The sequence below is a fragment of the Schistocerca nitens genome, chromosome 10 (genome assembly GCF_023898315.1).
Source record: "Schistocerca nitens isolate TAMUIC-IGC-003100 chromosome 10, iqSchNite1.1, whole genome shotgun sequence".
In the NCBI taxonomy this organism is placed as follows: domain Eukaryota; kingdom Metazoa; phylum Arthropoda; class Insecta; order Orthoptera; family Acrididae; genus Schistocerca; species Schistocerca nitens.
This window is the reverse complement of record NC_064623.1, coordinates 192,967,539-193,039,627: the sequence shown is the minus strand read 5'-3', so window position 1 is coordinate 193,039,627 and position 72,089 is coordinate 192,967,539. Positions and strand designations below refer to the sequence as shown.

At 46.8% G+C, this 72,089-nt stretch overlaps 1 protein-coding gene across 1 annotated transcript; it reads right to left on the bottom strand.

The window, feature by feature from the left end:
- Window positions 1–22,041: 22,041 nt before the first annotated feature.
- On the bottom strand, window positions 22,042–50,560 carry LOC126210364 (tetra-peptide repeat homeobox protein 1-like). The gene is made up of 5 exons (XM_049939580.1): window positions 50,468–50,560; window positions 33,029–33,304; window positions 29,716–29,913; window positions 27,925–28,094; window positions 22,042–22,266 (listed from the first exon to the last, which is right to left on the bottom strand). The coding sequence occupies exons 1-4, from the start codon at window positions 50,477–50,479 to the stop codon at window positions 27,963–27,965; spliced, it is 618 nt and encodes a 205-aa protein (XP_049795537.1). The 5' UTR covers window positions 50,480–50,560; the 3' UTR covers window positions 22,042–22,266; window positions 27,925–27,962.
- Window positions 50,561–72,089: the final 21,529 nt, after the last annotated feature.

Genomic DNA, 72,089 nt, shown 5'->3' with positions numbered 1-72,089 from the left:
CATCCCAAAGGTGTTCTGTAGGATACAGATCAGGACTCTGTGCAGGTCGGTTCATTATAGGGATGTTATTGTCGTGTAACCACTCCGCCACAGGCCGTGCATTATGAATAGGTGCTCGATCGTGTTGACAGTTGCAAGCGCCATCCCCGAATTTCTCATCAACAGTGGGAAGCAAGAAGGTGTAGGCCTTTGCTGTGATAGTGCCACACAAAACAACAAGGGGTGCATGCCCCCTCCATGAAAAACACGACCACACTATACCACCACCGACTCCGAATTTTACTGTTGGCACTAGACACGCTGGCAGATCGCCACACTGTGTACCGTGATTCGTCACTCCACACAACGTTTTCCGCTGTTCCATCGCCCAATGTTTACACTCCTTACCAAGCGAGGCGTTATTTGGCTTTTACCGGCGTGATGTGTTGCTTATGAAATCCAGGTTTTCTCACCTTTCGCGTAACTGTCATAGTATTTGCAGTGATTCTTGTTGTGGTTTGTAATTCCTGTGTGATGGTCTGTACAGATTTCTGTCTATTACAGATTACGACCCTGTTCAACTTTCGGCGGTTTCTATTATTCAATAGAGGAGATCGGCCTGTACGCTTTTGCGCTGTTCGTGTCCCTTTACGTTTCCACTTCACTATCACATCGGAAACAGTGGCCCTAGGGATGTTTAGGAGTGTGGAAATCTTGCGTACAAGTGACACCCAATCAGCTGACCACTTTCGAAGTCCGTGAGTTCCACAGAGCGCCCCATTCTGCTCTCTCACGATGTCTAATGACTACTGAGGTCGCTGATATGGAGTAGCTGGCAACACAAGGCACCTAATATGAAAAAATTATGTTTTTCTGGGTGTCAGGATTCTTTTGACCACATAGTTTATGGGAATGATCTTCTACTTACCATTCAACAAGCAGAACTTCTACTTTTTGCAAACGTTACATGTTTTATGAATAGACCCATTTAAGAGGAAGAAACAGAAGAGATGTTAAACGACATTTTCCAAAGAAGTACAAAATGCAAAACATAACATTCTGATATGTGATTCCGAGTAGACAAGACAGGTTACTGAGGCAACTACTTTGCTCTGAAGATCATCCTGAGATCGAAACATGTAATCTTATTAAAAATGTACAACTGAGACTGAAAAATAAATGAGATTTATCTCAGGCTATAAATTAGTTCTCAGAACCTGTACTCTTCTTAAATTTTGAAAAAAAAAAACGCACACACACACACACACACACACACACACACACACACACACACACACACACACACAGGCACACACACACACACACACACACACTATAGTCAAACAATCCTGTTAGAAGAACATCCACAACTGAGCGTTATACCAGTGGTTGGAAATACCATTTCAATTGTAAATATCTTTTACTATCCCACGACCGGTTTCGGACCGTTACAAGCCCATCTTCAGGTGTCGTAGCTGTACGGAGGCCCCCGAGCGCCGCGATGGACGTGTACTAGGCGCTAGAGCTTATAGGCAGCACACCGCACCTAGTACACGTCCATCGGGGCGCTCGGGGCCCTCAGTACAGCTACGAAACCTGAAGATGGGCTTGTAACAGACCGAAACCGGTCGTGGGATAGTAAAAGATACTTACAACTGAAGTGGTATTTTCAACCACTGAAAGTACACTCCTGGAAATTGAAATAAGAACACCGTGAATTCATTGTCCCAGGAAGGGGAAACTTTATTGACACATTCCTGGGGTCAGATACATCACATGATCACACTGACAGAACCACAGGCACATAGACACAGGCAACAGAGCATGCACAATGTCGGCACTAGTACAGTGTATATCCACCTTTCGCAGCAATGCAGGCTGCTATTCTCCCATGGAGACGATCGTAGAGATGCTGGATGTAGTCCTGTGGAACGGCTTGCCATGCCATTTCCACCTGGCGCCTCAGTTGGACCAGCGTTCGTGCTGGACGTGCAGACCGCGTGAGACGACGCTTCATCCAGTCCCAAACATGCTCAATGGGGGACAGATCCGGAGATCTTGCTGGCCAGGGTAGTTGACTTACACCTTCTAGAGCACGTTGGGTGGCACGGGATACATGCGGACGTGCATTGTCCTGTTGGAACAGCAAGTTCCCTTGCCGGTCTAGGAATGGTAGAACGATGGGTTCGATGACGGTTTGGATGTACCGTGCACTATTCAGTGTCCCCTCGACGATCACCGGTGGTGTACGGCCAGTGTAGGAGATCGCTCCCCACACCATGATGCCGGGTGTTGGCCCTGTGTGCCTCGGTCGTATGCAGTCCTGATTGTGGCGCTCACCTGCACGGCGCCAAACACGCATACGACCATCATTGGCACCAAGGCAGAAGCGACTCTCATCGCTGAAGACGACACGTCTCCATTCGTCCCTCCATTCACGCCTGTCGCGACACCACTGGAGGCGGGCTGCACGATGTTGGGGCGTGAGCGGAAGACGGCCTAACGGTGTGCGGGACCGTAGCCCAGCTTCATGGAGACGGTTGCGAATGGTCCTCGCCGATACCCCAGGAGCAACAGTGTCCCTAATTTGCTGGGAAGTGGCGGTGCGGTCCCCTACGGCACTGCGTAGGATCCTACGGTCTTGGCGTGCATCCGTGCGTCGCTGCGGTCCGGTCCCAGGTCGACGCGCACGTGCACCTTCCGCCGACCACTGGCGACAACATCGATGTACTGTGGAGACCTCCCGCCCCACGTGTTGAGCAATTCGGCGGTACCTCCACCCGGCCTCCCGCATGCCCACTATACGCCCTCGCTCAAAGTCCGTCAACTGCACATACGGTTCACGTCCACGCTGTCTCGGCATGCTACCAGTGTTAAAGACTGCGATGGAGCTCCGTATGCCACGGCAAACTGGCTGACACTGACGGCGGCGGTGCACAAATGCTGCGCAGCTAGCGCCATTCGACGGCCAACACCGCGGTTCCTGGTGTGTCCGCTGTGCCGTGCGTGTGATCATTGCTTGTACAGCCCTCTCGCAGTGTCCGGAGCAAGTATGGTGGGTCTGACACACCGGTGTCAATGTGTTCTTTTTTCCATTTCCAGGAGTGTATTAAGAGAGTTACAGTGTTTTGAAACTTTAGAAGCCGTTCCTGAAAATTTACATTTTCTGTTGCATTTTTCCCTATATTTCAGAAACCACTTGGAGCAGAATATTCCAATTTTCGGGGAGTAATAAGATATACAGGGTGGTCCATTGATCGTGACCGGGCCATATATCTAACGAAATAAGCGTCAAATGAAAAAACTACAAAGAACGAAACTCTTCTAGCTTGAAGGGGGAAACCAGATGGCGGTATGGTTGGCCCGCTAGATGGCGCTGCCATAGGTCAAACGGATATCAACTGCGTTTTTTATAAATAGGAACCCCCATTTTATTACATATTCGTGTAGTAGATAAAGAAATACGAATGTTTTAGTTGGACCACTTTTTTGCTTTGTAATAGATGGCGCTGTAATAGTCACAAACGTATAAGTACGTGGTACCACGTAACATTCCGCCAGTGCGGAATGTATATGCTTCGTGATACCCGTGTTAAAATGGACCGTTTACCAACTGCGGAAAAGGTCGATATCGTGTTGATGTCTGACAATTGTGATCGAAATGCCCAACGGGCGTGTGCTATGTATGCTGCTCGGTATCCTGCACGACATCATCCAAGTGTCCGGACCGTACGCCGGGAAGTTATTTAAGGAAACAGGAAGTGTTCAGCCACATGTGAAACGTCAACCACGACCTACAAGAAATGACGATGCCCAAGTAGGTGTTTTAGCTGCTGTCGCGGCTAAGCCACACATCAGTAGCAGAAAAAGTGCACGAGAATCGGGAATCTCAAAAACAAAGTGTTGAGAATGCTACATCAACATCAATTGCACCCGTACTATATTTCTATGCACCAGGAATTGCATGGCGACGGCTTTGAACGTCGTGTACAGTTCTGCCACTGGGCACAAGAGAAATTACGGGACGATGACAGACTTTTTGCACGCGTTCTATTTAGCGACGAGGAGTCATTCATCAACAGTGGTAACGTAAACAGGCATAATATGCACTATTGGGCAACGGAAAATCCACGATGGCTGCGACCTTTGCCGGTTAATGTATGGTGCGGCATTATGGGAGGACGGATAATTGACCCACATTTTATCGATGGTAATCTAAATGGTGCAATGTATGCTGATCTCCTACGTAATGTTCTACTGATGTTACTGCAAGATGTTTCGCTGCATGACAGAATGGCGATGCACTTCCAACATGATGGGTGTCCGGCACATAGCTCGCGTGCGGTTGAAGCGTTATTGAATAGCATATTTCATGACAGCTGGATTGGTCGTCGAAGCACCATACCATGGCCCACACGTTCACCGGATCTGACGTCCCCGGATTTCCTTCTGTGGGGAAAGTTGAACGATATTTGCTATCGTGATCTACCGACATCTCCTCACAACATGCGTCAGCGCATTGTCAATGCATGTGCGAACATTACGGAAGGCGCTGTTGAGAGGAATGTCGTTAAACGCATCGCCAAATTCATTGAGGTTGACGGACATCATTTTGAGGATTTATTGCATTAATGTGTTATTTACAGGTAATCACGCAGTAACAGCATGCGTTCTCAGGACTGATAAGTTCACAAAGGTACATGTATCACATTGGAACAACCGAAATAAAATGTTCAAACTTTTTTTTTTTTTTCATTATTTTATTTCAATTCCCCATCGGGATGGGCTGGCAGCAGCATGTGCGCTGCTCTTCAGCCGAAAGACATAGAACAAAACAAGAGAAGACATTTAAAAATAACAAAGGAGAAAACATGGTGAAGATAGATATAAAAAATGAGGAACATCATGGAGACAATAGACAAAAAGGGGCGATTGTAAAATGGAGATAAAAACCGTAAAAAAGTAGCGCACACAAAAACCACACACTGGGACAATTAAAAGAATACGAGGCACAGTATGACTGTAGCATAAAAGTATGGACGGATAGCGTAGCACATAACAAACACTGACAATATCACTAAGTACAAGGCCCGCACACTATTAAAATCATACCTCTCGACGCACAGGAGACACAGCACTAAACACAACACTGACATGGCACACTGACGATGATCAAAACGGAGGATCTGCCAGGCGCAAGGAGATGAGGGAGACCGGAAGAAGGGAGGGCGGGAGGGAGGGAGGGAGGGGAAGAGAGGGAGGAGATGAGCGGGGCGCGCGCTGGAGAGGGCCAGGTAGGGAGGGTTGTGGGAAGGAAAGAGGCGAGGATGGGGTGCAGGGCCTCAGGGGGGGGGAGAAGGAGGAAAATCCGCTCTGGAAGAAGGAGGGGAGGGGAACAAGGCCAGGTTATAGTTGGAAGGAAGTGTATATGTCACGGCAAAGTTCATCATCCGGGAGGGGGAGGCGCTGGAAATTGCCCTGATGAAGGAGATGGAGGGTGTGGAGGTGGAGGGATACAGCGATAGAGGCACAGCAGCGGGTGGGGAGTGGAGGGGAAGGAGGAAACCAGAGGGTGGGGGAGATCAAGCCTGCGGACAGTGTAAAGTATGCGGAGATGTTGGAGGAACAGGAGGAGGTGGGGGAAGGGGATCAGTTCATACAGGAGCCGTGTGGGGGAAGGAAGGCGGATACAGAAGGCAAGGTGGAGCACATGGTGTTCGAGGATTTGGAGGGCCTTGTAAAATCAGGTGGGTACGGAGAGCCAGGCAACGCTGGCATAACAGAGGATAGGACAGATGAAGGACTTGTAGGTGTGGAGGATGGTAGAAGGATGCAATCCCCATGTCCGGCCAGACAGGAGTTTCAGGAGGCGGAGGCGGGAATTGGCTTACTGCTGGATGGTCTGGAGGTGAGGGGTCCAGGTGAGGTGATGGTTGAGGGTGAGGCCAAGGTATCTCAGGGTGGGGGTGACCTGGATGGGACGACCATAAAGGGTGAGGTAGAAATCATGGAGGTGAAAGGAGTGGGTGGTGTGGCCTATGATGATTGCTTGGGTTTTGGAGGGGTTGAGATGGAGGAACCACTGGTTACACCAAGTGGAGAACTGGTTAAGGTGGGTTTGGAGGGTGCGTTGGGACTGTTGAAGGGTAGGATAGAGAGCCAGGAAGGTCGTGTCATCAGCGTATTGGAGAAAGTGGACAGGTGGGGGTGGCTTGGGCATATCAGACATGTACAAGAGATAAAGGAGGGTGGGAGACGACAGAGCTCTGGGGGACGCCAGCAGTGGGATAAAAGATACAATGTTGTTGAGGGTGACATAGGAAGGATGGCGCGGGAGGAGGGAAGTGACCAGATGGACAAAATTGATAGGCAGGGCGTAGGTTTGGAGTTTAAAGAGGAGACCGGGATGCCATACACGTTCATAGGCATTTTGGAGGTAAAGGGAAACAAAAATGGCGGAGTGACGGGAGTTGAGCTGGAGGGAGAGAAGGTGAATGAGATTAAGGTCTCCAGCAGAGAAGGGTCGGTTGCCACATTGGATAAGGGTGAAGTGGTGTTGATTAAGGTGCTGATGGATACAGTGGGAGAGGATGGATTCGAAGACCTTACTGAAGACAGAGGTGAGGCAGATGGGACGATAGGAAGAGGTGGCACAAGGAGGTTCGTTGGGCTTGAGGAATAAGAGGACGCGAGAAGTCATCTACAGGTCTGGGTAGAAGCCGATAGAGAGGATGATGTTATAGAGATGGGTGAGGACAGTCAGGAAGGAACAGGGGCTTTCACTAAGGTGGCAGTAGGTGACACAGTCGTGACCAGGGGCCGTGCTGCATTTGGACCGGAGGATAAGTTTAAGGTCTTGTGCTGTGATGGGAGTGTTGATGTCGGAGGGGGGCAACTGCCCCAAGTACTGGAGAGCAAGAAGAGTGACCGAGGTATCGGCATGTTCCATGATGGTAGGGAAAAGAGAATAATCGAAGTGGGGATCATCTAGGATGGAGAAGACCTCGGAAAGGTGGGAAGCGAAGTGGTTGGCCTTACTGAGGTTGTCAGGAAGGGGGCTGTCGTTATGGAGAAGAAGGTAGTGGGGAGCGGAATGGGAACCAGTAAGCCAATGGAAGGCGGACCAGTACTTGGAGAAGTTGATAGGGAGGGTGGCGTTGAGTCGTGTGCAGGTCTGGCGCCAGTCTCGGCGTTTCGTTGCTGTAATAAGGTTCCGTACGTGTCGCTGTATTTGCCGGTGGCGTTGGAGTGTATCCCTGTCACGAGTGTGCAGGAAGGAGTGATAGAGGTGGCGGGATTCACGGAGGAGGAGGACAGCCCGCAGAGGGAGAGTGGGATGGTGCGGGTGGATGGTTTTAGTAGGAACATGGGCCTCCACGGTGTCAGTAATTACCTTCTGAAGGAAGGACGAGGCGTGGACGATGTCATCAGGGTGGCGTTAGGTAAGAGGGTGGCTTTCGACCTGGGTGGTGATGCATTCCCAGTAGACAACCCAGTTGGCACAGTGGTAGTCATGGATGACCTTGGGAGGGTGTGCAGGGTGGGGAGCCATAGGGGGGCGGTGAGCAGACATTATGATGAGAAGGATGAGGAGGTGATCGCTACCTGTGGCGTCAAGGATGGTGACGGCAATATGTCCAAGGAGGTTGGCGGAGGCAATGAAAACATCTGTGGTGGTGTCACTTTCGGGTCAGGTGTGCTGGGGAAGGGGAACAAGGTCACCTTGGATCATGGAGAGGAACTGACGCCACCACCGAAGGGCGGCAGGAGAGCGGTTATTGATGTTGAGGTTGGCGGCAGTCACATAGGTGGAGAAGGTGCGGTCACTGTGGGAGATGAAGTCATAGGGAAGAGGAGCAGTGGAGCGGACATAGACGGTGGCACAGGGAATGGTGAGGGAGGGGAAGAAGACGCTGAGGATAAGGTGTTCAATGGGGTCATTGAGGAGAGGTTGTAGCCGGACGGGGATATGCTTAAGGTGGCCAATCGCGACTCCACCCTGGGCTCCAGGACCAGGAGCGTCAGTGCGGTGGAGGATATAGGGAGGTGTGGATAGAATGGTCGGGCTGGAGAAAGGTTTTGTTCAAGAGGAAGGTGTCGATCTGGTGGCGGGAGAGGGTATTTGTTGGAGCGGAAGGAGTGAATGTTCTGAAATTCAAATGTACTTACGTTCTGTATTTTAATTTAAAAAACCGACCTGTTACCAACTGTTCGTCTAAAATTGTGAGCCATATGTTTGTGACTATTACAGCGCCATCTACCACAAAGCGAAGAAAGTGGTCCAGCTTCATATTTCCTTACGTACTACACGAATATGTAATAAGAAATGGGGGTTCCTATTTAAAAAAAACGCAGTTGATATCCGTTTGACCTATGGCAGCGCCATCTAGTGGGCCAACCATAGCGCCATCTGGTTTCCCCCTTCAAGCTAGACAAGTTTAGTTCTTTGTAGTTTTTTCGTTTGACGCTTATTTCGTGAGCTATTTGGCATGGTCAATGGACTACCCTGTACAATAAGCTTCTGCCCATCAACTTACGCGAGTACAGAAAGTATCGCTCGTACGAAACTTAGCTTGCCCTTTTTTCACATGACATCCTGCGAACTGTGAATGAAAGGCTACAGTGTTTGAGACAGTGCCCCACTTCAGACTGCTAACGAAGAGACGACCACATGGAACAGTTTCTCAGGTATGTGAGTGGTTCGAAGACTTCTTAAGTAATAGGACCCCGTATCTTATTCTGGACGGCAAGTGGTCGTAGTGTTGGGTACATAGTTCCGCATAGTCAGTGCGTACACAACTTTCCCACTAGAGCGCGCCCCGCTAAGCACAACAGCGCAGGCGCAACGCTCGTCTGTCTCCGCACTACGAGATGGCGCTGCATTAGGAACGGACCAAAATCTGCTTCCGCCGATCCGCGTATTAATATGTAATGCAGCCAATGAGGTCGCTGCTAACGTAGAACCTTTTCTCCTCGCAGATCACACTCGTGCAGTGATATATGAACGCACGAGGTATTATAACGAGTGTACAGACCTCCGATTAGTGAGTCTGCATTTGTCTGCACCAGTCTGTACCAGTCTGCATTAGTCTGTACCAGTCTATAGTCAAGTTTCAGTCTGCACCTAATAAGATTATCATATCCCTGTACACAGGCATGAAGAGAAATGTATAGACACTTTGTCAAGTATCAGAGACATGTGAGAAAAAGATTAACGTACCAAGACCAAAGGAACTTCAGATTGTCAGTTGTAAATAGCATCCAGAATCAAGTTACATAAGGTTTATGCTAGTTACTATTTTAATAAAAGTGTGTGAAAATTAATCAAGTTCTGTTTAAAGTTGGTCACCGTCAATCTGCTACTCTAAGCGTGCAAGTGGCATTTCTATCATCTGATCTAATGGCAGAAGATAAACACGCCACTATAAGACCACGAGACATATTGCTGACACTCGCCTACTTCGTTAGAGCGATAAGTCAAATAATCTGATGGTGTGTGTACCGAAGATCTTACAGTACGAACACCACACATAGAGACAAGTATATCGTCAGCAGTTCCCTAGGGAAATGTGTTAGGACCGCTATTATTCCCTCTATGCATAAATGATGTGGGAGATAGGGTGAGCCGCAATTTGGTTATGTTTGCTGCTGAAGCTGTGATATACTGGGAGATGTTGTAGGACATAAGATGAACGAGACAACATTTCTAGTTGGTGTGATGAACGGGAGCTAGATGAGTAAGAAAAACAATCCTGTGATGTTCGAATACAGAATAAGTATTGTTCTACTTCACACAGTCATGTTGATTAAATATCTGGGCTTAACGTTGCAAAGCGATATTAACGGGAACGAGCACTTAAGGATTGTGGTGGAGAAGGCGAATTGTCGACTTCGGTTTATTGTGTGATTTTTAGCAAAGTGTGGTTCGTCTGTAGAGGAGACCTCATGTAGTACATCAGTGCGACCCATTCATGAGCACCGTTCGAATGTCCGGGATCGACACCCCGTTGGATTAAAAGAAGACATGGAAGGTATTCAGAGGCCGGCTGCTAGGTTTGTTAGAGGTAGGTTCGATCAACGTGGAAGTATTACGGAGATGTTTCGTGAACTCAAATGGGAATCCCTGGAATGAAGGCGACGTACAGGTCGAGGAACAGCGTATCCTCCGCCACGTACCGTACAGTGACGTGCGGAATGTGTATTTAGAGGTATGTATAGATGTATATCTAGAAGTTGATGATGCAGGCAGTCAGGGATGGAAGCGAGTGTTAACCGGTGACATTGTTCAGCGAGTGGATCAAGCGATACGAGAAAATGGTCTATTAGGGGCAATTCAGGACAAAAAAGAGCTTTGTCATTAAGAATTGCCACACACTGTAGCTGCAACAAAGTCGCTCCTGCAAGTACATTTTGGCAGCAAGAACTATTTGAAGCATAATAGCACACAACAAGAGCTTATAATCATTAGGTTTTTCATGCAACTTTGCCAAAAAAATTAATCAAAGAATCTGAAATCACTTAAATTTTACAGCGCTCGGTGCAGAAGACAGTTCAAGCTACAATTTAGTACTCAAAATCACGACAAGCTACTGATTTCTAATTGGCGAGTTAACGACTCAATTTATTATTTAATCGGTGGAAGACTGCAACAAAAGATATCAAACTGGCACGCAACAAGGTGCCAAGTCCCGACAGTAATTCATACTGCGCCCAGAACGCAATGAAACAGTTTGCTGATTCAGAGATTAAAATAGTGGACCAACAAATTTATCTCTCGGCACAAAGGCTAGAACGCCGTGCAACTAACTTTACGATCTCTCGGATTCACGCAGCTTAGATAGTCAAACATCAAATCCAAGGCAGTGGTCTATCTTAGTACATTTAAAATAGCTTGGCCATAACTCAAACATACAACACAGCAGTTATCGAACTCTCCAAAATATAAAGGTACACATTCGTAAGTTCATAAGGAACAATTTAGTACCAAATCGTCTAATACCTAAGACTGTGTTTCAAGTACAGGAACTTAACAAGTCTTTAGCCTACTACCTTGTGTAATCATGATACGTACCTAAGCCTTTGACCTAAGCCTTTGACTAACGGACACACTGCGGATAGTCACATTCAGTGGCGTGACCCACATGCCATTACAAAGTATAACATAAACTGAAGAGCCAAAAAAACTGGTTTACCTGCACAATATCATGTAGGGTCGTCGCGAGTACGCAAAAGTGCCGCAACACGTCTTGGCATGGACTCGTCTAATGTCTGAAGTAGTGCTGGATGGAACTGACACCATAAATCCTAATCGGGTGTCCATAAATCCGTAAGAGTACGAGGGGGTGGAGACCTCTTCTGAACAGCACGTGTCAAGGCATCCCAGATCTGCTCTATAACGTTCGTGTCTGGGGCGTTTGGTGGCCAGCGAAAGCGTTTAAACTCAGAAGAGTGTTCCTGGAGCCAGTCTGTGGCAATTCAGGACGGACGGAGTGTCGCATTGTCCTGCTGAAATTGCCCAAGTCTGTTGAAATGGACAATGGACGTGAATGGGTGCAGGTGATCAGACACGATGCTTACGTACTGTCACCCGTCAGAGTCGCAGCTACACGGATCAGGGATCCCATATCACTGCCCCATACCATTACAGAACCTCCATGTTTGAACAGGCCCCTGCTGACTTGCAGGGTCCATGGATTCATGAGGCTGTCTCCATATCCATACGAGTCCATCCACTCGATACAATTTGAAACGAGACTCGTCCGACCAGACAAAATGTATCCAGTCATTAGTGGTCCAATATCGGTGTCGACGGGCCCAGACGAGGAGCAAAGCTTGCAGTAATCAAGGGTACACGAGTGGGTCTTGGGCTCCGAAAGGCCATATCGATGATGTTTCGTTGACTGGTTGGCACGTTGTACTTGTTGATGGCTCAGCATTGAAGTCCGGAGGTGGTCGTGCGGGAAAATCCCCACTTCATGGCTACCTCGAAGATGCTGTGTCATATACATCGTACGCCGACTATAGCACCACTCTGAAACTCATTTAAGTCTTGATAACGTACCATCAACTGATGAACGTAACTGATGAAAGGAGAAAATATAAAAATGCAGTAAATGAAGCAGGCAAAATGGAATACAAACGTCTCAAAAATGAGATAGGCAGGAAGTGCATAATGGCTAAGCAGGGATGGCTAGAGGACAAATGTAAGGATGTAGAGGCTTATCTCACTAGGGGCAAGACAGATACTGACTACAGGAAAATTAAAGAGACCTTTGGAGAAAAGAGAACCACTTGTATGAATATCAAGAGCTCAGATGGAAACCCAGTTCTAAGCAAAGAAGGGAAAGCAGAACGGTGGAAGGAGTATATAGAGAGTCTATACAAGGGCGATGTACTTGAGGACAATATCATGGAAATGGCAGAGGATGTAGATGAAGATGAAATGGGAGATATGACACTGCGTGAAGAGTTTGACAGAGCACTGAAAGACCTGAGTCGAAACAAGGCCCCGGGGGTAGACAACATTCCATTAGAACTACTGACAGCATTGGGAGAGCCAGTCCTGACAAAACACTATCATCTAGTGAGCAAGATGTATGAGACAGGAGAAATATCCTCAGACTTCAAGAAGGATATAATAATTCCAATCCCAAAGAAAGCAGGTGTTGACAGATGTGAAAATTACCGAACAATCAGTTTAATAAGCCACAGTTGCAAAATACTATCACGAATTCTTTACAGACGAATGGAAAAACTAGTAGAAGCCGACCTCGGGGAAGATCAGTTTGGATTCCGTAGAAATATTGGAACACGTGAGGCAACAGTGACCCTACGACTTATCTTAGAAGAAACATTAAGGAAAGGCAAACCTATGTTTATAGCATTTGTAGTCTTAGAGAAAGCTTTTGACAATGTTGGCTGGAATACTCTCTTTCAAATTCTGAAGTTGGCAGGGGTAAAATACAGGGAGCGAAAGGCTATTTACAATTTGTACAGAAACCAGATGGCAGTTATAAGAGTCGAGGGACATGAAAGGGAAGCAGTGGTTGGGAAGGGAGTGACACAAGGTTGTAGCCTTTCCCCGATGTTATTCAATCTGTATACTGAGCAAGCAGTGAAGGAAACAAAAGAAAAATTCGGAGTAGGTATTAAAATCCATGGAGAAGAAATAAAAACTTTGAGATTTGCCGATGACATTGTAATTCTGTGAGAGACAGCAAAGGACTTGGAAGAGCAGTTGAACGGAATGGATAGTGTCTTGAAGGGAGGTTATAAGATGAACATAAACAAAAGCAAAACGAGGATAATGGAATGTAGCCGAATTAAGTCGGGTGATGCTGAGGGAATTAGATTAGGAAATGAAACACTTAAAGTAGTAAAGGAGTTTTGCTATTTGGGGAGCAAAATAACTGATGATGGTCGAAGTAGAGAGGATATAAAATGTAGACTGGCAATGGCAAGGAAAGCGTTTCTGAACAAGAGAAATTTGTTAACATCAAGTATAGATTTTAGAGTAAGGAAGTCGTTTCTGAAAGAATCTGTATGGAGTGTAGTAATGTATGGATGTGAAACATGGACGATAAATAGTTTGGACAAGAAGAGAATAGAAGCTTTCGAAATGTGGTGATACAGAAGATTGCTGAAGGTTAGATGGGTAGATCACATAACTAATGACGAGGTACTGAATAGGATTGGGGAGAAGAGAAGTTTGTGGCACAACTTGACTAGAAGAAGGGATCGGTTGGTAGGACATGTTCTGAGGCATCAGGGGGTCACCCATTTAATATTGGAGGGGAGCGTGGAGGGTAAAAATCGTAGAGGAAGACCAAGAGATGAATACACTAGGCAGATTCAGAAGGATGTAGGCTGCAGTAGGTACTGGGAGATGAAGAAGCTTGCACAGGATAGAGTAGTATGGAGAGCTGCATCAAACGAGTCTCAGGACTGAAGACCACAACAACAACAACGTACCATAGTAGCGGCAATAACTGATGTAACCACTACGTCGGACACTTGCTGTCTTATATAGGCGTTGCCGGCCGCAGCGCCATAATATGCCTTTTTACGTATCTCTGTATTTGAATACACAAGTCTAGCCCACTTTTTTTGGCTCTTCAGTGCATCTCACGAAAAAAAAAATTGTTTGGTTATTTGCTATCCGACATCAGACCTGAAATTAAAACATTCTCGCAATTCTTCGAATGCCTGGGACCAATATCTTGCCAATATCGGTGTCGATAACAGGAAGAAATCATCGAGATCCTGGATTCCCAGAGTGGATGAACGCTCTACATACGTAATTACGTTTGCACGGAACCCTCGGTATGTGAGCCGTACTGCAACCTAGCTACTTTTTAGTTTTTGAATCACCCGCATACTCACCTATTCCTTGGCGCCAAACGTGTCACGCCTTAACAGAGTCAGTGCACTTTACATAAATTAGCTTGGTTCTCAACATAAATGATAGTCGCCTAAACGACACAAAAATATGCAATAACTTTAACAGCTCACCATAATTTTCCCAATTATCTCATGATAAAAATTTTTATTTACATTAATTTGGTATGAGTATTCCTTAAGTCATTTAAGAGGATATTATGATTTAATTTTGTTTCTACAGTACTGGCCATTAAAATTGCAACATCACGAAGATGACGTGCTACAGACGCGAAATTTAACCGTCAGGAAGAAGATGCTGCGATACGCAAATGATTAGCTTTTCAGAGCATTCACACAAGGTTGGCGCCAGTGGCGACACCTACAACGTGCTGACATGAGGAAAGTTTCCAACCGATTTCTCATACACAAACAGCAGTTGACCGGCGTTGCCTGGTGAAACGTTGTTGTGATGCCTCGTGCAAGGAGGAGAAATGCGTACTATCACGTTTCCGACTTTCATAAAGGTCGAATTGTAGCCAAAAACACAATTGCGGTTTATCGTATCGCGACATTGCTGCTTGCGTTGGTCGAGATCCAATGACTGTTAGCAGAATATGCAATCGGTGGGTTCACGAGGGTAATACGGAAACCCGTGCTGGATCCCAACGGCCTCGTATCACTAGCAGTCGAGATGACAGGCATCTTATCCGCATGGCTGTAACGGATCGTGCAGCCACGTCTCGACCCCTGAGTCAACAGATGGGGACGTTTGCAAGACAACAACCATCTGCACGAACAGTTCGACGACGTTTGCAGCAGCATGGACTATCAGCTCGGAGACCACGGCTGCGGTTACCCTTTACGCTGCAACACAGACAGGAGCGCCTGCGATGGTGTTCTCAACGACGAACCTGGGTGTACGAATGGCAAAACGTCATTTTTTCGGATGAATCCAGGTTCTGTTTACAGCATCATGATGGTCGCATCCGTGTCTGGCGACATCGCGGTGAACGCATATTGGAAGCGTGTATTCATCATCGCCATACTGGCGTATCACCCGGCGTGATGGTATAGGGTGCAATTGGTTACACGTTTCGGTCACCTCTTGTTCGCTTTGACGGCACTTTGAACAGTGGACGTTACATTTCAGATGTGTTACGACCCGTGGCTCTACCCTTCATTCGATGCCTGCGAAACCCTACATTCAGCAGGATAATGCACGACCGCATGTTGCAGGTCCTGTACGGGCCTTTCTCGATACAGAAAATGTTCGACTGCTGCCCTGGCCAGCACATTCTCAAGATCTCTCAACAACTGAAATTATCTGGTCAATGGTGGCCGAGCAACTGGCTCGTCACAATACGCCAATCACTACTCTTGATGAACTGTGGTACCGTGTTAAAGCTGCATGGGCAGCTGTACCTGTACACGCCATCCGAGCTCTGTTTGACTCAATGCCCAGGCGTATCAAATGGTTCAAATGGCTCTGAGCACTATGGGACTCAACTGCTGTGGTCATCAGTCCCCTAGAACTTAGAACTAGTTAAACCTAACTAACCTAAGGACATCACACACATCCATGCCCGAGGCAGGATTCGAACCTGCGACCGTAGCGGTCTCGCGGCTCCAGACTGCAGCGCCAGAACCGCGCGGCCACTTCGGCCGGCCAGCCCAGGCGTATCAAGGCCGTTATTACGGCCAGAGGTGGTTGTTCTGGGTACTGATTTCTCAGGATCTATGCACCCAAATTGCGTGAAAATGTAATCACATGTCAATTATAGTATAATATATGCGTCCAATGAATACCCGTTTTTCATCTGCATTTCTTGTTGTGTAGCAATTTTAATGGCCAGTAGTGTATTTTAATAACGAGATATTTTGTTCAACATTTGTTTTGGTGTTACAAAAATTCAACAGTGAGGCAATATTGTCACCTGTGTGAAACGAGAGTGTTTCAGTAAAAAAGAAGATATGCATTTTGGTATTATGTCTTTCGCAAAATGTTGCTTGTATTTGCATTCCCTATGACCTTTTATTGGTGTTCCAACGTACGAGATATGGTAATCGTCTGAGTTTATAAGCCTTAGTCGCAAATAAACACATTTTGAAGATCTGATATTTAATTAAATATGTGGTCGAAAACACGGCTTTAATTTCCATGAGTATCATAGCTTTATTTCTTTGATAAATGTGTTCAGGAGGTGAAAGGGAAATAAGGATGGAGACAGTGAAACATATAGGGGTTTAGCGCGGTACGGAGAACTTTCCCGAATAGTCGAAGTCGTTAACGCGTAAGCTCGCGACGACTTGGGAACCGGGTTTGAGTCCCAGTCTGGCTACGACTTGGATATATCACTAATGGATAGTACACCTACACTAATACAGCTGATGTATTCGCAATCAGCGAATAAATTTCGGAAAAAAGCATAATGTACCGACAGGTATTTTTTCTTTGTCTACCGTCGTTTGGTGACATTTAAGCATAAATGAACGTATTGGACCTTACGATATGCGGCCTATTTCGCCACGAAAGTGCCTCAAATTCCCAATGAGAAACTTGAAACTCTGAAATGTGAAGACACTTTTGTCACAAATGTAGTAAACAGTGACGAGAATAATGTAGAACAAAATAACAATAACTTTGAGACATACTTAGCTGAATGCCAGTTTGGATGTAGACAAAACAGTTGCAAAAGTGAAACTATCTTCATGTTACGACAGGTTATGGTTAATGTATTGTACGTAAGAAAACAGTTACCTACTGGATCCGTAGATAACGAAGAAGCTTAGATAATGTGAACTGGAACGTATGTTAATGAAAATTATGTGTGGTACTGGTTTGGATCTCAGCGACAGACGAACACTATATGATTCATATAAAAATCATAGAGACAATATACACACAAATAGTGAAGTATTACTTATACACTTGGTGTATAAGTTCGCAGCGCTTTCCTGTAAGTTTAGTTAACCTAGAAGATACACATAACGCAGAGTTTAGCCATCAATAGTACATTGTACTTATTCACGGTAAATGATGACAGCCAAAACAGTTGCAGGATAAAGATTTATTAAAATTCTTGACCACGGTTTCGGTATATCTAAATATACCTTCATGAGAAGTAAAATACACTAAAATCACATCCTGCAGTGGAGATTCATAAAACAATTGTGCCAAAGGCGTCGTTAGTAGTTAAAACATCATCTCCATTTATACAACATAATTTTTTAACTACTGACGACGCCTTTGACACAATTGTTTTATGAATCTCCGTTGCAGGATGTGATTTTACAGTATTTTACTTTTGATGAAGGTATATTTAGGTATACCGAAACAGTGGTCAAGAATTTTAATAAATCTTTATCCTGCAACTGTTTTGGCTGTCATCATTTACCGTGAGGAATTTCAACAGTTGCTGTTTCAGCCATGTTTAAAACCTTGAAATATTGTACTTCACTGTTTACAACCGTGTGCTACCGCTAGGATACCTTCGTCACTCCGTTACTGTAGAAATGACATGGTTCTGAGACGAAGAACTCTTCGAGCCGTGTTCGGAGCACATTTCTATCCGAAAAGGAAATTCCTTGAACGTCGTTTGATAGAGAACGGAAAAGGTGAAAATCTGAAGGTGCAAGATCAGGTGAATAAGGTGGGTACGGAACGACTTCCCAACGTAACTCCTGTATAGTGTTTTTTGTCAGCCTAGGAGAATGCGGGCCGGCGCTATCGTGGAGTAGCATCACTTCTACATCTACATCCATACTCCGCAAGCCACCTGACGGTGTGTGGCGGAGGGTACTTTGAGTACCTCTATCGGTTCTCCCTTCTATTCCAGTCTCGTTCGTGGAAAGAAAGATTGTCGCTAGGCCTCTGTGTGGGCTCTAATCTCTCTGATCTTATCCTCATGGTCTCTTCGCGAGATATACGTAGGAGGGAGCAATATACTGCTTGACTCCTCGGTGAATATCCATAACTCCATCACCACATGTCTCCTTCAACTGTCGATGAATTTCAATTGGTTTCACACCACGCAAATTCAGAAAACGAATGATTGCACGCTGTTCAAGTAAGGAAAACGTCGCCATTTTAAGTATTTAAAACAGTTCTCATTTTCGCCGCTGGCGGTAAAATTCCATCTGCCACATGGTGCTGCCATCTCTGGGACATCTTGACAATGAACGCGGCCTCATTTTATCATGTACCGTCAAGAGCGACGTTCATCATTAATGGATTAAAGTTAAGTATCAAACTAATTCCGTCCGCTTTCTGAAGTCTAATTCCTTGTTATGTTCCAGACCTCACATCAGTACAGTCCTTCTCTCCTCACGCCAGCCTGCGTGAGGTAAAACGCGTGCATTCTCCACTAGTAACACGGTGTTGGCTCTTCTGTCAACACAACAGATACAATCCAAGAGCAACGACTAGGAAGACCGAGTCTACACTGCTTGAATACTGCTCACCGGTGTTGGATCCGTACCAGATGGGGCCGATAGAAAAGATAGAGAAAATCCAACGAAGGGCAGCGGGCTTCCTTACAGGATCATTTAGTAATCGCGAAAGCGTTACGGAGACGGTAGATACACTCCAGCGGAAGACTCTGCAGGAGAGACACTCAGTAGCTCGGTACGGGCTTTTGTTGAAGTTTCGAGAACATACCTTCACCGAAGAGTCAAGCAGTATATTGCTCCCTCCTGCGTATATATCGCGAAGAGACCATGAGGATAAAATCAGAGAGATTAGAGCCCACACAGAGGCATACCGACAATCATTCTTTCCACGAACTATACGAGACTGGAATAGAAGGGAGAACCGATAGAGGTACTCAAAATACCCTCCGCCACACATCGACAGGTGGCTTGTGGAGTACGGATGTTGATGTAGATGTAGAACATCATACCCATTGCCCACCGTGACGCTGCATGCAGCAGGGTGGCGTTGCTGGCACATGTAGTGCTAACGAAGGTATGTAAACCGAGCAGACACGGATGGGGGCTCAATACAGCGAAGACATTGGCTGAAAATGTGGAAATCCGTTGAGATAAACGAGCAGATTATTATTACGCGGAGCCCATTAGCGAGTATCTCGAAAACGGCGAAGCTGGTCGAATGTTCCCGTGCCACTGTCGTGACCATTTACGGAAAGATTAGGGCAGTGTAACTACACTGCTGGCCACCGTAAATGCAACACCCTGAAGGAAGCATCCGAATCAAGTGAAATTTGCACCATGGGTTTGCAGCGATGAGATACGCAACTGATTAGAATTTGAGCGCAGACGCACATCACGCGCGCCTATGGCGCCACCTCATAGCGCCATTTAAGGCTTGGCGATTTCGACGAGTGTACGTTCGGCACGTGTGTTTACCTTGTGGTTGTTTCACAAGACGATCAGTTATGCCTCGTAGACAACAGCGAACATCTTTTGATCAAGTATCCGAGTTCGACAGAGGAAGGATAGTGGCATACCGAGATTGTGGATTATCATACAGAGAAATCGCTAGTCGTGTTGGACGAAACCAAACAACTGTAATGCGGATATGTACCGTTGGATGCAGGAGGGCACGACGGACCGACGTGGTCGATCGAATTCACCTCGGTGCACCACTGCACGTGCTGATAGGCAAATTGTGCACATGGCAGTGACGGATCGCTCAGTGACATCCCGAACCATAGCACAGCACATTGCGTCTGTAACGCATCATCCAGTGTCTGCGCGTACCATTCGACGCCGTTTACAGCAGAGTGGTCTGTCCGCAAGACGTCCATTGCTTCGTCTACCATTGACGCAGAACCACAGACGTCTCCGTCGCCAATGGTGTGATGACAGACGGATGTGGACGGCAGAATGGAATGACGTTGTCTTTACTGACGAGGCACGCTTCTGTCTGCAGCACCACGATGGTCGGATTCGAGTGTGGAGACACCATGGAGAGAGGATGCTGGACAGCTCCATTATGCACCGCCACACTGGTCTTGCACCGGGTATTATGGTATGGGGCGGTATTGGATATTACTCTCGCACGCCTCTAGTACGCATTGCCGGTACTTTAAATAGCCGGCGCTACATATCCGAGGTGCTGGAGCCAGTTGTCTTTCCTTACTTTCAGGGCTCGGCCACAGCCATATTTCAACAGGATAATGCGCGACCACACGTGGCACGCATTGTCCAAAGGTTCTTCGTCAATAACCAGATTGAATTGCTTCCCTGGCCGGCTCGCTCTGCGGATCTTTCGCCGGTAGAAAACATGTGGTCCATGGTTGCTCAACGAGTGACCCAGATTACATCCCCAGCTGCCACACCAGATGATCTTTGGCAACGTGTGGAAGCTGCTTGGGCTGCTGTACCCCAGGAACACATCCAACGTCTCTTTGACTCAATGCCGAGACGTGTGGCAGCGGTGATCTCCAACAATGGAGGCTACTCTGGCTACTGATTCTGGCAGGAACCACATGTCACAGACGTCTGTAAACGTAATCATTTGATACTTGGTCAACATGTTATCTACAAAATAAATTTTGTTGTGCTACCTCTTGTCTTTCTTGGTGTTGCATTTACGGTGGCCAGCAGTGTACCACTAGGAGCTAAGTGGTTGGACGTCCATGACTCTTCGTAGAACGTGGGTTTCGGTGGTTTGTCTGCTCTGAAGTAGAATAGACGGTGATCTGCCGAAAGAGCACACTATTGGGGCACATCGTACGTTGTTGAACATGGAGCTCCGCAGCAGACCACACCTCCATGTTTACGTCTTGACTCGTCAATTACGACTGCAGTTGTCACGGGACCGTCGGGATTCGAGCGTCGATGAATAGAAACATGTCGGCTCTTCGGCTCTTCTAGGTCGATGGTCCATCATAGAGGTGAACGGTGGCTCGAAGAGAGCAGCGCACCGTGGACGCAGGTTGGTGGGTGGATTTTATGCGACACGGCCCCTACGCTTGCGTGGGACCTATGTCGTAATCGAAAGGACGCTGACGACTGCGAACCACATGCACCCTTTCATGCTTGATATCTTCCCCGACAAAAAAATGGCTCTGAGCACTATGGGAGTTGACATCTATGGTCATCAGTCCCCTAGAACTTAGAACTACTTAAACCTAACTAACCTAAGGACATCACACACATCCATGTCCGAGGCAGGATTCGAACCTGTGACCGCAGCGGTCTCGCGGTTCCACACTTAAGCGCCTAGAACCGCTCGGCCACCCCGGCCGGCTCTTCCCCGACAGTGATGTCATCTTTCAGGAGTATAATTGTCCATGACTCGGAGCCGGAACCGTGGCACAGTGGTTTGAGGAGCATTGTACAGAACTGACGTTCATGTCTCGGCGACAACAGCCGCCTGACGTAAATCCTCTGGAACGCATTTCGGGTCGCTATCGGGAGCCATCACTGCGTGTGCATATCAGCGGCCCGTTATGTACGCCATTTATATGACTAGTACGTAGACATCTAATGCCACATACCTCCACGAACCAATCAACAGACTGTCGGACCCCTGACACGCACAATCAGTAGTGTATTTTGTTCTAAAGACTGACAAACAACATCTTAAGCAAGTGGTCGTAATGTTTTGGTTCATGAATGTATATCTGACGTATGAAGTACATTGATAGAGTTAAGATTTGTTTTGTCATTCGAGAGCAAGAGATACAGGTCGGGAAGTGGGAGAAATGCTGGTAAAAATTTGTGAAAAATAATATATATTTATTTGTATAAACTAGCAGCCTTGTACATTGCACAGTGACTCGAACCCATATGACGTATATGAAAGTATAAAAAACAATCGGAGTGCTCGCTGGTTCTCGCATACACTTGAGTAAAGCCTGAGTGTGGGACAGGTGGCTTCTGCCTCCCCCACAGCCGTCTGTCGCCGCTAAGAACAGCCAGCAGAGGGGTGCGCCAGGGACCCTGGAACATGGAACGCCGGCATCAGATAAAACTCAAGCCAAACACACACTTAAAATGAACATTAACAACAAAAAATGACGGCCAAACTGTAACGACGCATGCATTTAGAAAAAGGCTATACACTGTGTGATCGGAAGTATCCTCGCACGAATTAATGGACAGTAGCGTGCTGAGTGTTACCTTCCCCTTTTAGGGCCGCTTGAACCCTGCTGGGGACACTTTCAGTGACGTGTCTCAAAGTGGAGGACCGCCGGGCTATTTTTCCTCAAGAGCTCAAACGAGAGTAGACGGTGTCTGGAGCAAAGTCAACATTCTAACTCATCCCACAGTTGTTTCACTGGGTTCAGATTGGAACTCTGTGCAGGCCTATCCGTTTCAGGAATATTAGTGTCCACAAACCATTGCATTACATTTGTCATGGTGACACAATCATCGTCTTCCAAATGCTCGTCTGTTGCACGCACAGTGTTGTAGTGGTCCACATTTAACGATTTCTGGAACACAATAAGGAGACCACGAAAACCGCCCCCATACCATAACACCACCCCTACCGGACTTCACTGTTGGCACTAAACGTGTTGGCAGGCAACGTTCTACAACCATACTCCAAACTCAGACCATTCCTTCGGATTAGCGCAGAATATAAGATGATTCGTCAAATTACTCGTTTCGAGTCATCCACTGTCCATTGGCGCTTTACGTCCACCTCAAGCGTCGCTTGGCGCTGTACAGAAATTTTTGGCCTATTAGGAGCTGCTCGACAGTCGTCTCTCATTCTTTTTAGCTTCCTACGTACAGTCATTGTGCTAAATGGTCCGCTGGTAGCACTATGGAACGCACAAGTGAGTCATTTCTCTGATCTCAAGCGATATTTTTACAACCAACCTTTGCAAATGCTCGACAGTACCTCTGTCAGTATGTGAGGCCTGTTCTTGGATCATGTTTCCACATCAGTATCATATCATCAGCAGTCAACCTCGGTAGCTTTGGAAGGGTTGAAATGTCCCTGATGGATCTGCAGCCAGGCGATGTGCAATTACTAGTCCTCCTCGAAGTTACTTAGCTCTCCTGACCAACCCTTCCTTCTTTTACTGTATCTCTGTTGACAGTCCAATACTCACCGTTTCCTTTTACACTTGTGCCCGCCACCAGTGACACCTAGTGGTCGATTTCACATTACAATTGGGTGTCCGGATACTTCTGATCTGGACATGTGTTGAGATACCATAAGTGCCATATTAGATCTTATTTTCTCACTAAATGGCGAGATGACAATGGTTGTTATAATGAAAGGAATACCCCTAGCTGCACACAGGCGCTGATATAAGTCAACGGGGACAGTTGAAAATCTGTGCCCCGACCGGGACTGGAACCCGGGATCTCCTGCTTACATGGCAGACTCACTACCATCTGAGCCACCGAGGACACATAGGATAGTGCGACTGCAGAGACTTCTCTCTGACACGCGTCCGGTGAGATCCACATTCCCAGCTTACTGTCCCTGCACATTATACTCATTACTCGCGGCTTTTAGCCCATTCCCGTAAGAGTTCGGGCTCTGTTTGTAGTAGATGGTCAAATGGCCGGTGATCCTTTTATATATATATATATATATATATATATATATATATATATATATGGTTGTTCATAACACAAAACCATCAATATATTTAGTGTTAGTAAGAGTGCTGGTTCTTCTTGGAAGATCAAGAAGAATGACGTAACCAATAAGAAACTTGACCACTGAAAATGCTTTTGGAAAAATGTGAGAAGTGTTTGGTATTAATAAGACCTCCATTGCAGTTGCAAAAGGCGTTATCTAAAGTTTTAAACTAAGTTCTTTTTTACACTACATGTGGCTTACATTCATTTTCCTTTGATTTTTGTCGAGATACAATTAGTGCCAGTTGTTCTCATAGAGTAGAAGACACCGCACGGGATTTCTCAGTCTTTGGCTCGAGTTCGATCGCTACTACCGTCCCAAGTCCAATTTTCGTATCGGTCTCTTATTCGGTTTTAAGAAACCAAGCGAATTTAACGCCACTTGCGAGTGAATGAGGATGAAATGATGATGAAAGACACACAACACCCAGTCATCTTGAGGCAGAGAAAAATCCCTGACCCGGCCGGGAATCGAACCCGGGACCCCGTGCGCTGGAAGCGAGAACGTTACCGCAAGACCACGAGCTGAGGACATTTTGCATTAATTACTTTCTTTTAAACGTTTCGAGCTTCCACATTCAGTCCATTAGAAGAATCTGAACATCAAAGGGTAAAAGTACTGATTAGTTCTCAAAGTATGGTAAAATTTTTCTGACTAAGTTGTCTTTCTCTAGTGCTCTTGGAGACCTCTTGCTGGACACTGCCAACATTGGATAAACAGTGTGTTATGCTGTGCAGGATCTTAGGTCAGTATTACTTATCACAGCTTCCAGTATTCTCACTCCGAAATCGGACATAGCTGAAAAAAAATTCCTGATCACTAAAGAAGACCGGTGCAACCAACAAGTAGTTCCATCTGGATGGTGATGACGGAGTTCAGGTAGGTGACCAGGAGTTTAGTCTGAAGATTGAAGACTGCACTTCCGAAACGAGTCAGTTATAATGTGGTCAGATTATGAATATGATTAACATAAGTGTGGTAGAGGTGAAATATTATGTCTACTTCTCTTTCTAGTAATACAGGGTGTTACAAAAAGGTACGGCCAAACTTTCAGGAAACATTCCTCACACACAAATAAAGAAAACATGTTATGTGGACACATGTCCGGAAACGCTTAATTTCCATGTTAGAGCTCATTTCAGTTTCGTCAGTATGTACTGTACTTCCTCGATTCACCGCCAGTTGGCCCAATTGAAGGAAGGTAATGTTGACTTCGGTGCTTGTGTTGACATGCGACTCATTGCTCTACAGTACTAGCATCAAGCACATCAGTACGTAGCATCAACAGGTTAGTGTTCATCACGAACGTGGTTTTGCAGTCAGTGCAATGTTTACAAATGCGGAGTTGGCAGATGCCCATTTGATGTATGGATTAGCACGGGGCAATAGCCGTGGCGCGGTACGTTTGTATCGAGACAAATTTCCAGAACGAAGGTGTACCGACAGGAAGACGTTCGAAGCAATTGATCGGCGTCTTAGGGAACACGGAACATTCCAGCCTATGACTCGCGACTGGGGAAGACCTAGAACGACGAGGACACCTGCAGTGGACGAGGCAATTCTTCGTGCAGTTGACGATAACCCTAATGTCAGCGTCAGAGAAGTTGCTGCTGTACAAGGTAACGTTGACCACGTCACTGTATGGAGAGTGCTACGGTAGAACCAGTTGTTTCCGTACCATGTACAGCGTGTGCAGGCACTATCAGCAGCTGATTGGCCTCCACGGGTACACTTCTGCGAATGGTACATCGAACAGTGTGTCAATCCTCATTTCAGTGCAAATGTTCTCTTTACGGATGAGGTTTCATTCCAACGTGATCAAATTGTAAATTTTCACAATCAACATGTGTGGGCTGACGAGAATCCGCACGCAATTGTGCAATCACGTCATCAACACAGATTTTCAGTGAACGTTTGTGCAGGCATTATTGGTGATGTCTTGCTCGGGCCCCATGTTCTTCTACCTACGCTCAATGGAGCACGTTATCATGATTTCATACGGGATACTCTACCTGTGCTGCTAGAACATGTGCCTTTACAAGTACGACACAACATGTGGTTCATGCACGATGGAGCTCCTGCACATTTCAGTCGAAGTGTTCGTACGCTTCTCAACAACAGATTCGGTGACCGATGGATTGGTAGAGGCGGACCAATTCCATGGCCTCCACGCTCTCCTGACCTCAACCCTCTTGACTTTCATTTATGGGGGCATTTGAAAGCTCTTGTCTACGCAACTCCGGTACCAAATGTAGAGACTCTTCGTGCTCGTATTGCGGAAGGCTGTGTTACAATACGCCATTCTCCAGGGCTGCATCAGCGCATCAGGGATTCCATGCGACGGAGGGTGGATGGATGTATCCTCGCTAACGGAGGACATTTTGAACATTTCCTGTAACAAAGTGTTTGAAGTCACGCTGGTACGTTCAGTTGCTGTGTGTTTCCATTCCATGATTAATGTGATTTGAAGAGAAGAAATAATATACAGAAGAATGGAAGTAATAAATAATATACGGAAGAATGGAAATAATATACAGAGGAATGGAAAAGAAAATTGAGAATGCGCTAGGTAACGATCAGTTTGGCTTTAGGAAAAGTAAAGGGACGAGAGAGGCAATTCTGACGTTACGGCTAATAATGGAAGCAAGTCTAAAGAAAAATCAAGAAACTTTCATAGGATTTGTCGACCTGGAAAAAGCGTTCGACAGTATAAAATGGTGCAAGCTGTTCGAGATCCTGAAAAAAGTAGGGGTAAGCTATAGGGAGAGACGGGTCATATACAATATGTACAACAACCAAGAGGGAATAATAAGAGTGGACGATCAAGAACGAAGTGCTCGTATTAAGAAGGGTGTAAGACAAGGCTGTAGCCTTTCGCCCCTACTCTTCAATCTGTACATCGAGGAAGCAGTGATGGAAATAAAAGAAAGGTTCAGGAGTGGAATTAATATACAAGGTGAAAGGATATCAATGATACGATTCGCTGATGACATTGCTATCCTGAGTGAAAGTGAAGAAGAATTAAATGATCTGCTGAACGGAATGAACAGTCTAATGAGTACACAGTATGGTTTGAGAGTAAATCGGAGAAAGACGAAGGTAATGAGAAGTAGTAGAAATGAGAACAGCGAGAAACTTAACATCGGGATTGATGGTCACGAAGTCGGTGAAGTTAAGGAATTCTGCTACCTAGGCAGTAAAATAACCAATGACGGACGGAGCAAGGAGGACATCAAAAGCAGACTCGCTATGGCAAAAAAGGCATTTCTGGCCAAGAGAAGTCTACTAATATCAAATACCGGCCTTAATTTGAGGAAGAAATTTCTGAGGATGTACGTCTGGAGTACAGCATTGTATGGTAGTGAAACATGGACTGTGGGAAAACCGGAACAGAAGAGAATCGAAGCATTTGAGATGTGGTGCTATAGACGAATGTTGAAAATTTGGTGGACTGATAAGGTAAGGAATGAGGAGGTTCTACGCAGAATCGGAGAGGAAAGGAATATGTGGAAAACACTGATAAGGAGAAGGGACAGGATGATAGGTCATCTGCTAAGACATGAGGGAATGACTTCGACGGTACTAGAGGGAGCTGTAGAGGGCAAAAACTGTAGAGGAAGACAGAGATTGGAATACGTCAAGCAAATAATTGAGGACGTAGGTTGCAAGTGCTACTCTGAGATGAAGAGGTTAGCACAGGAAAGGAATTCGTGGCGGGCCGCATCAAAGCAGTCAGTAGACTGATGACCAAAATAAATAAATAAATAAATAAAATGAGCTCTAACATGGAAATTAAGCGTTTCCGGACGCATGTGCACTTAACACATTTTTCTTTCTTTGTGTGTGAGGAATGCTTCCTGAAAGTTTGGCCGTACCTTTTTGTAACACCCTGTATAACACCGAGTCAAGCAGCTGAGTAGCGTCTAGTTCCTGGATGATGAGGGGCAGTCTGCCGTCCTCTGGTGAACGAGGAGCAGCAGCGCCGGAGCACTCACCTCAGTGGGTCTCGCGGAGGAGCAGAGCGGTTCGCAGCCTAGTGCCAGCCTCCCAGCTCGAACGTCTTCTCGAAGACGATGGGCTTCGGGACTGCGACGGGGACGGGGTGAGCCACGGGCACCGCCACTGGCTTGTGGATGAAGTAGGGGACCGGCTTCGCCACTGGCACCTGTGGGAAAAGAGTCACCACGTCCGTCACGTACGGAAAACCCTCCACCGCGCACTTACTTGGACAGCTGGTTCCTTCACAGAGCTTGCGAGTCCCTGTAATTGACACAGATGTTCACCGAGACAACACCACACTTCAATCAGCACAAAAAGGTGGACTTTAATTCAGAGGTTGCAGGGAGTGGAAGAATAAGATCTATCACAAACCATTGGAAGCTGACGCATCGATAAAATATCTGGGAGAGTGTATACCCAGCGATATAGAATAGAACGACCACATAAAACTAATCGCAGGTAACACAGATGCCAGACCGAGTTTCATTCCAGGAAACGCCAGGAAATGTAGTACTCCTGGAAAGGAAGCTAATAACTCTCGTTCGACCAATACTTGAATACTGCTCGACAGTCTTGGATCTATACCAGATACGACTGATAGAAAAAAACAGAGAAAACTGAAAGAAGAGCAGCGCGTTTAGTAAGCGTGAAAACAGCACGGAAATTCTCAGCCAGTCGCACTTGCAGACGCTGCAAGAGAGGCGTTCTGCATCAAGGTGTGCCTTACGGTTAAAAGGTCCCCAGTTCGAGTCTAGGTCCAGGACATAGTTTTAATCTGCCAGGAAGCTTCATATCAGTGCACACTCCGCTGCAGAGTGAAAATTTCATTCTGGCACAAATATATCATTTCCTCCTAACTGCACCTCTAAAACACCATGAAGGGAAAAACTGAGAGCTTCTATTTCACACGCAAGGCCAACGCAATGGCTCTTCCTGCGAGAGATGATGAAAGAGGAGAATTGTTACATTCTGGTAAAAGGCGAATAAGGAGAAGAATGCTGTTGTTCGATGTATATGAGCCTGTACCGGGAAAGGCATCCGAATTGAGGCACAAGTCTTTTGGAAAGAGATATTTAATTACAGAAGCCATTTATGACTGGATCATTGTATTATGGGAAAGCGAGTAGTACAGGATACAACAGAGACAAAACTGGACACCTTTAAAATGTTAAAAAATTTCTGCTATTAAGAATAGTTACGGAATATATGACGCAAAAACTTTCCCCAAAAGGAGGAACTGGCTGGTGACATACATCTGAAAACATCCAAGGAATAGTACCAGTGGTAGGGGAAGGAGCAGTTGAAGTGAGGAACGATATGATACAATAGCAAGAGAAGACGAGGAACGAAGTTCACAGAAAACCTATGTGGTATCAGAAGGTGGGACATTTTAGTGAGCTGTCAAGTCATACACGTAATAGGTGTATAGGTGCTGGCAGGAAGAGTAGAGGGTAGAGGATGAAAAGGAGTTATCAAAGAAGCAAGGTCTAGTAGTCATGCAGTTGTGAAATGATAAGGCAGAATTTAAGGCGAGTGGTAGGTATCATTTTCCAACAATCTTCAATTATGTCCTATTCACAACTGTATGTCTACTACATCTATTATACTTGATAACTCTTTTTCATCTTCCACTACTACAGTTTTTTCCCTCTACTCCACCTGCCAGCGGCCATACAACTCGTACGTGGGTGAAATGACAGCTCATTAATTGTCCCATCTTCTGTAGACTTCATTCCTCATCTACCCAGTCGGAGGACTGACGAGTACCTGTGAGGGAGGGTACTTACCGCTACAGGCTGAGGTACCGGCACTGGGTACGGCCTGTCCACGTGTACAGGGACTGGCCGGTCCACAGCGACTGGGTACGGCTTGGGTACGGCGACGGCGTACGGCTTGGGGACTGGTACAGCATACGGTGCTGGGACAGCCACGGGCACGTGCCTCTCCACGGTTACGGGGTACGGTGCTGGTACGGGAACTGGGACCTGTGCCACAAAAAGAAACACACATCGTCAACTCGTCAACCCCTCTTCAGCATCACCGTGTCAGTTCATCTGCTTACGAGGACTTACAGGATTGGTGGTAGTTGCTTGGGGTGCTAAATGAATGCACCAGATACATATCTACAATCTTGTGTCTCTATAACTTTTCATTTTTCACAGTCCATGCATTAAGAAAATTGCTCTACGTGCTTTAGGAGTGAAAAGTCAGAAACTTAGAGTATGATGCATCACGGGTGTCTCAAAAGTGAAGCGTACTAATGCGATGAATTAACCTACTGGCATGAAGAAACACTGCATGCCCTGACTCCTAGGCATTGCCTACCAGGAACTCCCTCTGAAGTTTTTTGCTAAATGAGGTCTCCTCTGGATGCATTGCTAGTCTGATACCCCAGTAGGACAGCATATGGTGGAGAGTGTTTCATCCACACAACGCGGTTTGTCTCAGCAGCTATACTCAGTATACTTACTAATTAATGTGTAGGGGATATATACTTGAACAAATTAAATTAACTACCTAATTCCCGAAGATGATGCACTATTGCCCGCCTTCTACACTCCTGGAAATGGAAAAAAGAACACATTGACACCGGTGTGTCAGACCCACCATACTTGCTCCAGGCACTGCGAGAGGGCTGTACAAGCAATGATCACACGCACGGCACAGCGGACACACCAGGACCCGCGGTGTTGGCCGTCGAATGGCGCTAGCTGCGCAGCATTTGTGCACCGCCGCCGTCAGTGTCAGCCAGTTTGCCGTGGCATACGGAGCTCCATCGCAGTCTTTAACACTGGTAGCATGCCGCGACAGCGTGGACGTGAACCGTATGTGCAGTTGACGGACTTTGAGCGAGGGATTATAGTGGGCATGCGAGAGGCCGGGTGGACGTACCGCCGAATTGCTCAACACGTGGGGCGTGAGGTCTCCACAGTACATCGATGTTGTCGCCAGTGGTCGGCGGAAGGTGCACGTGCCCGTCGACCTGGGACCGGACCGCAGCGACGCACGGATGCACGCCAAGACCGTAGGATCCTACGCAGTGCCGTAGGGGACCGCACCGCCACTTCCCAGCAAATTAGGGACACTGTTGCTCCTGGGGTATCGGCGAGGACCATTCGCAACCGTCTCCATGAAGCTGGGCTACGGTCCCGCACACCGTTAGGCCGTCTTCCGCTCACGCCCCAACATCGTGCAGCCCGCCTCCAGTGGTGTCGCGACAGGCGTGACTGGAAGGACGAATGGAGACGTGTCGTCTTCAGCGATGAGAGTCGCTTCTGCCTTGGTGCCAATGATGGTCGTATGCGTGTTTGGCGCCGTGCAGGTGAGCGCCACAATCAGGACTGCATACGACCGAGGCACACAGGGCCAACACCCGGCATCATGGTGTGGGGAGCGATCTCCTACACTGGCCGTACACCACTGGTGATCGTCGAGGGGACACTGAATAGTGCACGGTACATCCAAACCGTCATCGAACCCATCGTTCTACCATTCCTAGACCGGCAAGGGAACTTGCTGTTCCAACAGAAGAATGCACGTCCGCATGTATCCCGTGCCACCCAACGTGCTCTAGAAGGTGTAAGTCAACTACCCTGGCCAGCAAGATCTCCGGATCTGTCCCTCATTGAGCATGTTTGGGACTGGATGAAGCGTCGTCTCACGCGGTCTGCACGTCCAGCACGAACGCTGGTCCAACTGAGGCGCCAGGTGGAAATGGCATGGCAAGCCGTTCCACAGGACTACATCCAGCATCTCTACGATCGTCTCCATGGGAGATAGCAGCCTGCATTGCTGCGAAAGGTGGATATACACTGTACTAGTGCCGACATTGTGCATGCTCTGTTGCCTGTGTCTATGTGCCTGTGGTTCTGTCAGTGTGATCATGTGATGTATCTGACCCCAGGAATGTGTCAATAAAGTTTCCCCTTCCTGGGACAATGAATTCACGGTGTTCTTATTTCAATTTCCAGGATTGTATATCACCTACTGACAACAGCACCTTGGATGCTGTATGGAGGGGCATCTGATCATCACATTGCTGTCCCAGGTATTGTTTGCTTTATGAACCTTGGATCTATCGCTTGCAAGTAAACTAGCTCATCCGTTGGCATGTCAGAACCAACAAGAGCAGTGCAGTAGTAGAACTACACCAAGGCTTGACATGCTGCAGCCACATTAATTTACAATTCCATTACGAAAGGCATACATTGTACTCATACAAACAAAAACAATATATTTCTGAAAGAGCCTTAAATGTTATTAAAGCTCTGAAATAACCACATTTGTTGAATTATGATAGATGCATAGAAAATCGTGAGCAGTTAACAGTATGTGGATGAAGTTATGGGAGCAGCCTTACTTTTTCACTACAGTATTGGTGTTAACGGGCGCCATAACCACTCAAAAAGGGGGAACAGTCTTAGTTTTTAAGTACAGGTTTGGTGTTAACAGATACTGTAACCACTCAGAAAGCAAATGCACAACTGTATCCATGAAAGCAATTGGATACAACTGGAAATAGACAGAAAATTGTTCAACAGCTCGTGACATTTAAATGTGTTGATGCATATTATCGAACAGTAGAAATGTCGAAAAAGAGGTTAGAGAACAAGCAGCAAAACCAAACAAAGTGGCATGGTGTTTAAATACTGCAACTTGAAAGAAAACATCTAGAAAAATAATTAGACCAGTTATGATATACACAGTTGAGGCCATTTCTGAAACATCAGTAACTAGAAGTTTTTGGAAAGCTGGGAATTGAAAGCTCTGTGGAGGATTGCAAGGAAGACACTTAGAGATACAGAAGTGAAAGCATTAGAAAAGAAACTGGACTCGGTTAATGAGTGTGTGTGCATAAAAGAATGCGTGAATAAGACAGACACTTAGACGTGATTGATGAACAGGAGATTGCGAAAATCGTATGACATAAATCAGTAGCTACTATAAGGAATATAGGTTACCCAAGGAAAAGATGAACTCAAGGTAGAACATAATGACGAAAATGCGCTTTAGCCTAGGAAGAAAGGAGGAAGAACAAACTGGAGCGGTGTGCTGCCAGAGTACATCATGGCGTGGATAATGTAGCATGTTGTGAGGTACCTGCTTGGTGATGGTGGTGTGCACAGAGACGCCGGGCTCGAGCACAGCTGCTGGAAGAGGACCTGGAAGGGCAGGACCAGCGGCAGCGACAGCGCCAGCTGGTGCCGCAACACCGGCCAGTGCTGAACCCACTCCATAGCCGCCCAGTGTTCCGTACTCCAGGGCGCCGAAGTCTCCCAGCCCGAAGAGGCCGCGCTTGTCGTGCCTCTTGCTCGCCACCTGTTGCTGCTGCTGCTCCTCACACAGCACTGCGCCTGCCAGCGCCAGCACCACCACCTGTGAGGAAGGTCACTGCGTTACGAAAGCTCGGTGCTCATTCACAACCATCAGAGATTGATGAAGCTGGCTTCACCATTGTAAGCCCCTTACCTTTATATTGGCTGTATCGTCAAATGTTTCTGTTCCAGAAGCAAACTATATTGCTTGACAACTGCTAAGGAACAACTGACACTTGCTGAGGAAAACTACTAATTGCTACATAACAACTAACAATTGCTAGAGAACTTCCGATCAATAGTAAAAGGAAATGTAGTGAAGCTTGTGCACAAACGCAGGGTACACATTCGACAGTTCACGCAGTACAGTGTTTGATGAAGGTTGTTGTCTATTGCAGATGAGTAGCTGGACGACTCAGAGGCAGTGAGTGTCACCTCTGTGGCCACAGTAATGACTGTGTCCGAAAGTGTCGTCTCGCATTTAAAAAATGCCACTGAATGTGGAAAATGGAAATAATCATATGGTGTCAGTGGCCGGGAATTCCGAGGAGGGAAGTTCGGCCGCCAAGTGCAGGTCATATTGAGTGCAACGCCACATTGGGAGAATTACGGGCCGACAATGAGGATGAAATGATGATGAGGACAGCACAAAATCCAGCCCCTAAGGAGAGAAAATCTCCCACCCCAGGGGAAATCGAACCTGAGCCTCCATGCATGGCAATCCAATGGACCGTTCAGCTAGTAGGGCGGACAGTGAAGGTGGAAATGCTATGCAAAGGCATTTTGGTGGTCACAGACAGACCACTACACCGCCAGAGGATCGATAAGCAGCCCTCGTGGCGAACAGGAACAGACATCTCATTCCTATGCAGATGGCTGTAAATCTTGCAACTGCTACAAGAGGTACATGCATTCCGGTTTAACCACACCATCATTGACCAAATGTTCGTTGGTGTAGGTAGCCTGTTGGCTGGGGTCAGCAGCAGTGGCCTAGAGTGATGTTTTCAGACGAACCCACAACACTGTGGTATGTGATTTTGGCCACCAGTTAGTCTAATGACTACAGAATGTTCATGAACATCATCGGTATGGGCTAGGCATTATGGTGTTGGCATGCATTATGCATGCCATAACACTACCTTGGTGAACGCTGGATATTACTTCTGTTTTACTAAATGAATTTCCGTCTATTACTCCGAACTGTGACTTTTGTGACAGGAAATCACGAATCTAGTCGCACAACTGAGGCGATATTCCATGCGCACGCAGTTTGGTTAGACGACGCTTGTGAGGAACCGTGTCGAAAGCCTTCCAGAAATCTAAAAATATGGAATTAATTTGACATGCTGGTGGTCGAAAAACGTTTCACTGCCAGCTATTAGTTGACAAGGGGAGAAGAGGTCGTGGCATAAAGCTCATGATCAGCAGACTTGGCACCAGCATCTTGATTTAAATACCAAACCTCTCTGCAATGTCTCATGAAGTGAGAGAATGTGACAGTTGATGGTGATCCGTCTGTTGGTTAGGAACGTTAACCTTGACGGCGCCCTTTGTGCTATTCGACACAAGTAGGCTATGTGCCAGCACCTGGTTTCACCCTCTCCCTTCTTTTGTCATCATCATCGTACAAGAAAACTATTACGCTACACTACACTCACATACAATACATACTAGTAGCATTACAAAAGAAGTTGTAAAAGACAGCTACTTATTGGAAGCAGTCGCAAATATTTACTATCAAAAACGGTCTTGATCACAATTTATTTATTACGGTGACAGGTTTCGACCACTACTGTGGTCATCTTCAGACCAATGAGTAGGAAACTCCATCTGGTATAAATGTACCACGAGAAGGAGGTTGTTACTCATTGGTTTGAAGATCACCACAATAGTGGTCGATACAGGTCACTGTAATAAATAAATTGTGACCAAGACTGTTTTTGATAGTAAATATTTGTAACACTTTGATCGCTTTTCACTCCCACAGTGTATTCAAAATTCGCAAACCTGATTCGACGCTCAGTAAGTTCATATACTGTTTTCACTCACCAGGAGTGCGGGACTGTGTCAAATGTGTTCTGAACACGGCGACAACCTGAGGGTCGATATCTACAGCGCTGCGGACCTCACAGTGGAACAGAGCGAGTTGTGTTTCGGTCTCTTTGAGGAACCGACATTGTTCTTTTTTTGTTTTTTAGAGGTTTCTCGTTCTCCAAAATCGTGACAATAGGTGAGCATATACCTGTCGACCCTTCGCAAACATTTGCGGAGGGCAAGAGGCAAGGCAAGAACAATGATAGACGGAAAAGTCGACGGCTGAAGCCCTAGAGGAAGCGCACCTCTCCAGTGGATAGACCTTTTTTCACATGATACCTTGCGAATCATGGATGAAGGGTATCAGACGGATGCCATATTCCTTGACTTCCGGAAAGCGTTTGACTCGGTGCCCCACTACAGACTCCTAACTAAAAGGTACGAGCATTTGGGATTGCTCCCCAAATATGTGAGTGGCTCGAAAACTTCTTAAGTAATAGAACCCAGTACGTTGTCCTCGATGGTGAGCGGAGGTGAGGGTATCATCTGGAGTGCCCCAGAGAAGTGTGGTAGGTCCGCTGTTGTTTTCTATCTACATAAATCATCTATTGGATAGGGTGGATAGCAATGTGCGGCTGTTGATGCCGTGGTGTATGGGAAGGTATCGTCGTTGAGTGACTGTAGGAGGATACAAGATGACATGGACAGGATTTGTGATTGGTGTAAAGAATGGCAGCTAACTCTAAATATAGATAAATGTAAATTAATGCAGACGAATAGGAAAAAGAATCCCGTAATGTTTGAATACTCCATTAGCAGTGTAGCGCTTGACACAGTCACTTCGATTAAATATTTGGGCGTAACATTGCAGAGCGATATGAAGTGGGACAAGCATGTAATGCAGTTGTGGGGAAGGCGGATAGTCGTCTTCGGTTCGTTGGTAGAATTTTGGGAAGATGTTGTTCATCTGTAAAGGAGACCGCCTATAAAACACTAATACGACCTATTCTGGAGTACTACTCGAGCGTTTGGGATCCCTATCAGGTCGGATTGAGGGAGAACATAGAAGCAATTCAGTGGCGGGCTGCTAGATTTGTTACTGGTAGGTTCGATCATCACGCGAGTGTTACGGAAATGCTTCAGGAACTCGGGTGGGAGCCTCTAGAGGAAAGGAGGCGTTCTTATCGTGAATCGCTACTGAGGAAATTTAGAGAACGAGCATTTGAGGCTGACTGCAGTACAATTTTACTGCCGCCAACTTATATTTCGCGGAAAGACCACAAAGATAAGATAAGAGAGATTAGGGCTCGAACAGAGGCATATAGGCAGTCATTTTTCCCTCCTGTTTGGGAGTGGAACAGGGAGAGAAGATGCTAGTTGTGGTACGAGGTACCCTCCGCCACGCACCGTATGGTGGATTGCGGAGTATGTATGTAGATGTAGATGTAGATGTAGATGAAGATACTTACTAGGGTGGGTTTGCTGCGATAAATCGCCATGGCCAAGAACGACCAAGTCATCAATAGGCTCACCACATGATGTCACCGCGTAGGGTTGGACCAGGGACGGACCATATGTTCACCGATAGCCTAGCAATGGTCGGATACTGTCAGTGAGCTTGCAATTTGCCGTAGACACTACACACGATCGTTGCGTCATAAGCCGGCCGGTGTGGCCGAGCGATTCTAGTTGCTTCAACTGGGAACCGCGCGACCACTACGGTCGCAGGGTCGATTCCTGCCTCGGACATGGATGTATGTGATGTCCTTAGGTTAGTTAGGTTTAAGTAGTTCTAAGTCTTGGGGACTGACGACCTCAGATGTTAAGTCCCATAGTGCCCAGAGCCATTTTTTCGTGGCTTCATATCGAATGCAGTGCAGCGCCGAGGCGGTGTGGACGCTGTCCAGCAGGTGGGAAAGCGCGCCGGGCCGCCTTTCCTCGTTTTCTTCCGCTGGCGAGGCATCAAGGCCCCGGCGCGTCCTTGCTTTCTCCACCGAGCGTCCGGCCTCGAACCTGACTCACATCGGGAAAGGTGTTGCGTCACCGCCGCATTTCATCCAGCACCAGCAGCAGAGGCCGCGCTGTTACGGAACAGGACGGATGAACCTGGCCGCCCACGTGTGCGATGACGCAACGGCAGCTGTGAGGTCGCTTTCCTACTCAGAGCGTCCTCCAGGTCCACGTGTCGTCAGAGGAAGGTCACGGTGTAAATGCTTTCTGTACTTCTACTGACCAGTAACTTGAACAGGTGGAATGACGAGCAAGTAGGCGCTTCATCTGTTGTTGTTGTTGTGGTCTTCAGTCCTGAGACTGGTTTGATGCAGCTCTCCATGCTACCCTATCCTGTGCAAGCTTCTTCATCTCCCAGTACTTAGTGCAACCTACATCCTTCTGAATACACTTAGTGTATTCATCTTTTGGTCTCCCTCTACGATTTTTACCCTCCACGCTGCCCTCCAATACTAAATGGTTTTTATTTCTTCTCCATTGATTTTAATACCTACTCCGAATTTTTCTTTTGTTTCCTTTACTGCTTGCTCAAAATACTGATTAAATAGCCCGCATCTCGTGGTCGTGCGGTAGCGTTCTGGCTTCCCACGCCCGGGTTCCCGGGTTCGATTCCCGGCGGGGTCAGGGATTTTCTCTGCTGGGTGTTGTGTGCTGTCCTTAGGTTAGTTAGGTTTAAGTAGTTCTAAGTTCTAGGGGACTGATGACCATAGATGTTAAGTCCCATAGTGCTCAGAGCCATTTGAACCATTTTGAACCAGATTGAATAACATCGGGGATAGGCTACAACCCTGTCTCACTCCCTTCCCAACCGCTGCTTCCCTTTCATGTCCCTCGACTCTTATAACTGCCATCTGGTTTCTGTACAAATTGTAAATAGCCTTTCGCTCCCAGTATTTTACCCCTGCCACTTTAAAATTTGAAAGAGAGTATTCCAGTCCACATTGTCAAAAGCTTTCTCTAAGTCTACAAATGCTAGAAACGTAAGTTTGCCTTTCTTTAATCTATTTTTTAAGATAAGTTGTAGGGTCAGTACTGAGTCACGTGTTCCAACATTTCTACGGAGTCCAAACTGATCTTCCCTGAGGTCGGCTTCTACCATTTTTTTCATTCGTCTGTAAAGAATTCGCATTAGTATATTGCAGCCGTGACCTATTAAACAGATAGTTCGGTAATTTTCACATCTGTCAACACCTGCTTTCTTTGGGCTTGGAATTATTATATTCTTCTTGAGTTCTGAGGGTATTTCGCCTCTCTCATACATCTTGCTCATCAGATGGTAAAGTTTTGTCAGGACTGGCTCTCCCAAGGCCACCAGTAGATCCAATGGATTGTTGTCTACTCCCGGGGCCTTGTTTCGACTCAGGTCTTTCAGTGCTCTGTCAAACTCTTCACGCAGTATCGTATCTCCCATTTCATCTTCATCTACATCCTCTTCCATTTCCATAATATTGTCCTCAAGTATATCGCCGTTGTATAGACCCTCTATATACTTCATCTACATTAACGTTATCTGGCGGCAGTATCGGATAACTCAAAAAGAAAGAACTCTGTTTGTGCCTACATGGCGACTACACTCATGAGATACGTCCAAATATTGTCTCGGCCCCCATTTTTCCCGGCGTAGCGCACCATCACGACCTCGAATACACTCAACTAGTCGCCCGTTATTTCCTCTGCTGAAATATTTATCCACGTTGCCTTCATAACCGCCCATAACTGCGAAAGTGTTGACAGTGTAAGATTTTGTGCACGGACCGATCTCTCGATTCTGTACCATAAATGTTCCACGGGAAGCCAAATAATTCGCTCGAATTGTTCAGAATGTTCTTGAAACCAATCGGCCGCTGTGGCCGAGCGGTTCTAGGCGCTTCAGTCCGGTACCACGCGGTTGCTACGGTCGAAGGTCCGAATCCTACGTCGGGCATGAATATGTGTGATGTCCTTAGGTTAGTGAGGTTTATGTAGTTCTAAGTCTAGGGGACTGATGACCCCAGAGGAAGTCCCATAGTGCTTAGAGCCATTTGAACCATTTTGAACCAATCGCGGACTGCTGTGGCCTGGTGGCATGGTGCATTGTCATCCATAGAAACAAGTTCCATGAATGGCTGCAAATGGTCTCCGAGTAGTCGAACATAACCATTTCCAGTCAGTGATCGGTTCAGTTGGACCAGAGGACCGAGACCATTATGGCGTCACCACCAGCGAGCACACCATCTTTGTTGACAACTTGGGACCATAGCTTAGTGGTGTCTGGGGCACACTCGAACCCTAGCACCAGCTCCTACCAGCTGGCAAGGGTACGGTTTCCCAGTCGTCTAGCGTCCAACTTAAATGGTCACGGGCCCAGGGGAGACGATGCAGGTGATGTCATGCTTTTAGAGAAGGCACTCGCGTCGCATGTCTCCTACCATAGCCCCTTAAGGCCTAATTGTCCGCCCCCCCAGTAGCTGAGTGGTCAGCGCGACGGACTGTTAATCCTATGGGCCTGGATTCGATTCCAGGATTTTCTCCGCCCATTGACGTGCAGGTCGCCGAAGTGGCGCCATATCGAAAGACTTGCACCGACCGGCGAACGGTCTACCCGACGGGAGGCCTTAGACACAAGACATTTACATTTTAACGCCAAATTTCGCATCAATGTCCTAACCGATGCGTTAGTCGTACGTCCCACAACGATTTCTGCGGTTACTTCAACCTGTGGTACTGGCCTATTAGCGCGGACACAACTCTACGCAGACGACGCTGCTCTCGGTTGTTAAGTGAAGACCGTCAGCTACTGCGTTGTCCGTTGTGAGAGGTACTGCGTGAAATCTGGTATCTCGGCACACTCTTGACACTGTGGGTCTCGGAATATTGAATTCACTAACTATTTTTGAAACGGAATGTCCTATGTGTTTAGCTAAAATCGCCATTTCACGTTCAAAGCCCGTTAATTTCCATCGTCCGACCACAAACCTCTTGACATGAATCACCCGAGTACGAATCACAGCTCCAACAATGAACTGCTCTTTTGTACTTTGTGTACACGTTGCTATAGCCATATCCAGCTCTGCATTCGCTATCGCATGACATTTGTCACTTAACTGTACACCTCAAGACAAGTCACTTTGTATGGTGAAACGTACACGAAGTAGGTCCAGTGTTCAAGTGCAGCGTCCATTTCCAGTCGATCCTGCAAGTGGACACCACTGTGCAAGCAGATTTACAATCGGCATACAATATTCTTGCATATGCAAACGGAAGAGTACCGGTCAGCCACGCACATTTCATGAAAATGTATAGCGTATCAGAGATCCGTTCACACAGAGCCTCTGAAAAGTCCACAAGGTGGGCGGGCCAGGAACATCAGCTTTCTCAAACAAGTGTGTGGCGTGTTCTGGAACGATAGCTACATATGAAGCGTTACAGGTCGCAGTCTATGCAGCAGCTGTGTCCGGGAGACCGTAACAAAAGGTACTACTTTTGCATTTCTCTGGGACACATTTTCCGAACGACTCTTCTCTTCGAACGAGTCGACGTTTCATCTATCGAGTACACTAAACCGCAAATAATGTACGAATTTTGGGAGTCATAAAATCCTGGCATCGTAGCCGAACATGAAACGCCATCCGACAACGATGGCTTGGAAGAGGTGGACAATAACATCTTGCTCATTCCTTTGGGCCTCCCAGATCGCCAGACCTCACGCCACACCTACCGTCGACATTTGCACTGTTTTGCTGGTACGTTCAGTGCAGTGCAAGTACAAAGACAAAGGAGGGTAAGAAATCAAACGAAATGTAATTGGCCTCTAAAGAACCTGCGCTGATCACATGTGCTTGATACCAAAGAATGCAGAACGACTTCCGAAATTTTGTTGATGGATTTCTGGTTCACCCAGCGTACATCATGAGAAGTAACGGCCGTGTAACGCTGCCTTTGGTTAATCACCAAGCTACGAGAGACGTTCAGTAAGTACTGTAACACATTTTTTTCTCTGCCAATTTCGGTTGGCAAAACGCTGAGTCTGGCATCTGTCACCATCCCAACAAGATGGCGAATATCTGTCCGTTCTCCCGAATGCCTGTCGGCCGCACACAGCTGTGACACTCTCATTCGAGCTGACCTCGCTGCTCAACTGGGCGTCTCTGTTAGTGACACATTCGCCCACTACTTGGGGGTGCTCAGAGGTGTATGCCTCGCCGCCTAATAGAAAACTGTAAAAAGCGACGAAGGAATTGTTTGCGCGTTACGAAACTGATGGTGACAATTTTTCACTGGACATCATGAGAGGCGATGGAACTTGGGTTCATTACCTCGAACAGGAAACAACACGGAAATCCGTGGAGCGGAGCCACCCAACCTCTCCTTCGATGAAAAATTTCATGGCGCACCTTCAGCAGGTGAAGTACTGGCGACGGTCATTCGGGATTCTGAAAGGGTTATTCTGCTTGATGTGCTCCCTCACAGTGCATCGAACAGCTCCGAAACATACTGTGCTACCGTCAGGAAATTTAAGAAATGACTTCAGTGTGTTCCAAAAATACCAAACTCCTCCCGAACAGGTCATGAAGGCCCAACGGTACCGATCGGCCGCCGCGTCATCCTCCGCCCATAGGCGTCACTGACAGCGGATATGGGGGGGCATGTGGTCAGCACACCGCACTCCCGGCCGTATGTCAGTTTCCGAGACCGGAGCCGTTACTTCTCAGTCAAGTAGCTCCTCAGTTTGTCTCACAAGGGCTGAGTGCACCCCGCTTGCCAACAGCGCTCGGCAGACCGATCGCTTCAGGCAAATGCCGGGATGGTTCCTTTGAAAGGGCACGGCCGATTTCCTTTCCCATCCTTCCCTCACCCGAGCTTGCGCTCCGTCTCTAATGACCTCGTTGTCGACGGGACGTTAAACACTAACCTCCTCCTCCTCCTCCTCCTCCTCCTCCTCCTCGGCAGACCGGATGGTCACCCATCCAAGTGCTAGCCCAGCCCGACAGCGCTTAACTTCGGTGACCTGCCGGGAACCGGTCTTATCACTGCGCCAAGGCCGTTGGCCTCAGTGTGTTCGTCGCCACAAGAATGTAAGCAAACACCTCCTCCTCCGCGACAGTCCGTGGCGTCAGACAAGTCTGCGCACCCAAAGGGAGCTCACAAAACTTCCATGGACTGTTCTTCTTCATCCAGCCTACAGCCCGGATGTCGCACCTTCCGACTTCCATCTATTTATTCCAATGAACGATACACTGTGTGGGAAGCAATTCATAAGTGATGCGGTGATTATTGGGCAAGACGTGCCCCCCCCCCCCCACCAGTAGAGTGGGGATACAGACCCTACCGACACGTAAACGGTAGCTTTATGAATGCTTGCGCTTTTGATTAAGCCGAGAAGCTACCCAATTGACGCTATTCGAGTGGAGGATCTGTCCGAACCGGTTGAGCTACTTAGGCTGTGTGGCTTCCGTGATGAGCTCATTAGCCGAACAGAACCCGTCTCGCGTTCCCTCGCTGGATGCCTTGGTCGTATTAATGCCCCTTCGTCGACCTGTCGGACCAGAATGAAGACGTAATGCCATTTAAAATCGTACGCTTACCAACCCACAGTTCTACCACTGTCTGTATATGCTGTGTCTCTCTCTCTCTCTCTCTCTCTCTCTCTCTTTGTCCCTCTCTTTCACACACAGACACACACACACACACACACACACACACACACACACACACACACACAAACACTATTGTTCTGTCTCTCTCTCTCTCTCTCTCGCTCCAGGAATCTCCAAAACACTCCTTAATGAAGATAAGTATATAGCAAACGTATCCAGATCAGGTATTAGGGGACTTAACGTAAGTTACACATTACTACCGCAAGTGAAGGAACTTTTATTGAATACTGTACCACACTTCAAAGTGGCGTAGGTGCATGACACTGTTTTTCAACATAGCCACCATGTCTCTGCAGCTGCTACCGTTCAATTTCTCGACAACAGATATCGGTTGCTCGGTCACAGAAACATTTGAGAACCACTCTCTCAACGGCCTCATTTTCGGAAAATCTCCTTCCCCTCCCCTTCCCCCCCCTCCTCCCCCCTCCCCCAGACATTCTTTCCGCTTGCCGAAAAGATGGAAATCTTGTGGTAGAAAATATAGTGGATGCTTCCAAGCTTCCTATCGAACACATTGAAGCAAAGCTTGTGTTGTGCTCGCCGTATGTGATGTTGCATTGTCGTGCTGGATAACAATGACTTTGTTTAATTTCCGACGCCTCTTGTTCCATAAGTTTTGTCTAAAATTATCTCTCCCTCTCGCGTACTTCAGCTTTGGAGGCATTTCACTATGTGATGCTGTGACGCACCCGTTATCCGTACCACAGTACAACCGTCTCCGCAGGAAACATGGAACACGTCCTGTCTTCTGACAATGCGACGCTGTTGTTGCGCAGTGGCGGGACATAATTTATGATGTCCCTACGTACGTACCAACCGATGATTATATCTCGATACGTCAGTCAGATTCCGCGAAATGTAATACGAGAACGTACCACCAATATATCAAGACCACAATCATCACAGTCTCTGCTGATATATTTCTATGTGCAGATACTGTGATAATTGTGGCCTTGATATGTCCCACTTCATTCTCAGCGTTTAACAGTCTTCCTCACTTTTACTCATTTTTTTAAAATAAAGCAAGTCGCAGTCGCAAGCCAAAAAACTGTTGCCAGAAACTAAATATTTGTGTTATATTGACTTGTAGGCACCACCACCAATGAAAACTCACAAGAGACACGCTACAAAACAATAGCCAACTTCTATGAAACATTTTGAACTTTTCCCATTTATCTTGACCAAGTCATAGGAGTTACCTCTCATGCCATTTACCGGCCTTTGCAGCACCTACATCATTGCGGATAGCCCATTTAGTGTGTAAAATCCCTTTTCACATACCACCTAACGAAGCAGAAAACACAATTTATGGAAAACCGGCGTTTAGAACCTTTAGTATGATAGCCCTTCAAGTTCCCTTGCGTGCTGGCTTGAAGCAAAGCAGTTGCTTTTCAGTGGCACATCTCCAAAGGCATGCTGACGCTGGACTGTCCAATGACGTCCCCGAATAGCGAACAGGAGTAAACGGCAGTTTTAGGCACACTGAAGAAAATGGCCACAAGTATGGTCGGAGCGTTGGTTCTGAACATTTCGGATGACGGTGCTCTGCAGCTTTCATACACTTGCTAAAGAATTTTTTTATTTTTTTAAACTACGTACACTGTCGAAAAAAAATTGCATCACCAAGAAGGAGTTGTGCGACACAAACGAAAGTTGGTGGGCGAATTTCTACGTCTGAAAGATGATGTCTATTCAAATTTCGCGCCAGTAGCCAAAGAGACGCATATGTCCCACATATAAGAAAGGAGATAAGATGGAGTGTGGCAATTACAGAGGGATCACACTGCTTAATTTGGGATATAAAATACTCTCTAATATACTATTCGACAGAATACTCCCGATCTTACAGAGGGAGACAGGGCCGTACCAATGCGGATTCCTTCCTTGGAGGTCAACCATATCTCAAATAATCACTTTAAGACAAATCCTGGAAAAAACAAACGAATACGGAGTTGGCACGCATCACTTCTTTATAGATTTCAGCGGCTCATGATAGCATAAATAGAGAGCAGTTATATCAAGCTCTAGATGAACTGGGAATCTCTAGAAAGTTGGTAAGGCTGGTGAGAATGACAATGAGCGAAACACAAGGTAGTGTAAGAATAGGAGGAATGATGTCCAACACATTGAGTATTACAAACTGAGTGCGACAAGGGGATGCGTTGACATGCCTTCTCTTTAATGCCGCCCTGGAGAAGGTGATGAGAAACGCAAACCTTCTGAATAGGGGAACCATCTTCTATAAATAAGTGCAGATACTGGCCTACGTAGATGACATAATAGCAAGAACCCGAAAAGGAATGGAAGAGACATTTATAGCTCTCGAACAGGCTAGTAGGAACAGGGGGTTAATTATTAATGAACACAAAACAAAATATATGGCAGCTGGAAAAGCACATAGAGAAAATATGCCAAATGTAATAACAATGGGCAATTATACGTTTGAGAGAGTTGAACATTTCAAGTATCTGGTCTCGACAGTTACACATCTAAATGATAGCTGCTTTGAAATTAGGCAGAGATTAATACCGGCCAACAGAGCCTATTTTGCCCTAACAAGACTTCTATCCTCAAGGCTCCTGACTCGTAGCACTAAATTAACTATGTGTAAATCACTTATACGTCCAGTGCTTACATATTCCTGTGAAGCCTGGACATTAACAACTAAAGATATTGAAACACTGGATGCATTTGAAAGAAAGGTACTTAGACGATTTATCGGCCCAATCTGTGAAAGAGGAAGATGGGGGAGGAGATACAACCATGAGTTGTATATCATATACAAAGACCAACCCATCAGAAGGATAGTGAAATCATCCAGACTGAGGTGAGCGGGACATGTGGCTCGCATGAATGATACAGAAGTGCCAAAAGGAATATTATGTCCATTATAATTATCCGGGCTGTTATGCCGTGGTCGGTTGATGAATTCTGAGGTGATTCCCAACGTTTCGTCTCCGACTGCGGGAGACATCTTCAAGGGGGTCCGTGGCTTGATGGAAGGTCCAACACACACACTGGCTCGCTACTGACTCAGGTCAGTAGCGAGCCAGTGTGTGTGTTGGACCTTCCATCAAGCCACGGACCCCTTTGAAGATGTCTCCCGCAGTCGGAGACGAAACGTTGGGAATCACCTCAGAATTCATCAACCGACCACGGCATAACAGCCCGGATAATTATAATGGACATGATATTTCCGGCCGTGAAAGTTTACATTTTAGTAAAAGGAATATTACAAGGAAAGCCAGGAGGGCAGAGAGGACGTAGCCGACCAAGAGCCAGATGGGAAGATGGAGTAATCGAAGATCTTACGAAGATGGGCTAAAGAAACTGGAGAGTATTGGCAAAGGAGCGAGAGAGATGGAAGGAAATTGTAGAAGAGGCCAAGGCTCATCACGAACTGTAGAGCCAAGAAAGAATAAGAAGCCAAAGAGACACTAGCAGCGCTGCTGTAAGGAAGCAGATAACGCTTGCTTTAAATACACGCTATAACTGCAGTGGGCGTTGTTTTACCTTTCAGACTGGACGTGGTGAGTTGATGGTGGTCAAGAATGTCTTTAAAGCGACAAAGACGCCATTGTCAGCATCTCACTGTGTTCGAACGAGGGCGTGTAGTAGGTCTACAAGAAGATGGTTGTTCCCACCGCGATATTGTACAAATACTTGACAGGAAAGTGGCCACAGTGCACGATTGCTAGCAGCGGCGGTGACGGGAATGTCCGGTCGCAAGAAGATTGGGCTCCATAGGGCACGTGGCACTACTGAGAGGGAAGACCATCGTGTCTGCACTGCATCTGCAGCAGCAGTCTGAGGAGCAGGTGGCATCGCAGTGGCACAACGAACTATTAGAAATCGGTTACTTCAAGGGTAGCTTTGAGACACATGTCTTGTAGCATGGATTCCACTGACCCCAAACCAGCGCCATTTGTGACTTCATTGGTGTCAAGCGAGAGCCCATTGGAGGGTAATGTGAGGTCGGTTGTCTTTCTTGATGAAAGCTGGTTCTACCTCGGTGCCAGTGATGGCCGAGTGTTGGTTAGAAGAAGGGCCTCTAACCAATCCGTCTGCGTGCTAGACACACTGGAGTTATGGTGTGGTGTGCAGTTTCGAGTGACAGCAGGAGCACTCTCTTGGGTATTCCACCCAACCTGACTGCAGAATTATACGTCAGCCTGGTGGTTCGAACTGTTGTGCTGTCATTCATGGGCAGCAATTTCCGACAGGATAACGCTCGCCCATATACCGCTGTTGTAACCCAATATGCTCTACAGTGTGCCGACATCTCGCCTTAGCCTCCAATCGAGCAGATATGGGACATAATCGGAGGACAACTTCAGCACCATCCACGTGTACATGCTTGCATTCTACACTCTGGCGATTGCACCCGTTATTAACGTAACGTCATTTCACATTTCCAATGGCTTATCTCTCGCCTACATTAATCTGTGATCTTGCAATGTTAATCACTTAAATATATTCCCAAAATTTCATTATACTACGTCAGCTATTTTTTGGGGTTGTGACTTTTTTCAGTCAGTGTATTTAAGTGGAGTACAAATTATTTACTACTCGAGCGCGTGTTCAATACTGTCCCATTTCCGTGAACGTTATACAGACCCAATCACATCGAAGTTAGTGTTATGTGTACTGTCTAGGTGAACCATCACAGTTACTTTAGTCAGGGGAAAGCCTTAAAAACATGACCATCTACATGCTCGAGGTACAAATAACAATTAATGCTAGCTTCAATACAACACCAGTCGTATTGAATACGTGTGTTATGGTGCTCCACGTTGACACAAGTCCCGTAAGTCCCGTGTCCAAACGGTAAACATGCAACACAGCCATACCATGGGAACTCGACACACTCCGTCTTCAGGCCACAAGTGGCCCATCGGGACCGTCCGACCGCCGTGTCATCCTCAGCTGGGGATGTGGGTACAAGGGGCATGTGGTCAACACACGGTTCTCCCGGTTGTTATGATGATTTTCTTTGACCGGAGCCGCTACTATTCGGTCGAGTAGCTCCTCAATTGGCATCACGAGGCTGAGTACACCCCGAAAAATGGCAACAGCGCATGGCGGCCGGCCACGCCCAACAGCGCTTAACTTTGGTGATCTGACGGGAACCGGTGTATCCACTGCGGCAAGGCCGTTGCCTCATGCGACACTGAGATATTTTCTGTAAACAGTACTGTACAGCTTCGCGGTTTTTAGAGAACGGGGTCCTGGAGCCACCGAAATTTGACATAATTTGGCAGCTTGTATTTTTTCGCAGGCCACAAGTTTCGGTCAAGTGGCCATCTTCAAGTCATAGATTCAGACTGTATCAAGCCAAAGGAAGGATTCCTGCGCCAGATACATAACTTTTTCTTTGGCTACAGAGTCTGCGACACACAAACGCATGCTGCAGTTAGTAACAGATACGTATTTGACGCTAAAGATCCTTCCTTCAGTTCTTCATAGAGTCTCATCTCGCGACTTGAAGACGGCAGGTAAATATGCATTATAATAGCGTTCGTTGGTTCAGTTATGCCGTTATACAAAGGTCACTGCAGTACTTGGGAGATGTCCAAAGTAGATCGCTGTTTTTTTCTAAATCCTTGTTTTTAGTGTGTTGAAACGGGACAGCATTGTCCTCAAAATAATTCTATTCAAAATTATACTGCCCGTTGAAGCCAATGATTCATCTGTTTTTGTCCATGATGTTAAAGTTTTCTGGGCAGTTACACTACTCCCTGAGTGTTCGGGACTTGTCCATCCTTCTGAATATGGTTATTGTTTTCATCTTTTGGTCTCCCTCTACGATGTTTATCCCCTCCCCTCCCCCAATTCCCTCCAGTACTAAATTGTTGATTTGCTGATGTCCCAGAATGTGCGCTATCAACCGATCCGTGTTTCTAGTCATGTTAAACCACAAATTTCTCTTCCCCACCCATTCTATTCAGTACCTCCCCATTAGTTATTTGGTCTACCAATCTAATCTTCAGCATTCTTCTATAGCACCACATTTCAAAAGCTTTAACTCTCTTCTTGTCTAAATTGTTTAAAATCTACGTTTCACTTCCATACATGACTACAATCCATTCAAATATTTTCACAAAAAAAATCCTATCACTTAAATCTATATCCGATCTTAGAATTTTCTCTGCCTCAGAAACGCTCTCCTTGCCCTTGCCTTCTGCATTTTATATCCTCTCTACTTCGGCCACCATCAGTTACTTTTGCTGCCCTAATAACAAAATTCATGTACTACGTCAAGTAGCACGTTTCCTAATCTAATTCTTTCGGTATCTCCTCCTGCTGATGTTCATCTTATATCCTCGTTTCAACACATTGTCCATTTCGTTCAACTGCCCTTCCAAGTCCTGCTGATACTGATACGAAAATCAAAAAAGAGGGAGAAAACTAAGAGAAGTGAAATCGATAGCTAACCGGCCGACACGCTGTAGTAGGAAAGGATGAGTTAAATGAGAATGTATACCCATAAAATACATCGTAACCTGTTAAAACCATGAGCTGGAACCGGCAGCACATGTTCCGCACAAGAGCTACCGTACTGAATGCAAGCGTTCGGATGCTGCTCCGTGTACATTTACACGACGTCTCCAGCGAAACAAGAGCCTCTCTCGTAGCACCAGAGTACGACAAACACATAAAGGCCTTCCAGATAGAGATCTTCCCCAGTGCTTTTTAATGATGTGCGGGATATATTGACATTCTCCGAAATCTTGCCCATTATTTTGAAGGACGGGCAGCTATCTATTTGTTTTGTAACCAGGCACTGCCTTTACTTTTTATTTCTTTTGTTTCATCTTTCGTTCTCTGCGTCCAGAGCACCATTAACAAGGAATCAGTCCTACCATCAAGCAAACGGTGGTAAATGCCGGATTCCAGCTTCACTATTTCGCTGATGGGAGAAATGATTGCTCTACATCGGTGCTCCTACCAAGATTGTAGTTGAAACTTCCTGGCAGATTAAAACTGTGTGCCGGAACGAGACTCGAACTGGGGACCTAATACTTTCGCGGGCAAGTGCTCTACCAACTGAGCTACCCAAGCACGACTCACGCCCCGGCCTCACACCTTTACTTCTGCCAGTACCTCGTCTCCTGCCCTCCAAACTTTACAGAAGCTCTCCTGAGAACCTTGCAGAACTAGCAGTCCTGAAAGAAAGGATACTGCGGAGACATGGCTTAGCCACAGCCTGGGGGATGTTTCCAGAATGAGATTTTCACTCTGCAACGGAGTTTGCGATGATATGAAACTTCCTGGCAGATTAAAACTGTGTGCCCGACCGAGACTCGAACTCGGGACCGAGTTCGAGACTCGGTCCGGCACACAGTTTTAATCTGCCAGGAAGTTTCATATCATCGCAAACTCCGCTGCAGAGTGAAAATCTCATTCTGGAAAGATTGTAGTTGCAAGAACGAAAGATTACACTGCCCTGTCCGGAGATGAGACGATACGAACTTTTTATTATTATTGTTATTATTTATTTTTTAAAGCACCGCGATTGTTTTCTACGCTTCTTCAGTACTTACCAAGAGCTTCATGTCGAGATGTGTGAGAGGGTATGTTGCGTGGAAGCAGGAGAAGCCGCGGCGAAGAGCGCACTATGCCCATAGCGGTCTCGGCCCGCCTTATATATACCGCACTAGCAGCGCAAAACTGCTGCCGGCCCCACCACGGCTCCAAAACACTTTCTCCGGCTGGACAACACGGCGCCTCGCCTGCGTCCAGGCCGCCGTGGACAGTCCACAGTCCCCCCTAACCCCCCTCACTCACCAATCCCACCGTCCCACCAGCGTTACCTCCTGAGGCCGCAGGAATCTCACACAAAGTACCCTCCGCCACTCACCGCTTACGACAGAGGCCATAATGAGAGCGCGTTCCACTGGCACGCTGCCCGAACGCAAGGACGGACGCGAACTGCTGCGTCACCCACTCGGAGGAATTCGTTTCGCCTTTGTTTTCATTCTCAAGTCTCCCTGCCCTTCACCGAGTTTTTTGGACAAAGCTCACAAGCGTTGGTCTGCTCTCCAAAACAATATTACGTTCAAAGGACAGATGTGTGGTGTCACCGCCAGACACCACACTTGCTAGGTGGTAGCCTTTAAATCGGCCGCGGTCCGTTAGTGTACGTCGGACCCGCGTGTCGCCACTATCAGTGATTGCAGACCGAGCGCCGCCACACGGCAGGTCTAGTCTAGAGAGACTTCCTAACACTCGCTGGACAATAGTAATAATAATAACAATACTCGTTTATTCTACATTAATGTTATAGGAAATAATTTTCAGTGGACAAAGCATCGTGCTGTGTTAAATAAACGCTGGTCTCTTGAAGGAATTAGTTCGGTGTACAAGTGATATGCAATCAAAGATATAAATTCATTTTGAAACGCGAGTCGGTCGACTAGTGACTGCTAATGAGCATCTTTGGTGTCACCCGCTAAACAACGAAGCTAGACGATAGTAATAATTAGAATCTGATCTTATAAACGAAAGATATAGTCTCAGATTAGTATGAAGAGCGGATATTATCAACAAATATTGACTCCAATAATAGTGTTGTGTCGCCTCGCTTTCACGTATGTATACTGGCTGGGCGTAGGGAAAGGACGTTACACTTTCGGTGATCGTGGATGTGCCAGTAGGTAGCAATAGGAGGCGTCACAATATGCAATACTATGAGATCCTTTATACTGAAAAATGCAGTCAAATGGCGTCGCATTTGATGTCACTAGTACAGTATATATTAAGACATCAACGATTCAGGTGGGAAAGGGCTGAACTCAGTATAAACACAATCGTTTCTGGGTGGTGTTTGTGTGAGCGTAATGCCTCTGTTGCAGATAAGAAACAGACAACACTTGTGACAGTGCGGTTGTGTGCGTAAATCACTACTACGGCAATGCAACGCAGAGAAGAGTTATGATGAGATAAAGATGATTTCGACGACGATTTAAGAATTACAACCGTAAGGGAACCAGGATGAATTCATCACATTAACATTCTTTGCTATTTGTTATTCCTCAACATATATTCGTCGATTGTACGAACGAAGACTTTCTGTTTTGTTCATGTTTGCCTTCTTCGTTTGCAGATTCTTACTTGCGTGTCCGTAACATACCGCAGTTATTCATCGGGAAAAAAGAGAACGTACAGTTTAACGTGGAAACCGAACAACGTGTCATTTCTGGCGACTCCTCATATCTGAAGAGGTGAAGGTTAGGTTGACACGTATGCTGAAAAATCTTTACCTAATCTTGTCTCTACGGTAGTTTTTCGACATCGTGCCGAAAATCGGTTGCATTGCAAAATGACACCATCCTTGATGTCCCAGTATTCTGTGGAGTTCGGTAGCAGTGAAGTACAATGCTGTGTTTGCTTTAAAAGATTGAACACGAATTATTGCCCAGCAGATTAATTCATTATCGAAATTTTAACTATTCTTATCTAATTGTTCTTGGTACATGTAACGCTTTGCCTACCACGAAATTATTTTGATTTTTTTAAAGAAGCATTTTTAGTATTGACGGTATAAAATCAGTTTTATTCAAATTCCTGTTAAAATGAGATTTCACATTCGAAATAGTTTGAGAAAAATGAATGCTGCAAATTTTACTCAAAAGCTTACTATTTTTTCTGCCATTTGTATGAAATAGTAAAAGCGAAACTAAATTATGGCAACAGTAAAAAATAAAAAGTTAACAATTCATTCATAGCTGTAATAAAAGTAGCTCATCTACTGTCTGTGACTACATTACATGCTTTTATCTGCTTCTGTCCCTTGCAAACGAATAATTTAATTTCAGAAACAGAGTTCTCCAACCTCGGGAAAGAAGGAAGATTAGTGTCTAACGTCCCGTCGATATGGAGGTCGTTAGAGACGGAGCACAAGCTCGGACGTATTCCAGGGTGGGGAAGGAAATCGCCCGTGCCCTTTCAAAAATGTCACCTCGCCTCAAACCTCAGTTTTTATTTACCCTTCAGTACTTATTATTCGTTAAGCGGAAATTATGCTAAGATCCTCGATTGCAACATGATTCTTGCCAACAACGTCTCTCTATTGTGTATATTCACTGCAGCAGCGTGCAGAAATTTGAAGTGAATCGAAAAGGTTCATTTGAGATTGTTGGTAATTATATTTTTCCTTTATATGTTCACATACACGTTTATATATTATATTTATTAAAAATATACATATGTTATCGAATTAGGTACCTAAAAGCGCGCCCTTATTAGTATTCAACATTGTGTCAAAATTTCCAGGCGCTTGGACAAAAACTTTCGGAGATAAACGATTTTGAACAAACCGTCATTTACATTTTTATACTGTTTCCCCTTTTATTACATGTATTTTACAATATACCAGATGGCGTTTCATTATGTATATAAAAACACTTGAGTATTCGAATGCAACGCTGTGCCAAAATGTCAAACCAATCCACGAAGGACCTGCGCAGATCTGAAATTTTGTAGAAACGAACATCTAGGTTTGTACTTGGATAATGTAGATGTTCCTAATCGCAAATCTAAGAGATTTTGAGCGGTTGCTTTGAAATTTGGACACAACGTTCCACTGGTATTTTTAATAAATGTAATACACAAATATAGAAACAGGGAGAAGTTGTTAAAAATCCCACACAGTTACACGTTTAAACAAGTACCTAAAACACGCCTGTATTAGAATGCAACGCTGTTTTAAAATTTCAGAGAAATCGGTCAAGAACTTTCGGAGGTACACGATTTTGAACAAGCGAACATTTCGCATTTTTATTTCTATAGTTTTCGGTTCTACTTACCTTGAAACGTATACAGCAAAGGTGTAACGGTCTCTTAGCATTTGCCGTCAGTTGTGGCCGAGCTTTTCTAGGCGCTTCAGTCTGAAACCGCGCGACCGCTATGGTCGCAGGTTCGAATCCTGCCTCGGGCATGGATGTGTGTGATATCCTTAGTGGTACGTGCTACAAACCTGACACAACAGGAAGGACCAGGCCCCCTTGTTTTTTCTTTTATCACTCGTTTATTACATCAGAGAAATACACATTTTAAGACAAAATTTACCTACATGAAATATTGCTCCCAGTAAAGGTTAACATAAGCAGTGACAAAACGTAGTTCTCTTAAGGGTTTCCGCTGGCAACAAATTTTAAGGAGGCAATGTAAGGTTTATATCAATTTAGCTCAAACACGTAGTTAGTAACTGAATCACGACACAGACACTATAACAATTTCGGCAACAAATAAATACCGTGAATTTGTACTCACAGTAACCAACTAATCAACAGCCTGGCCATTGTATAAGTAGTAGGCCATTTGGAACGGATTAGCAACACCCAGCAACTTGGGGAGTTAATACAAACAGTCTTTAAAAGTGAAACTTCCTGACAGATTAAAACTGTGTGCCGGACCGAGACTCGAACTCGGGACCTTTGCCTTTCGCGGGCAAGTGCTCTACCAACTGAGCTACCCAAGCACGACTCACGCCCCGTCCTCACAGCTTTACTTCTGCCAGTACCTCGTCTCCTACCTTCCACTTGCCCGCGAAAGGCAAAGGTCCCGAGTTCGAGTCTCGGTCCGCAAAGAGTTTTAATCTGCCAGGAAGTTTCATATCAGCGCACACTCCGCTGCACAGTGAAAATCTCATTCTGGAAACATCCCCCAGGCTGTGGCTAAGCCATGTCTCCGCAATATCCTTTCTTTCAGGAGTGCTAGTTCTGCAAGGAGAGCTTCTGTAAAGTTTGGAAGGTAGGAGACGAGGTACTGGCAGAAGTAAAGCTGTGAGGACGGGGCGTGAGTCGTGCTTGGGTAGCTCAGTTGGTAGAGCACTTGCCCGTGCAAGGCATAGGTCCCGATTCGAGTCTCGGTCCGGCACACAGTTTTAATCTGCCAGTAAGTTTCAAATCAGCGCACACTCCGCTGCAGAGTGAAAATCTCATTCTGGAGCCTTTAAAAGTCTTGCTCCCCATTAAATAAACTTAACAGTAATTAAATGAATACCTATTCAAACACACTACGCTCCACTAAAAATCTTCAGTGGAAGCCAAGCCAAAATGAAGATATGAAGATTCCATTAACTGACCAGCACTGAAGTCACACTAAAGCTCATCTCTGTGTTCCCAGACACACATGGGGCAAACTTATACAAGACAAAATTTTGAAGGGAGCACATCAGTCAAATCGGTAGTGGAGCTAACTCGTGCCACTGGAAATTAAGCTACTAGACCGGGGCACAAGGTGGTATACAATGAGGTTGCCTTAGTGCTATACTGAGCTCCAAAATATTAATTCAAATGTGCAATTCAAAATTAAGTACACATAAACCAGCATTAATTAACGAGGAGTGACACCAGGTCGCTCGAAGGGATGACAACGCTTAATTGAAAAGACGAATGCCGGAGGCAGTAACATCAAACACCTTCTCCGAGTTTTAACCAGGAGTCACCTCCCGCTACACAAGTAAACAAACAAGGAACCCCAAAGAGAAAATTCAAATAAAACCCCCAAAAATTGTAAAGGACAGGGAACCCCAACTATTTAAATTTAAAATAATTAGCTCTCCCCAAAGGCAGTGTAAACGCGAAAGCCACACTTACGAGGCCACCAAAATTGGTTAGAAAAAGTCTTATACATTTGCTCCTTTTCTTTAAAGAAACACAAGGCTGCTTAACTTCTGTTGGACGTCCGGTATGGCTCGTGTAGGATACACCAGGCAACAACCCAAGCTAGGCGGTCGCAAGGCACGGCGAGCAAAATCAGGAGAGCGGACAGGCAGGCAGCCAACACATATCCTCCTTACTGAACCGGCAGACCGCGTACAACCAACTCCACATCTACGTGGTTGCTTCCCACCTGGTACCCCGCGGCGTCTCAGCAGATAGGCCGAGCAAACGTCAACTGACACTCGCCCCGCGAATGCGGAAAACAACGAGGCAAGCAAAGATAAGGAACATGGAACGATCGATAATGGACATCCATGAGACTGGCGCGCCAGAAACGAGCGCCACGGCTCACGTAGGTTTAAGTAGTTCTAAGTTCTAGGGGACTGATGACCTCAGATGTTAAGTCCCTCAGTGCTCAGAGCCAGTTGAACCAATCTTAGCATTTTTAAGTCTTCCTTCGATTCTACGCTTGAAAATATCACCAATAACATACCAAAAATCGGTTATTTCATAAACTGCTTATTATTATCTTTTTCAACTATCAGGTTAAACTGACATTGAACAAGCCATCCCTGCTACTTCCTCTCAAAACAGCGCCACTGTTAACTTTGCAAGTTGCATGCATCCCTTTGCCTGTTAGTGCACCGACCGTATGCGACTAGGGTGCACGGGATACTGCACAAGTATGAACGCACATGCGTTCGCTTGCCGCACACGCAAGAAGCCTGCGTCTCTTTTTCAACATGTCCGCACGAGTGACTCCGCTCCCACTTAAGGAGACCACGCCTACCTGTCGACGCCGATTTCATCCAAATTTGTGGTACATGCAGGCCTCGGATGGAAATTAAAGTGACGGAGGCGGGATCTTAAGATGGCCAAGCGTTTAGAGAAATTAGCATTTTTTTTTTTGCGCTGGTCGGACGAGACATGAGCATTTCAAGTCAGCGAAATTTCGAGGCACCTATTGGTGCAGGGCAAAGAGTACTGAACGCTATCGACGACCAAGGTGGTGTATGTCTCGCTGCAGTCGCGGCTTTCACGGAAGAAAGACACCTCTCGTCTGGCTGAGTGGTGCCTGGCGGTCGGTGCATGCCTCAGGTGCCTAGTCGACGAGGTAGGTGACGATTAATGAGAAGCAGGTATACAAGTCGCGTCTCCACGGGATACATCTCGCGGCATCGCCATTTTCTACCACGTGCGGCGTGGAAGACCACGATGGCGATACACTTGTCTGCGGCGTGGCGAGCGATGTTTGGCGGCTGTTCCGCCTGAGAGGGTTGGCGACCATCACACGCACGGCTGCCGACACCATCACCGTTCAAACGCTTCTCTTCCCACACACGGACTACATCCCGTGGGCGAAGACCCACTCAGTGACTTGGTTTAGTAGATGTGCTGTCCGCTGCTTGTTTGGTGGGGGTAACGTATCAGCCCAAGATTAGTATCTTAACGAATTACAAAAAAAATTGTTCAAATTGCTCTGAGCATTATGGGATTTAACTTCTAAGGTCATCAGTCCCCTAGAACTTAGTAGTACTTAAACCTAAATAACCTAAAAACATCACACACATCCATGCCCGAGGTAGGATTCGAACCTGCGACCGTAGCGGTCGCGCGGTTCCAGACTGTGGCGCCTAGAAACGCTCGGCCACCCGGCCGGCAACGAATTACACTCATGCTCATAAACTAATGATAATTGCAGATGTGGTGCCACACAACGTGGCACTACACAAAACTGGCGCTAAATAGCATAGGCACATAGGGAACACATGCGACACAGATCTGTAAGTACACGGTATTGGTGATAAGTTGAGATAACGGTCCCGAAACACATGAGCTACAAAACGCCACTGTTCCCTGCACATGTACCCCGACATCGATATGGGATATGATCACCATGCACACGTACACAGGCCACACAACGGGTTGGCATGCTCTGGATCAGGTAGTCGAGTAGCTGCTAGGGTATAGCATCCCATTCTTGCACCACTGTTTGTCGCAGCTCCTGAAGTGTCCTAGGGGTTTGAAGACGTGCAGCGATTCGTCGACCGAGAACATCCCAGATGTGCTCGATGGGGTTTAGGTCTGGAGAACAGGCAGACCATTCCATTTGCCTGATACCTTCTGTTTCAAGGCATTCCTCCACGATGGCAGCTCGGTGTGGGGCCATGCGTTTTCATCCATCAATAGGGAGGTGGGACTCACTGCACCCCTGAAAACGTGGACATACTGGTGCAAAATCACGTCCCGGCACACCTGACCTGTTACATTTCCTCTGTCAAAGACATGCAGGTGTGTACATGCACCTATCATAATCCCACCCCACACCATCATACCACGACCTCCATATACGTCCCTTTCAAGGACATTGAGGGGTTGGAATCTAGTTCCTGGTTCACGCCAGATGAAAACCCGTCGAGAATCACTGTTCAGACTATACCTGGACTCGTCCGTGAACATAACCTGGGACCACTGTTTCAATGACCATGTAATGTGTTCTTGACACCAGGCTTTACGGGCTCTCCTGTGACCAGGGGTCAGTGGAATGTACCTTGCAGGTCTCCGGGCGAATAAACCATGTCTGTTCAGTCGTCTGTAGACTATGTGCCTGGAGACAACTGTTCCAGTGGCTGCGGTAAGGTCCCGAGCAAGGCTACCTGCATTACTCCGTGGCCGTTTGCGGGCACTGATGGTGAGATACCGGTCTTCTTGTGGTGTTGTACACTGTGGACGTCCCGTACTGTAGCGCCTGGAGACGTTTCCTGTCTGCTGGAATCGTTGGCATAAATTTGAGATCGCACATTGTGGCACACAGAGGGCCCGTGCTACGACCTGCTGTGTTTGACCAGCCTCCAGTTGTCCTAGTATTCTACCCCTCATAACGTCATCAATATGTGTTCTTTGAGCCATTTTCAACACACAGTCACTATTAGCATGTCTGAAAGCGTCTGTACACTTACTCGCTGCACCGTACTCTGACATGCACCAACACACCTCTGCATATGTGGACAGCTGCCAGTGGCACCGTGCGACGACCGCAGGTCAAATGCACCGCATGGTCATACCCCGAGGTGATTTAAACCCGCAAACCGCCCACCAGAGTGTTGTTTCGCCATGTATCAGCATTATCCTTAATTTATGAGCATGAGTGTACATTGTGCAGTTGTCAAGAACCGTAAGTGCAACAATATTTCCGAACTTTATCTGGACTCCAGAATGAGATTTTCACTCTGCAGCGGAGTGTGCGCTGATATGAAACTTCCTGGCAGATTAAAACTGTGTGCCCGACCGAGACTCGAACTCGGGACCTTTGCCTTTCGCAGGCAAGTGCTCTACCAACTGAGCTACCGAAGCACGACTCACTCCCGGTACTCACAGCTTTACTTCTGCCAGTACCTCGTCTCCTCAACCCCTTTCGCATCCATGGTAGGAGCAGCTGAGATGCGGCCCTTCTTCCATATTACAGATTTGATTGCGTCAACGGTTATTCGTACACACTCTTGTTAGAACACGTGTATGAATGATCCACTAACACGACGTCCCTTTTCTCCCGCTGATGTCGAAGGCGGTCTCCAGAGGACGTGCTGGTGCTATGGAGATGGAGTTTTTTAAAGAAAATTTTTCATCTATCCTCCTTTCCTGTTTTCCATAGTCATTATTGGGGTCATTATTGAGAGGGACCAACACCAGAAGTGTTAGAGTTCTATGGCCCGTCCTTACGATTAAGATAAAAGTGGCTCCTTCTTTTTTTATATAGACTTAGTTATATTCAGGAATTGGAGAAAACCAGTATTGTTGAATGGTACTTAAGATAGGTAAATAAATAAGTGAAATCAATGTGAAGTAGAAATTAGAAAATAAATGGAAAACTTAGTTTAGTTTAGAAGAGTTACACACTGGCAAACAGCTGGCAAAGCAGCAGTGGCAATGGCTGTCACTTGCAAGTCAGCACGTTCAGGAGACGCCATCGCTCTCCCCACATAAGCAGAAGCTGTCGATTCAGCCGTCAGGGCATCGCCCGACAGGCTCACGTGTTTCTCAGTTGTCGCATGTGAGCAAAGACCTACATTCCAAGAACCAATGACCGACGTTAAGAAGATTCTTCGAGAAGCTTTTCAACGTGACAGAAGAGGTAATCACCGTGAATTCGTTCACCTCCAGTGAACTGAAGTGAATAAATATGCGAGACGCAGTGGGCCCGACAGTAGTTTTCAGTTCAGTTTCGGTTCGAGTTCAGTTCCAGTACAGTTCAGTCGGTGCTGAAGACCGTCACGCCGGAAGAGACTACATCGTACACAGAAGCACAAAGTCCACCGCTGTAATGCAATAGCAAGCAGCAGCCTCGCCGCCAGAAGACAGAAGTTAGAAGGTACTTGAAGACTGATTTTTACGTACCCGGGTGACTCGTGAGGACGGGAAGGAGACGGCCTCACATCAGCAGTCACCTGTGAGCTGGTGATGAAGATCTGACAGCCGAAGACTGGCAAGCTGGAGTCCATAGTTCGAGTCCAGGACGCTGGCCTTCCCCCGCCGCGCCGCTCCACTGGCCGACGCACAACACTGACACACGCGGCCACATAGACAAGAGAAACACTCGGACGCCACATCCAAGGTATCACCATCCGATTCACGACTTCGTTCTCAATAATTAAATGGGCCACCTCACAATGCACGTCTCCAGTCATCTGGGTGAAACAGCGACACGAGATACACACCGCCAGGCATAATCAGACACCGCCACTGCCACAGCAGAAGGCTTTGCAAACGACACAGCTGCCGCTCTCCCAACCAGAACAATCCAGTAAGGAAACCGTTGTACAAATCTGTCAATAAAAGTTATCTTTTGTAAAAATGCTGTTTCATTCTACCTCATACCCGAGCCAATGAAGAACCCACCCTGCCCACATGTTGTTAAGAGAGAAAAAGTAATTTATTTAGTGTTTTTTACCCTGACATGATGCTTTACAATCAGATGCACTTTTGCAGTAATGTTCGTCCTGACAATTAACTAGCATCAAAAGAGGTTACCCAGCTACAGTATTAAAAAAAACGAAAATGCCGCGCAGTGTGGATATGAAGTAGTGAATGCGAGACCTCTTGGTGCATTATCTTTTAAAATATTATTTCGGGTATCTGCTTAACAAAAAAAGGAAGAAAAGGGGAAAGACGGAAGTTTGAGGGTCGTGAGGTCGAGTCGTTGTATGGAAAAATTTTTTTATTTTCAATCTTTACGTTACTTACACAAGAAATAAAGAGAAATAATTCTTAGTATATTCTATTTATTATTATTTTCGTAAAAGGTTAACGACAATTTGGCATTGAAAATAAATTTCTGGGGACGGATCATAAGGCATACATGAGAACTTCATAAACACTCCTGGAAATTGAAATAAGAACACCGTGAATTCATTGTCCCAGGAAGGGGAAACTTCATTGACACATTCCTGGGGTCAGATACATCACATGATCACACTGACAGAACCACAGGCACATAGACACAGGCAACTGAGCATGCACAATGTCGGCACTAGTACAGTGTATATCCACCTTTCGCAGCAATGCAGGCTGCTATTCTCCCATGTAGACGATCGTAGAGATGCTGGATGTAGTCCTGTGGAACGGCTTGCCATGCCATTTCCACCTGGCGCCTCAGTTGGACCAGCGTTCGTGCTGGACGTGCAGACCGCGTGAGACGACGCTTCATCCAGTCCCAAACATGCTCAATGGGGGACAGATCCGGAGATCTTGCTGGCCAGGGTAGTTGACTTACACCTTCTAGAACACGTTGGGTGGCACGGGATACATGCGGACGTGCATTGTCCTGTTGGAACAGCAAGTTCCCTTGCCGGTCTAGGAATGGTAGAATGATGGGTTCGATGACGGTTTGGATGTACCGTGCACTATTCAGTGTCCCCTCGACGATCACCAGTGGTGTACGGCCAGTGTAGGAGATCGCTCCCCACACCGTGATGCCGGGTGTTGGCCCTGTGTGCCTCGGTCGTATGCAGTCCTGATTGTGGCGCTCACCTGCACGGCGCCAAACACGCATACGACCATCATTGGCACCAAGGCAGAAGCGACTCTCATCGCTGAAGACGACACGTCTCCATTCGTCCCTCCATTCACGCCTGTCGCGACACCACTGGAGGCGGGCTGCACCACGATGTTGGGGCGTGAGCGGAAGACGGCCTAACGGTGTGCGGGACCGTAGTCCAGCTTCATGGAGACGGTTGCGAATGGTCCTCGCCGATACCCCAGGAGCAACAGTGTCCCTAATTTGCTGGGAAGTGGCGGTGCGGTCCCCTACGGCACTGCGTAGGATCCTACGGTCTTGGCGTGCATCCGTGCGACGCTGCGGTCCGGTCCCAGGTCGACGGGCACGTGCACCTTCCGCCGACCACTGGCGACAACATCGATGTACTGTGGAGACCTCACGCCCCACGTGTTGAGCAATTCGGCGGTACGTCCACCCGGCCTCCCGCATGCCCACTATACGCCCTCGCTCAAAGTCCGTCAACTGCACATACGGTCCATGTCCACGCTGTCGCGCATGCTACCAGTGTTAAAGACTGCGATGGAGCTCCGTATGCCACGGCAAACTGGCTGACACTGACGGCGGCGGTGCACAAATGCTGCGCAGCTAGCGCCATTCGACGGCCAACACCGCGGTTCCTGGTGTGTCCGCTGTGCCGTGCGTGTGATCATTGCTTGTACAGCCCTCTCGCAGTGTCCGGAGCAAGTATGGTGGGTCTGACACACCGGTGTCAATGTGTTCTTTTTTCCATTTCCAGGAGTGTATAAAATTAAAGACTTATATTATTTCACAGATGACGATTTACACGTGTTGAGGTGATATTCATCGTAAAAGCAGTAATTTTCCAGGCATATGGCGCACGTTATACAACCACACATGTTTACAAGGAGGTTTTAAAGTTTCTGCAGAAAAATGAACTTGGCTTACATACACAAACGATTCTCTCTGATCACAAAATGCAGCAGTAAATCTGACATAACGCATCATTTTTCAAAATATTCATTAAGGAAGGTCTTTTGATGCAGTCTTCTCGATATGTGACTTCTTTTTCTCTCTCAATGAGATACGGGCATTTCGAAAATTTTTGGTCGAATTCTTTCTCCGATGATAAAAATAGACATCGGAGGATATCACTAGTGAGTTTATTTGTAGGGAATCACTGTAATACCTTAACGGCAACCTTTCTTTACCTTGAAAAATCTCGTCCTATAGTCAGTGGATTTGTTTGTCCACTCCACTAGACACTTAACGGTAAATTAAAATTGCTCTAAGCACTATGGGACTTAAATCTGAGTTTATCAGTCCTCTAGAGCTTAGAACTACATAAACCTGGCTAACCTAAGGACGTCACACACATTCATGCCCGAGGCAGGAATCGAACTTGCGACCGTAGCAGTAGCGCGGTTCCGAACTGAAGCGCCTAGAACCGCTCGGCCACAGCGGCCGTCAATTCTGCGGTGAAAGTCCTCCATTCCTTACCTTATCAGTCCACGTGATTTTCAACATTCTTCTGTAGCATCACGTCCCAGATGCCTCGACTGTCTTATGTTACGGTTTTCTCACAGTTCATGTGCTCCGAAAATACAGTCTCAGAAATTTCTTCCTCAAATTAAGGCCTATGTCTGGTACTAGTATATTTCTCTTGGCCAAGAATGCCCTTTCTGCCAGTGGCAATCTGCTGTTCATGTCCTCCTTGTTCGGTCTGCCATAGGTTATTTTGGTGTCTCGGTGGCATAATTCCTTAATTTCGTTTACTTTGTACTCACCAATCCTGATGCTTTCTCGCTGTTGACAAACTGGCTGTTGGCATTTGCCTCCGGTTCTTCAGCCGACATTTGTCTCATGATTTTTTCTGGCGTCTCGCTAGCACGAGTGGCTGGCATTGTCAAAGCTTCACCATCTGGACTGGAGCCGAGCTCACGGCCGCAGATCATATGTACCTGGAGCTCCAACGTCCAAGCACTTTGCCGTGGTCATTTCAGATGCGCTTCACCCGCTGCTGCCTGTAACAGTCGTTCGCTGCAACGCGGAAATCGAGGATCCGTCCGCCCGGAGGTTTTCTTCTTTCTCTTTGAAGCTATTCTCATTTTACCATGTGGTCGGTCCCACACAGCGCGTGCTCTGCCACGGCATATTTCTCCACCTGCCCCAATCTGCAATGCCACTTGTGATCCTGGTGTTGCGTGATCGTCCGGTCATTCCAACATATTTTCCGTATACCGTGTACATGCGGAAAAGTTCATGGTGGAATGACTGCACGATCAATCAAAGCAACAGTATGGCGCACCACACCCCAACACCTGGACAACAAAACCGTTCATGTTCGATCATCAGGCTATGTGTCGCCTCCTCTCTTCATATTAGCATACGTCCAGGATCACTATTCAGACTGAATCTGCTCTCAACTGAGAAGAACATGCGACTCCGTTCCTCGTCTGTCCATTGTATGCCATTAGCTTCTTCGCAAATGCTGCGCTTGTCAGCGGAAAACAATGTAGTGATCGCCCAGAAAACAGACCACCTCTATGCAATCGCAGTGCCACTGTGGGGCAGTGAGTTTGGATGCCTTGCAGTCCTGTTGAATGTGGTAGGCGTTGCACCCGCTGCTTGACGTGGGTCTGTTCTTGCCAGTTGTACAATGCGTAAGTAGCCTGCTTGTATGTTTGCAGCGCTATAGACTGTGTTAATATCGCTGACAGCGGTCTGCGCCCTCGGCAAGAGATTCTGTGGTTGGGCGGACTAGCAGTTAGCGGGTGGTTAGAGAAGTGTATGGAGATGATATCCTTGGTGGAGACTCTGCGTTGGCCATTCGTCATCCGAATGGAAACCTACTTGCTTTTTCCGTTACGTGGACGACACGTTCGTCATCTGGCCACATGGTATGGATAAACTCCTCGACTTCCTTACACATCTAAACTCCATACACCGCAACATCAAATTCACTATGGAGACTGAAACGGAGGGTAAATTACCTTCCCTTGACGTCTTGGTCAAGAGAAGGGCTGACGGCACCCTAGGTCATGTGGTGTATCGGAAGACAACGCACACTGATCTGTATTTGCACGCAGACAGCTGCCACCACCCTTCACAGAGGAATGGGGTACTTAAAACTCTAGTAAATAGGGCGCGCACAATCTCTGACGCAGAGAGTCTACCCCAGGAATTGGAACATATGAGAACTGTATTTCGATAAAATGGATACTCAGAGTGGCAGATTCGACGTGCTCTCCGCCCAACCACTACAGCTCAACCTGTGGATGATGGATGAAATCACGAGGGAGGAGGTAGGCACTGCGTTTATTCCATATACAGGCGCACTCTCTGGGAAAATCGCCCGCATTTTGAAGAAACACCGGGTCGGAACTGTGTTTTGTCCTCCGAATAAAACTCGTGCACTGGTGGGGAGCGCCAAACATGACCTCGGTTTGAGGAGGGCCGGCGTGTACCAGATTCCGTGTCAATGTGGCAAGTCGTGTATTGGTCAGACGATGCGTACCGTCGAGGATCGATGCCGTGAACACCAGAGGCACACTCGACTGATGTATCCGAGCAATTCGGCGGTCGCTGAACATTATTTGTCGGAAAATCACGCTATGGAGTACGAACGCACGAGGATTCTGGTATAGACGTGGAGGTACTGGGACAGCGTTAGAGAGGCCATCGAAATTCGCACCAATGACGACCTCATAAACCGTGACTGTGGCTATAATCTTAGCAAGGCTTGGGAACCAGCGATTGGGTTAACCCAGAGTAAATCTAGCAAACGTATAGTTGTGACGACCACGGCGGACAGAGCCATCACTCCGACGTCATCTCAGACGCCGTCGCAATCTGTTCCACCGCGCGACCGTGGCGCGGACAACGGAGGGAGCGCGCCGCGGGCGGAGGGTATTTAAATCGTCCGCCGCCGTGACCGAATCCAGTTCCGTCTGAGCAGCCATAGCGTACGGATCTCCGTGCCGGCACGTTCACAGGAGCTCAGTCCGTCAGTTCACCTGATGATGGCGACATGTATGATCGCCGAAATATTGTGCCCGTTGGACACTGTAGACCGGCTGTACACCCGTGGATATTTTGATTATAATCATGAATTTCACTGTTGTTTTTAAACTGGTCCATGTTCTTTAGAACAAATTTCATTAGTGAGTAAATGTAGTGTGAGGCTGTTGTAAGAATTCCCAATCTTTTAAAAAGATGCCTACAAGATGTGCGACTATGAACCCCACACATTATTTTAACCACTTTCTTTTGAGCAGTGGATACGTTTTGTCTAAATGTTGAGTTACCCCAAAATATTATTCGGTATTACATCAGAGAGAGAAAGTATGCAAAGTATGTTAGCCAACTAATTTCTATATCCTCATAATTGACAATTATTCTGATTGCAAAAGCTGCTGAACTTAGTCGCCTTAGAAGATCCAAAATATGAATTTTCCAATTAAGATTCTCATCTATGTGTACACCCAAAAACTTAATATGCTCTACCCTATCTACTGACGTCTGTTGATGTGTTATAGATATTGAAGGAACTGTACTTTTCGCAGCAGAAAATTGGATATACTGTGTTTTTTCAAAGTTTAGAGGGAGCCCATTTGCAGAAAACCAATTAATGAGTTTTCCAAAGACCTTATTTGTATCATTTTCAATTGGTGTTTCTTTTACTGGATTACTAATGGATTACTAATGATGCTTGTATCATTAGCAAACAGTGTCATCAGTTTCGGAAGGAAGGGAGGTCGTTCACATATATCAAGAACAGAAGGGGACCCATGATTGAACCCTGCGAAACTCAGCTTGCACGTTTCTCTTGATGTAATGCAAAATATGGCCGAAGCGCAACAGGAAAATTCCACAATTATAGATTTCCAGAAAGCATTTGACACGGTGTCCCCGTTGTAGGCTGAGCATACGGAATAAGTTCACACATGTGTGAGTGGGTAGAAGACTTTTAAAGTTATAGAGCCGAGGATGTTGTCATCGACGGTGAGTGTTCACGAGAGACGACGGTATCATAAGTAGAGCCCCAGTGTAGTGTGATAGGACCGCTGTTGTCCTCTATACACATAAATGATCTGATCACATAAATGGCCTATGTGGGCAGCAATCTGCGGTTGTTTGCTGATGATGCTGTTTCTCTATGCCAAGACGCCGAAGTTAAGTGACTGTAAGAGGATACAAGATGATACAGACAAAATTCTAGTTGCTGTAGTGACTGACAGCTAGCTCTAAAAAATGGCTCTGAGCACTGTCTTAACATCTGAGGTCATCAGTCCCCTATAACTTAGAACTACTTAAACCTAACTAACCTAAGGACATCACACACATCCATGACCGAGGCAGTATACGAACCTGCGACCGTAGCAGTCGCGCGGTTCCAGACTGAAGCGCCCAGAACCGCTCAGCCACCGCGGACGGCAGCTAGCTCTAAACGTAAGTCAATGTGGATGAGCAGAAGAAACAAACCCGTAATCTTCGGATACAACATTAGTAGTCTCCTGCTCGACAAAGTCATGTCGTTTAAATATTTGGTCGTAACGTTGTAAACAGACGTGAAACGGAACGTGCATGTGATAGAGAACGCGAATGATCAATTTTGTTTTATTGGAAAAATTTTGGAAAAGTGTGTTTCGTTTGTAAGGGAGACCGCATACAGGACGCTACGGTGACCTCTTCTTCAGTAATGCTCGAGTGTTTGGGATCCGTATCATGTTGGATTGAAGGCAGACAAGGAACCAATTCATAGGTCAGCTGTTAGATTTGTGCTTCCGGATGCTTCGGGAACTCAATGGCTGGAGGGAAGGCAACTTTGTTTTCGAGGAAGACTACTGAGAAAATTTGAATAGCCTGGTATTTGATGCTGACTACTGAACTATTGTACTGCAGTCAGCATACGGGGTGGGTCAAAAAAATGTATACACACTTTGAACTGTCATAGAAAATTTATTTCCCGTTCTACAAGGTTAAATATCTGTGAGAAAGTAATGTTATGTTTCTTCAACAGGTGGCAGCCGTGGCAAGGAAGTAACTGCAACATGGCGGACGTGGGTTTGAGCTTTGAAGCGCGGAAGCAGATAATTAAGTGGTACCGGAAGTTTGAGAATGTAGCTGCGGTTCGAAGACAGTGGAGAAGTGAGTGTGGTACAGAACCACCTTCAAGGTTAACAATTACACGTCTACGAGACAAATTCGAAATTCATGGAACAGTGTGTGATGTGCATAAAGGTCGATCAGGGCGACCTCGTACAGCTACAAGTGATGATTCCACAACTGCGGTCTTGGAACTGTTTCAGCGTTCGCCTCAAAAATCTTCAAGGCAAGCGGCATGTAGGAGTATTGTAAGTGCTAGTAGTGTGCTAGTAGTGTGAAGAGAGGCAAGTTTCGTGTGTTAATTCCAAGGCTGGTGCAACAGCTAAGTGACGACGATCCAGATCGAAGGTTAGAATTTTGTGAATGGGTTCAAGAGATGGTGAGACGTGAACCTGGATTTATGGGTAGCATAAATTGGTTGGATGAAGACTAATTCAAACTCAATGGAACTGTCAATAGGCACAATTGTGTGTACTGGGCTGAAGATAAGCTTTGCATTTCCAGGAATTTAACATTTGAGAACGGGAAATTAATTTTCTATGACGCTTCAAAGTGTGTATACATTTTCTTGACGAGCCCTGTACTTTCCGCGTAAGGACCACGAAAAAAAGGTCTGAGAAATCAGGGCTCATACGGAGGCACATAGAGATAATCGTTTTTCCCTCGCTCAGGACAGTAGTAGCAGAGGGTACCCTCCGCCACGCACCGTACGGTGGCTTGCCGGATATGTATGTAAGTGTAGATATACAGGGTGAAAAGTATTTAAACCGACAAACTCTGGGAGGTTGTAGGGGACATCAAAACAAATATTTTTCCCTCAAGTCATTTTTTCCTGTGAGGAGTATTCAAACCGGTACAGGAAGATTTCTCTGGCGGCAAATTAGTTAAACCAACAAACACTTTTCCATTTTTTTATGACCAAGAGACAACAACTAGGTAGCAGGTACGGCCCAATTAAACAGTGCCCAACAACACCGACCCACACATTAACGAAGAACCGCACATGATGAGCACTAGTAACTGTGTCATGTGGGTTATCCTCACTCCAAACATGCGAATTGTGCATGTTGAAGACTCCATCACGCCCGAACGTTGCTTCATCGGTAAACAACACAGACGATGGAAATGTAGGATGCATTTCACACTGCTCCAGGTACCACTGCGAAAACTGTGCTCTGGGTGGATAATCAACTGGTTCCAGGTTGTGGACACGCTGTAAGTGAAATGGACGTAACAACTGCTCTGGAAGGACTGTTCTTACATTCGTCTGATTCGTCCCCCTTTTACGTGCAACTGCAGGAGTGCTGATTGAAGGATCGCGCTCCACATGCTGCAAGACAGCTTCCTCAAATTGCAGCGTTCTTACCGTGCGACGGCGTCCCTGTCCAGGTAATCTGCTAAATGACCCGGTCTCACGCAGACGTTGGTACACAGCAGCAAAGGTCGTATGATGCGGGATACGGCGATTAGGATATTGTTGTTGATAAACCCGCTGTGCAGCTCGTCCGTTGTGGTGCGCTGCGTAGTACGCACCAACCATATCAGTGTACTCCATTAGTAAACAGAGACAATGCACTACTACACTGGTGGACAGCAGTTGCCTACAACTGAAGAACGTAATACGCCCTCTAACAGATGAAGATCGTAATACGGACTCTAACATCTACATCTACATCTACATCTCTACTCTGCAATTCACATTTAAGTGCTTGGCAGACGGTTCATCGAACCACAATCATACTATCTCTCTACCATTCCACTCCCGAACAGCGCGCGGGAAAAACGAACACCTAAACCTTTCTGTTCGAGCTCTGATTTCTCTTATTTTATTTTAATGATCATTCCTACCTATGTAGGTTGGGCTCAACAAAATATTTTCGCATTCGGAAGAGAAAGTTGGTGACTGAAATTTCGTAAATACATCTCGCCGCGACGAAAAACGTCTTTGCTGTATTGACTTCCATCCCAATTCGCGTATCATATCTGCCACACTCTCTCCCCTACTACGTGATAATACAAAACGAGATGCCCTTTTTTGCACCCTTTCTATGTCCTCCGTCAATCCCACCTGGTAAGGATCCCACACCGCGCAGCAATATTCTAACAGAGGACGAACCAGTGTAGTGTAACAACTGAAGAGCGTAATACGGCCTCCACCGGTTTAAATAATCCTCATAGGAAAAAATGACATGAGGGAAAAATATTTGTTTTGGTGTCCCCTACAACTTCCCAGACTTTGTCGGTTTAAATACACTCCTGGAAATGGAAAAAAGAACACATTGACACCGGTGTGTCAGACCCACCATACTTGCTCCGGACACTGCGAGAGGGTTGTACAAGCAATGATCACACGCACGGCACAGCGGACACACCAGGAACCGCGGTGTTGGCAGTCGAATGGCGCTAGCTGCGCAGCATTTGTGCACCGCCGCCGTCAGTGTCAGCCAGTTTGCCGTGGCATACGGAGCTCCATCGCAGTCTTTAACACTGGTAGCATGCCGCGACAGCGTGGACGTGAACCGTATGTGCAGTTTACGGACTTTGAGCGAAGGCGTATAGTGGGCATGCGGGAGGCCGGGTGGACGTACCGCCGAATTGCTCAACACGTGGGGCGTGAGGTCTCCACAGTACATCGATGTTGTCCCCAGTGGTCGGCGGAAGGTGCACGTGCCCGTCGACCTAGGACCGGACCGCAGCGACGCACGGATGCACGCCAAGACCGTAGGATCCTACGCAGTGCCGTAGGGGACCGCACCGCCACTTCCCAGCAAATTAGGGACACTGTTGCTCCTGGGGTATCGGCGAGGACCATTCGCAACCGTCTCCATGAAGCTGGGCTACGGTCCCGCACACCGTTAGGCCGTCTTCCGCTCACGCCCCAACATCGTGCAGCCCGCCTCCAGTGGTGTCGCGACAGGCGTGAATGGAGGGACGAATGGAGACGTGTCGTCTTCAGCGATGAGAGTCGCTTCTGCCTTGGTGCCAATGATGGTCGTATGCGTGTTTGGCGCCGTGCAGGTGAGCGCCACAATCAGGACTGCATACGACCGAGGCACACAGGGCCAACACCCGGCATCATGGTGTGGGGAGCGATCTACTACACTGGCCGTACATCACTGGTGATCGTCGAGGGGACACTGAATAGTGCACGGTACATCCAAACCGTCATCGAACCCATCGTTCTACCATTCCTAGACCTGCAAGGGAACTTGCTGTTCCAATAGGACAATGCACGTCCGCATGTATCCCGTGCCACCCAACGTGCTCTAGAAGGTGTAAGTCAACTACCCTGGCCAGCAAGATCTCCGGATCTGTCCCCCATTGAGCGTGTTTGGGACTGGATGAAGCGTCGTCTCACGCGGTCTGCACGTCCGGCACGAACGCTGGTCCAACTGAGGCGCCAGGTGGAAATGGCATGGCAAGCCGTTCCACAGGACTACATCCAGCATCTCTACGATCGTCTCCATGGGAGAATAGCAGCCTGCATTGCTGCGAAAGGTGGATATACACTGTACTAGTGCCGACATTGTGCATGCTCTGTGGCCTGTGTCTATGTGCCTGTGGTTCTGTCAGTGTGATCATGTGATGTATCTGACCCCAGGAATGTGTCAATAAAGTTTCCCCTTCCTGGGACAATGAATTCACGGTGTTCTTATTTCAATTTCCAGGAGTGTACTTTTCACCCTGTAGATGTAGATGTAGCGAAGAATAACTGTACGTTTATTGAGCCCAGGAGCAGAGTACAAAATCATAGTTTCTTGGGACGTGAAGTTTCACTGCTTGTTTCTGGCTGACAGGCCGCCAGCGACGGTGGGTGAAGTCCGAAGTCTGTGAGGCCGTGGGCGACAGTGCAAGAGACGGCGCCCACGGATGTATGTAGTCCACAGACGCTGCGGGAAGACGCTGCTCGCCGGGTTCTGCAAAACATACTCCGATAGATGACCTACTAGCTGCGACCGGTGTAAGCCGGAGTGTGACGTAAGTGTGGGCCCCTGTGAACTGCGACTGATGGGCTGCGGAGAGCGGCTGCCTGCATAATCCAGGAATGTTCTACGACTGATGAGCTGCCAGACGCAGTCGGTGTAGGCCAGGATTGTGAAACTGGCTGGAGAGTAGCCGGGTGGCGACCTAAATACTTACCCGGTGGAAGAATACTGGTGGAGGCACATGTCTCGCAGAAACAGGTGGTACAGCGATGGCAGCCCTGTTTGCGGCGCCGCTTATGCTTCTGGTGGGGTGCTGGCACCACACGGGGCCGGGCTGACTGCTGGAGGTTCAGATGAAAACAATCCGGCATATTACATGAACGTGTGCTGTCTGTTCGCTCGGACGTGTCCGAAAGAGCACACACCACACGTTCACATTACTTGATATGCC

Bases quoted from the DNA above. Each gene is read 5' to 3' on its own strand.
- LOC126210364 (XM_049939580.1), bottom strand. The intron at 29,914-33,028 runs GTACCTCACAAC...TTTGTGGCACAG, and splicing joins ACACCACCATCACCAAGCAG to GTCCCAGTTCCCGTACCAGC. The intron at 28,095-29,715 runs GTAAGTACCCTC...CTTTTCCCACAG, and splicing joins CGGTACCTCAGCCTGTAGCG to GTGCCAGTGGCGAAGCCGGT.